This window comes from Psittacula echo (assembly GCF_963264785.1).
Source record: "Psittacula echo genome assembly, chromosome: 3".
NCBI classification, from domain to species: domain Eukaryota; kingdom Metazoa; phylum Chordata; class Aves; order Psittaciformes; family Psittacidae; genus Psittacula; species Psittacula echo.
Window position 1 is genome coordinate 17,407,458 of NC_137736.1, and position 72,089 is coordinate 17,479,546.

General features: G+C 40.4%; 1 protein-coding gene across 1 annotated transcript; it reads right to left on the minus strand.

The window, feature by feature from the left end:
- Positions 1-5,054: 5,054 nt before the first annotated feature.
- VGLL3 (vestigial like family member 3) lies at positions 5,055-26,495 on the minus strand (the record flags this gene model as incomplete). Its single annotated transcript, XM_080612973.1, has 4 exons — positions 5,055-5,098; positions 11,208-11,708; positions 17,176-17,431; positions 26,403-26,495. The coding sequence occupies 4 exons, from the start codon at positions 26,493-26,495 to the stop codon at positions 5,055-5,057; spliced, it is 894 nt and encodes a 297-aa protein (XP_080469099.1).
- Positions 26,496-72,089: the final 45,594 nt, after the last annotated feature.

Here is a 72,089-nt window from a genome sequence, read left to right on the forward strand (position 1 = left end):
GAATCATGGAAACTGCAGAGCATGCACAGGAAGAGGGTCATGCACACTGTGCAGATCAAGGGCAGCTAAAACACAGGTTTCCAGGAACATCTCTAATTCCCCTTGGTAACCAGTTCATCCCATAAGTACAAACCTGCCAACACAGTCTAATTTTAATATGTTTTGCAGTGGCTGCCCAACCATCTACATACAATGCTGGAGAGGATCATCTCTGCTCAAACTTTGCAAGAAGACTGCTCCTGCCTCTCCTGTCACAGGGATTAAATTTTGACTTTGCTCAGACAAGAGTCCCTTAGTCTTTAAGGGGACATCTTCCTGCATCACAACTGTCAGATTGTGCCCATAGGGCTAATAGGTAAAAACAGTATTTATTTTTAAATACCTTCCTCCTTTATATGAGATTTCAGTTCCAAACAACATGCATCAGCATTTCTAAAAATCCACACGCAAACAGTATTTATCATCCAAATACCCTCTAAAAGCTCAAAGGCTGACAGACCAAAGCCAAGAAGTCAATTTGAAAAATATCAATATTTCTAAATCAGTTACAAGAAATATATGTTGCTGGTCCACTGATATGGAGAAAAAGCTTGTACCTGAAAGATTCATATTCAAAAAGACAGCTTGTCTGTTGAAAGGCAATATATTGCATCTCTCTACATAACTCTGCTGACTCCATGGTCATCTTTACAGACACAACAAATAAGAGGTTTTGAAAGGGGTCTTTTTCATTGGTTTTTGTTGTTATTTGGTTTTGGTTTTTACAAGTATGGCAAAATTCCATTCACTCCTGAGTTAACAGAGAACGCAATAAAATGCCTACATTTTCTCAGTCTCAGACTGATTTAGTGATGGCATTTCCAAAGGACATGCGTTTGAAGCATGAGGGTGGAAGAGGGAACGAGGCATAGCTGTATGTGTATATATATGTATATAAATATACATACATACACATAAGAAATTGTGCCAGGAGGAGAACAAGACAAACACAATAATGCAGAAGCAGAAAGGCTGGGTGCAGTCAAGTCCATCCTAAGTGCAGGTGGGGGGGAACACAACACCACCCTCCCAGAACCTCTGTTCTCTCTGAAAGCTGCAATGAAAGAGTCATCCTCAAAAGCATGTTTTGAAGCAGAAGTAGACAGCCCAGAGAAAACTGCCATTCACTGAAGGTCTTCACACTACAAAAAAGATATCAGATAAACCAAAAACTGAATTTGTGCGTCTGGTGAGGACAGGAATCAGAACAAAGTGCATTTTGCAATAGCCAAACATAGATTATTCAGCTCTCTAGAAAGCAAATAAGGGCAGTCAGTAGCTGCACTATTCCCTCATCTTGTTGGGATGGAAATGCCCAGTTGAAACAAACCGGTATCCGCTTTTCAAAACATGGACAGCTTGAATCCTCCCAAGTCTTCAAAAGAAGACACAAAAACTGACAGCAGTTTCCTCAACATTAATAGGAATAAAATAAAATCCTGGACAACTTTTAGGAGTTTAGCATGTAGATTTTCTTGAAATAAAACAATAATTTCCCTATGTTCTCCCAGAAATTGTGACAGAGTACATCATGTTTTGTAAGTCTTCGCAAAATGAATCATCCACTTTCTTGGGACAGCATCAGAATTCACATTAAAAGGATGAAACAACTCCTTTAGTAATACATTAAGACACATAACTTACATCTGTGACCTGATTTTAAGGGCATTTTTTTCCTATCATGGAAACATGAGCAGTCTTAACATTGCTGCTTCTTTTTCACTGCCATCAATTCTCTGTAACTGCAATGTTGCGAGCATGTGCTCCCCTCCTTTTTCAAGAACAAAACCATCACAGCATCTGCTTCTCATAAGCACATTTGTGCATGTGTATAAGTGTGCGTGTATGAGGGAGAGAAAGAGAGAGAGAAGTAAATCTGGTGCATTTAACTTAAAAGTTTGTCATAGGGAAGGCTTTTTGCTTTCCCATCCTTCAAACTGGAGAACATAGAAGTAGGGCTACTGCTATGCATTTATGATTTTACTTTCAACTCACTAGTCAGGGGACAGTTAGTGACTGAGGAAAAGAAAATCAATTTATTTCACTTTCAATTGACTGGTGCATGAATTGCTACAGTCGATAGTAGGATTTTATTCGCACTTGTCTTTCAGAGCCTGCAGAGCAAAAGGAGATCCTTCAGTACACTCACAGATTCAGCAGTGGAAACTAGGCACATAATAGTAGTCCTTGAGGTGGAAGAGGCAATAGCTTCATGACATATTCATCCCCACTACCCATAAATTCAATAAAACAATCCAGAAAGGGATTCCAGTGCAATCTGTGGGCCTGTTTTTTCCTGAACAGGAGGAGGTCCGTCATCATCTGAACTTGCAAAGAGGAAGGCAATGAGCTGACTTCCCTTGATAGACTTTATTTCAGGAAGTCAATCACACTATGCCTTTCCTTTTGCTCGCACCACCACCAGAACTCTTAAGGCATGAAGTCCAAAGAGGGTATTTTGCCTCTTTGCCTTCCAGCTTTGCCAAGCCCAGAAAAAAAATGGAAAAAATAAAAAAAATTAAAAGCTTGGATTTTTTCCCTCTTAGTATTTCTAATACTGTCAGAATTGCTAAGTCAGAACTCTTATTCTTGAGATATTTCCTGGACTATATTGTCCTGATAAAAAAGTGAACCATGGCAGCTATGCCTCCCATGATGCCTCCCATACAGTTTTCCAACTGGATTATGAATTCATTAACAAATTGAGGAGCTAGCTCCACCAGAGCAGCAATTATACAGACAGTTGTCATGAGAGTGAAATTTATTAAGAGAAAGAAATGCTAATGGACTATAAAGATGAGGGAAAGAAAACCCCCAAACCCACCACAATTAATACAGCATCCCAACAGAGAAACTACATCCCTACTATTTTAAAGTAATATTTAAGTATAGTCCATTCAGCACTTATACACTGTCTCAAACTTCAAATCAGCAAGGTACATACTTCAGGGTCTTGCCGATTGTGACATAATCCTAAAGCCTCCAGTGCCAGCATTTCATGCTGTCTTATGTGGCAAGGTGGAACACTCAACACCTCACAGGATCAAGTTCAAAAAGCTTGGAGGGAAGCAGCAGTGCAGGGAAGGAGGCCTGAATCTTGGAGTGGCATGCACATCCCAACACTTCCCCTCCCGTTTCACACACAGATCCATGTGGCCTCCACCTGGCAAACCTACACTTACAAAGCTTGCTGTCTGAAAATTAAACTGTTTCTTATCTCAGTCATGTGTTTATGTCTTGGTTTCCATTTAACTGGTTTGTCTTTCTGACAAGGATGTCTGAAAACAGTGGTAACAGAAACATAATAGTTTATAAGAGCCTTAGGAGATATTACAGGGGTACCCTGGGTATATACAGAGCACAAAGGCAACATCTCCAAGCAGTAGCTGGGATCTGGCAATCCAGGCCCCGATCCTGCGCTTGGTCCCACCTAAGCGCATGCTGGCACAAGCAGGAGTTGCTAAGGACTGGGGATGGAGGCTGACCCACCTCCAGCACCCCGTGGGTCTGGGGCTGTCAGGGGTAATCTTGTAGCTCTCATTCAGGAGTGGATCATGCTCACCCTGGCTTCAATTGAAGACCTTATTATGCAGGTGAAACCCAAGGCCCAGGCCAGAAGCGGGGTTTCCCAAACACCTTGCAGAGCACTGTAGCTAAACATGGCCATGTCATTTCCAAGTACAGACAGCAGACAAGCCTGAATTTGTGCACACTGAAAACATGCAAGTTCTCAAAAAATTCAAGAGCTGCAGCTGCGGTCTCATAAGGCTCACAGCAAGTCTTAGGTTAGACAAACAGTTTTTGATGTCAACAGGAGTCAAAAGTTTCAGTGCTTCCCTTGAGGTGCTCAGCAGACAGATGAGGCCAATTGGAAACATTCTGTTTCCACAAGTCACATACTTTTTAATACTGACATTTCTTTCCTGAATATTGATGTTAGAAGTTACCACCCTTGAAATGGCTTAGCTGAAAGTTGTGCCTCTTGAGCTAAAATACTAGTATACTGATATTCATGAGCACTATGAGGGCCTGAAACATAACTCACAGGCTACTGTGTTCAATGGAACAGCTTCAATGGATCACAGATGAGGCCTAAACTCAATTCTGATTTAAATCCGTAAGAGCATTTGGTCCATTTTGAAAGAATGGCTGGGTTGGAAATACAGTGCCTATAACCCCAAGCTTTGCCCCATGCTAAATGTGTTTGCAAGTTTCTGACAATCAGCACAGCACAAAGCCACCTTCAGAAGCAAGAGAATAAAAACACCCTTACTACAATCTAACTCCAGGAAAAATATTTGGCTGAAACTTTAGATGCGACTTATATTTGCTTAAGCTAGAACAATAGGACAAAAACATCAAAATCTAGTAATGTGGTAAGAAGGAAGGTTTAGGCCTTTAAAAAGAAAGAATGGACAGACATTTGAGGTAACAAATGAAAAAAAACAAAATGCACAAACACATCACAGACATCTAAAAATAGCATTTTATACATTTTTTTGCCAGTGCTTCTCTGAGAGCAAGTTCTTTAAACAGAACTTAACAATTTTACAATTTTTTTTTAAAAAAATATGTCATCCTAAAATAGCCCATCGATCCTTACCCAAACTTTCTGTATTTCTACAAAAATAGATGCACAAACAGCTACAAAATACTGTATTCCTGAAAAGAGGCGCACTGTAGACAATGGAGAGTCTCTTTCCTGACAATTGAGACTGTTCATAAAAATATCAAGCTGAACGAAACAAAACACTGTTAAAGGAGCAGAAACGAGTTAGGTTGCCCAGCTGCAGCAGGCTCAGATGAGGGAAGAAAGAAAAGTTAGGGTTTTGTTTTTTTCCAACACTGTGGGACCCATAAACGGCCTTACAAACAAAAGGCTCAATAGCAAAACCAGAATGGTTGGCTCTTCATCTTCATGTGTGTCCTTTGCCCCATGGAGGAGTCAACGACTGTTAAATCACCCGCCCAGCTGCGCTGACTCCAGCTCTAGCTGGTCTTAATTTATCTGAGCTTCAGAACCAAGAAGTTTCCTTGTTCTTGTCCTGATGCTGTAGACCTACATTTCAGAAAAGAAAAGAATGAAATTAAATTTGATGCAGCTTTTTCCTTCCCCTCCCCAAGCAACTGAAGTAAGGACGACCAGATTTGGATTTAAAAAAGAAGAAAAGCTCCCCACAACCTACCAGCCTATTGGACTTGTTAGTAATAGTGCTATTGCTCACGGGTTTTTAGTGTATGTGGGATAAACTTTAACCACGCTAAAGTTTTAGACTGGCTCAAGTGGTTCACGACACTGATATGATGTGTGTGCTTCCTTGATTTGACCTCATTTGGAGCGTGGCATTTTTCCTGAGAGAGGCTAGCCAAATACTCTACCTCTTTTAGGAAAGGCCTCTGACACTGGAATCTCACAGTTTTTGTGGCATTTCACCTTACAGATGAGAGAGGGAAAATGTTCCTCAGCATGCAAAAAAACCCAAATAACTTCACCTACAGAGTGTCAGATTTTTAGCCAAGAACAGCTAGTACTGCCACATGGGAAAAATTAATGATTCTCAGCTTGCATTTATTATGAGTTCCTCCAATATTTTCCTTTATAAAATGTGAGGACTATCTAATAAATGTGGTGCTATATTGTGGCTTTAGCATTATAGGCTTGGAACCTGTGTTATGATCTGGGATTTCTCTGCTCCAGGGGGATTCAATCTTTGCTAGATTTACGCCCAATGGGGGGTATACCTAAAATCCAGACAATAGAGGGGGAGGTGCAGAGGAAACTTCCCAAAGAAGATACATTCTTGCTCATTTATAGGGAAAGTAAAAAGAAAAGAGGTGCAGGCACATATTTTCAGAGGTAGTAAGGTACTTAGGCTTGATTTAAAACCTGCCCCTTGAAGTTTCTAAGCCAAGTAAATCACATTTTGTGAAATAAAGGTGCACTTCATTGCTACACAGACAGCAAAGTTACAAGCAGTTAAATATTTAATGATGATCAGCATCATTTCAGAGTTGAGCTACAAAGCAATTAACAGTCACATGAAAGATGACAATATATGGCTTTATTCACAGCAGCGCCCTAAGTGGACACTTGTGTGTCCAGCAGTGAACAGATAAGAAGAATGCACAGGTATAGCATGCGAAACCCTGTTCTGTGGCCTCCTGCTCCATTTCACGTGCACTTGCACCTATTTCTTTAGATTGGAAAAACTGGAATATCCCTCAACCAAAGTATGCCTATAAAAACGTGTTCAGAGGCTCTTTACTCATTGATGATGTCTCCTTGTTGCTTCAGAATTGCTTTTTTCCCTGGCAGCATCACTCGCAGGCAGAGCTATCATAAACTGCTGTTAGTTTCCTTCAAAGTTCCCTCAAAGGTAGCGATGACAATTTTCTGTTAGTTTTCCCCTGGTGTTTACAATTTTTTTAAACAACGATGGCAAAAAAGTCAGACAGCAGAAACCTTCCTGTGTGTAAAGAAGTCATTTAAATTCACCATCAGCTCACCATTGAACACTAAAGGCCACCAGAAGCAGTGGAAACCTATGAGATAAGAAGCAGGTTATATGGCTCGTAGCAGCTTAAAAAGACAAGAAGACACACACTCCTGTTTAAGAGGACGTCTACCTGACAGTAGAAGGGAAATAACCATCTGAACAGACACCTCCCTAGTCAGGTGTCCTTGGAACAAACAGAAATAACTGTTAACAACGAGTTTTAAGGTATAGCTATAAAGTCTAAACAGCCAGAGAAAACAGTCAAAACCCCTGAAGTTGCCTTAGTTACAGAACTGAATGTGGAACACTTTCCATGCCTTTTCCTCTTTATATTCTCATCTCCTTCATGGAAAGGCTACGTGCAGTCCTAACGTCCTCCAAGCACAGCCCTGCTCCTAACTGAGAGCTTTCACTCACAGCCTGCTGCAGGAACATTTGCCTCTTAGCAAGAACACCCTTGCCTGCACTGCATGAGTCAGTACTGCCACACCAGTAAAGCTCCCCATCTCTGGGATACCAACATTATAGCTAATTGCCACACAAGCAGAATGCATGTTCTGTGGGAACATCTAAACAAATTCAATGAGTAGTGACAAACTCATGGGGCCTGTGTGAACAGAAACAACTCTACAGAAGGCAGCAAACTGACCACTCAAATTCCCTATTCAAATGACACACTGATGTACAGGCTTTTCCAAAAGCGGACATTCCACAATTAGCCAGGACTAGAAGATATTGCTTAATTATCTAAATTTAAAGTTATGTACCTCAATGTGCAAAACTCTACATGATAGCAGATGTGCACCTCAGTTTTAAGACAGACTTAAACCCCTCAGATATGCTGAAATCCTGCTCTGCTTTTAGTGTGCTGGGGCTACAGGAAGCCTCCTCCAGCACATCTGTCTAACAGCAGGACAGGATATCCTCCTAAACTCTGCAGGAGCAGGGTGAGTTGCTCTGCTGTCCTCCCCATGGGGCTGGCAGCCAGGATTCAACTGATCACCTGAAGTGCCCAGTGTGCTGGGCATCCTCCCACTCTGCTCCTGGGGCCGTAACAATCAGTTCCACTGCAAAACAGCATTTCCCCTCCCCACCTCCTGGTATTAAGTTCTCAACTGGACATGTGTACCCTTAATGTAAACATGAGGATTAGGACCCAAGGCTGTGGGATTACGGCTGCAGCAATGCTCTCTGTACTCATGCCCTGAGCTGCAGTCAGTGCTGTTAGAGGCTGACCTTGGTTTGCTTGACATCAGCGGGGCAGGGAATTGTGCCCTAAAGGACAAACATGCTGTGCTTATATCAATGTGTTTATAACAATGCTTGATAAAAACCCATACTTTCCTATTGAGCATTATAGCCTGGGAACTTCAGCTTTGCAAAGACACTGCATACCAGCAGCCATTAATGTAACAGGTTTTAATACATTTTGATGTAAACTAGCATTTTCTTTAATCCCACTTGTACCAATAAAGAAGCTTCTAAAAGGGTTAATTTGCAGCACACAATATGAGGATTAAGTCACATTTAATGGGAATCAGTTAGCTAAATCCCTCTTCATCCTCTAAAACAGGACCATGTAAGTTCAAACAGGTGTGCAACACAGATCAACACTTTGTTAGCTCTCTGAACAGTGATATGCTGACATCCCACACAACCTGCTCTGAAACATAAATTCAAACTATCCCATGCATGCAAGGTGAACTCCCTTCTAACCTTTGAAGTAATTCAGCATCATCCATTCATGAGATCAGGTATCTGACTTAGTACAGCAGAGATGCCACAACGTAGCTGGAAGAGGGTAGGATTACAGTCAGCCCGTCATGATCCCAATACTATTACTCAATTTAATTCAGCGTGAGGAATTTTGCAAATGTTTCTATAATCGCATGTGACAGTAGCACAAGAAATGTGACCCACAGTAAGGTGGGGGGATAATTTTCATATCTTAAGGGCTCTGAAAAGCAGTGTCAAATGAGCTTTTTTATCTAAATCATCTGAAACTCATGGAATCCAATATACTGAGAGCCCCACAGGTTGTTGTCTTTTATTCTCCAGGGACATACGAGCAAGGACTTCCAGAACTGAAGTTTTCTTGCCACTATAGCCTTACTCTGCTCTGGAGAAACCACTTTTATGCTGCAGAAAAAGCCAATACCAGGCTCTTCAGTTTTTAGACTCCGTTGAGATTGCTGTCTCGTATTAAAGTTAGATGTATATGAAATTCTATGTGATTATATCCTTTATAATAGATAAAAGGATTATCTTACTATTATCTAGTAGGACTATCTAGTATAATCCTACTACCTTGGAGTGAATATGGAGCAAAAAATGCTTAACATGTGCTGGTGAGTGCTGGATGTAACCCAGTGTGGTGCTTCAGCAGCTCCCTCCTCTCCCCAGTAGCACAATGCACCTTCCTTGGGATGACACCATTAGAATGTATGCAAAATATAGGGGCAATTGAGCTCCCTCTTTTCAGCACGATAATGTCTTGAACACCTGTAACCAAAGTATTTATTTCAAACATACAAGCTGCAGAGAAGGTTGAAAAGGGAGCTCAGAGCCTTCCTGCCCTTCCCAGCACGCCTCTGCTTGGAGAGCACAGGAGAGATAAGTGTGCAGGGTAAGAAAACAAATGACATAATGTCACAGGCTACTGCTACCTGCTGTGTTTCACTGCCTGCTCCCTTATTTCCAAAGCCTCATATGTCAAATTGGTGCTGCCTGGTAAGGTTTTGCTGTTGTGTTTCAATGTATGGCCAATTTGAACACTCATAAACATGTGAGTCATTGGTCTGCTGAGACCATTTGCTTCTGCAAACCACTCACACATTTACCCTCTTTCTTTCACTCCCCAGAAACTCATGGACCAAAACACACACAGCAGGCATGGGCCAGAAATTAACTGAGCAGGCCTTGTCAACTGCTTCCCGTCCTGAGTAGACAGCTACAAGACGTGTAAACCACTGTTAAGCGCTGCCAAGTCAGGATCCTAACAAAAATAAGCGTCCAACTGTAGTCCTTCACAGGAATCTTCACAAGGAGCAGGCAGCACCAAGAAAAGGCTATGTTAGCCCTGTAAGGCTAATATGGTGCTATAACCCATAGTCCTTTTTGAGGCACTGTGCTCTTACAGAAAAAGAGAAAAAGCACCTGCTTTATTAGACATACTACTACCAACAAAGTAGCAGTAAGTGAACCAGCTTGCCCAGCGCTGAAACAATTCACAGTCTAGTTTGGATTTATAGGTAAGGCAGATCGTGTTTATTCCTAACAATCCCTTACACAATTCTCAGCTCCATCTCCAAAAGATAAGTCAAATAGAGCTCTGGAAATGGACTGCTGGGGCTCCTGTCAGACCCAGGGGGCTCGTGCCCTTTACTCGTGGCAGTGACAATTTGCTTGCGTTTTCAGAGAAGGCAGCTTATTCCCATTATGGAATTTGTCAGAGGGACAAAACTTGAGATCCCAGTCTTGTCAGATTACCATTTTATACCCAAAAGCTTAAAACGTAATTCCTTTTGTATCATTGGCATGGCTGAAAATGTTATTAATATATATAAAATTGTCCAGTGTTAAGGCAGCAAGTGTCACAGTATTAAGAAGAAATTATTGGTCCCTAGTTGCTATTAATGGAGGAGAGAGAGGTTTGTATTAGGTTCATAGTACTTCATATATAAGAAACAACTTTTTTTTTATTCTCTACCAATTCTTCTCTCTGCTGCACACTAATCAAAGCAAGGAAGTACTTCTCACACATTGAATCAGTTACCTAAAACTATCAAGAAGAGAGATAAACTGATGCATAAAGGAAAAGGAAATAGAGGTGAAAATCTAGTATTTTCTTAATAAATAATATAAAGTGTTTAAGAAGTAGTAATCTGCAAGGATTGCTGCTGGTGAGAAAAATACCAAGCATTAAAAGGAGACATGAGCTTCAGGGTGGATGCGCTGGAAACTGCTAGCTGCCCATCACCCGATCACAAGCACCTACGAACAGTGAGGGCTGCTAGACTGCTCCTAATGCTGAGATGAGAGCCTCAAAGCCAGTCAAAGCTTGCAGATGCTGATACAGTTCATGAAGGCTGCCCTGTGACTAAATATCCTACAGTAAAATAAATCTAATTCACAGACCTCTGCCTAGAGTCTGCAGAAAGAAGTTTAGGTTGATGGTGAGCACAGCTCAAACAGCATCTCTACTCTCTATGTGACTCCTGGATACTACAAAGGAAGGAAATGATGATCTATTCCAATTTAGATGAGTAAGGTGCAATCCTCGTGTACTGACAAGTTATTAGTTCAGTCCTCACTGGAGCTACGTTTTGGTGAATGCACACATGAACTAGCTGAACAAGCTTGAAGCTTCCACATGGAAGTTTCATTAACCATTTCCCACAAGATTTAAACCAAAAACACCCTGCGTATCATGTTGCAACTTATTTGGCTTGAATGGGATTAAGGCAGAGAAAGGTCTCCCAGCAAAAGGCAGTGAGAGCTGGATGTTTCACAGCTCATCTGCCTTGACAGTAATTTCAGGAGCGATTCACACATGGAAGTATATTTGGAGAAGGCTCTGAAAACAAGCCTGACAAGCTTCAGCTGCAGGGAGTCCCCTTTGCTCAAATTTTTCCTGCTAAAACAAGTCACAGACACAATCAACCATCTTACCTGTGTCAAACCCAAAACTTGGCACAATGTCCACTGTTCCATGAAAGGCTCCAGCCCAAGCTGAGGTAGCGCTGGTGACAGCAGCTGGATCTGTCTTTGTCACGTCACACTCGGGAGCAGGAATCCTGGCTGCACGGACTGAAGGCATCAGCAGGGACCCGTAGCGGGGGTCACGGTGTGAGCTGGGATGGTGATGGTGCATGTGCGGATGAGGGTGATGGCGATGCATGTACATGTCATGCATGTGTGCATACGAAGGGCTCACCTGAGATGCTAAAGGATAATGCCAGGATTCGGATGCAGCAGGGGGAGGAGGTGGGGCAGTCTGATGAAGGCTGTGTCCCGGCCAGCTGCTGGGATCTGGTGTTGGGAAGGTGCCTGGTGCAGTAACAGGGAAATCGTGGTGTACTCCACTTAAGCATGGTGGAGGTGGAGGCTGATAAGAGCTGGTCCAAAATGAAGTTGGGAAACTGCTCCTTTGGCTTGAAATTGTTGAGCTTTCTGGAAGACAGGAGAGAAATGAAGTATGGCTGAAGCTGAACAACAAATTTAATGATAAAAACCCGACAATGATTTTCTACTCTCTGAAATTTGTAGCACTGAACTCAAGGCTCCTCAGAAACTACAGAATCACAGGTAGGAGGGGACCTCTTGAGATCATCTCGTCCAGCCTCCTTACTCACATGGGGTGACATGGAGCAGATTGTCCAGGACTCAGATGCAAACTCCACAACCTCTCTAGGCAAACTGTTCTACAGTTTAGCCACCCTCAACAAGTAACGAAAATTGTGTTCAATGGAGTTTCCGATTTTCTAATTTGTGCCTATTGCCTCTTGTCCTTCCAGCAAGCATTGCTGAAGAGAGCCTGGATCCTGATCTTCATTCCCTTCCAGTCAGGCATTTACATATACAGATAAGATCCTTTCTGAGACTCTTCAGGCTGGAGAGTTGCAGCTCTCTCACAATCTCGGTACAGGGATTATGAGGACAGGCTAACTGCTGACCAGACTGGAACCTATCATTTAGAAAAGCAGCTGTTGTGGCTGTATTTCTGAGGAGAGAGAACCAGGTCACGCTGCAGAATAGGAGACATCTGGCTAAAGGAAGAATACCAGATCTTCTCAAACTAATAGCATGCTTTGATGGGATAACGATCATATCTAATGCATCTCTATCCCTGGCAGTGTTCAAGGCCAGGTTGGACAGGGCCTTGAGCAACCTGATCTACTGGAAGGTGTCTCTGGCCATGGCGGGGGTTGGAACTGGATGATCTTCGGGTCCTTTCCAACCCAAACCGTTCTGTGATTCTATGATTCTATCTTACGTTACTTGCTTACAGAATAAATCACATCACCCCATAGTCAATAGGATCAGACCTGCAGAAACATCTAACTGAAAGCTTCTGTCAGAAATAAAAGATTCACTGCTCCTTACAGCTAGGGCTCAACTTACATTTAAATGGATTCCAATACCTCTATGTTATGAAATCACACCCTAAAAATTCCTCTTTTGAAGGAGCGGTTAGTGTTTTTGATGTGTAGGAAAGTATTGGCATTTCCATTCTCACAATCCTCTTGCCAGCTAATGTTTGAAAGTACTGCTTCATACAATGTGTCTTAGCTCAAATAGGGGATTTTTTTGGTCAAAGATAGAAACATAAAAATATAGGACTTCACCTCAGATGAAAGAAAAGTCATAAAAATAGCCTACAGAGAAATAAAGCCAGAGAAGTTTAATATTTGATGAGGGGAGGAATCCTCTGGTCCTCACATAACATTTACAAAAATATTTAGATTTTTTTTTTAAATGACATTTTGTTTTGCTTTGTTTAATAAGCAACTGGAATGAGACTTGGGTGAAGACACCATTGAGAATGAACAGGTTCTTCAAACGCTCCTGTCTCTCTACTTCGCTTACACAAAAATACTTTAGAAATTAAAATTCAACAGCGTTTTCGGACTCCACACCTATGATACTCATGTACCTGCTTTAAAATCCATTAAAATCACAGAAATTTTTCCACACATCAACTGGCTTTGACTTAGGCAGTTTCTTGAGCCTGATTAACTTCTAATATTGGAAATAAACTTTGCAAACACACTATGGACAAATGCAAGGAACTGCTCTTTGTGCCTCTTCAGACGCTGCAAGCTTATCTAGCAAACTGTACTCCAACACGGGTTTCTTCAAAAGGTTGCTTTTTTTTTTTAGCAATGTATTTCTATTTTAATTCATGCTAGAAGGCTGGAGAGAGCTTCAAGCATATTACAGAAGCCTCAGCACCCCTCTGAAATTGGTATTGTTCCTTGTTAGTAAATTGTTCCTTCTTACAAGGGATTAGGCTGAGACAGAGAGTGCACATGGTTTACAGTATTGGCAGCAGGGCTGACAAAAAAAAGGCCAAAACAAACTTCATGTCCAGCCTGTTGTTTTCCTCACTTAACAGAGGAGCAGAGCTTGACAAGTGCCAGCATTCTGGAAAATTAACCTGCGTAATCAAGAGCTTTTGGAAACAATCTGGCTGTTATCTGCATGGAAAAGTCCTAAATCTGAACCATCCCACTTCAAAAAACAAAAGCTCAGAAAACCACAAAGTACCTTCAGGACAATTTTAATATCAGGAAAGAACACTTTAAACCACTGGATTTGCCAACATGAATTCATTGCAGGTTGTATAACAGCTTGGCTTTCCCAATCACGCAGAAGGTCTATGCCACAGAAAGCATGTTCGGTCATCTCCATTTTTCAAACCTGTGCACATTTCATAATGCCATTACCACTGTCAGATACTGCCATGGACACTGAGACACCACTGAGTGCAACTGCAGGGGCCAACCTCACTGGTCAAGGGCAGTCACGTCACTGGAGATACAGCATCCATCCAGGTTATATAAACATGCAAAAAACTTCATCCACCCTGAGTGCTTACAGAGGATGCTATTAGTATTAAGTGTGCAGCAATCCCATCAACAAGAACCATCTCTGTGTTGAACAATCCACAACCACCATCCATTTCCATGGCGTTTGAAGTGTCTCCTTTCCATCCCACCTTTAAAACAGAAAGCACAACCTATTATCTTTACAGATACCTGGCCTCTATGGGACACGGCAATGGAGAAACAGCCATTTCAGCCGTGTTCTTGAGAAAGAAAAGAACTGATCTGAATAGATTCCATGGCCTTTCAGGAGAGGGTAAGGAGGCATTTAACAAAAACTCCCTGCCAAGAAAGATGTTACAGTTACCACAATTTCCTATTCTAAGCACAGGAAGGCAGGAAGATGGCAACATCTCGTATACCACAAAGTGGTGACTAATGTAAATGTTCATGGTGAATGTCCGACACACACTGAAAACTCCCCAAAGCGCACATGCTGTAAAGAAGCCAATGTATGGAATTTTCTGTAGTTAACATTACTTCCCAGTTATGGCAGGGAAAATAAAAAAAAAAAAAAGAAAAATAGAAAGAAAAAGCCCCCAACACTTTCATTAGGAAAAACATGTTGATTAAAATGCCATGAAGGTATCATTAGTTTCCTTAGGCCCGGAAAAGATTTCAGGTAAGCTACGCCTACAACTGAACATCCAATGTCCGTGCTGCCAAAGTTTTACAATAAGTCAGGTTTAAAGTTAATTTTAGCCTAAACTGATAAGTATTTTCAACATACGGGTTGCTGTCTCTTTTCAGGACTTCAGTTTCTATTTTCTAAACATATACAAAATCCCTTCTTGACACAAATCTCCTCAACAATATCACCTTAATGAGGAAATTACAATTTGCTCTTCCATCAGGACACTAAAAAAAAGACAAACCCAACAACACAAGATAAAAAAAAGCAGAAAACATTATTAAGCCCTCCTTTCAATTAGAGGAGAAAGAGTACAGTGAGCTGAGTAGCCAGTTCATGCCCACCTACATTCCATTTAAATTTATACCTTCCAAAAGAGCTACTGAAAATGCAAAAGCTTTTTAATTTATCTTTAAGTAATTTATTGACAAAAATTCCAAGTACCCATGAAGGGTATTTATAAAATATCTTCAAGTTAACGATATTTAAACTGCTTTAGGTAATGGGATACAAATTCACATTCATCTGCTGTAACTGAGCATCTCTGACGCAAACCAGAAGACCGAGTTGTTAGCATTGTTCTTTCATCACTTCCTTCAAGCAGGCATGTTTCAGAACTCATCTGGGCCTGATAAAACTCTTGTCAGCTTCTCTTCTCTGGAGAAGCAAACACCCGCATCTTCCTCAGCCTCCACAGCACAGAACCAAGCATCCCTGCTCAGCAGCCTCCCCGGGGATTTTCATACCGCTTCAGCAGGTGCAGCAACAGCAGAAGGCATATCCCCTTACTTTATTCCCAGAAGACTTTCAGGACATGCAGACCTCTATTCCCCACTGATGGCATAGGGCACACGGGGTCAGGAGGCAGCATGACTGAAGAACCTTTACGTCAGGCCACGCTGTCCCCTGCAAAGCCCCCTGGGGAGGGCTGTGCAACCGCAGGGCAAGCCAAGGGAAAACAGCCGGGTCTGTCTGAGGCCAGAGAGAAGACACACAACCCCATCCATGGTATGCCTCCAAGCTCAGTGAAGAGGGCTTGCTGTAGGCATGGTGCCTCTGGGGACTGCCTTGATCCCATCTCTAAAACATTTATAGCCTGTCTGGGCCATTTATAAATGCTTCAGTCTCCTTTTTAGTAAGCATAGGTTCAATCCTGCTCTCAGTCGAGTCAACGGAAAATTTCCTATTAACATTAATGGTCCCAGCTCAAGCCATGAATTCCTCTAGCTCCCCAGCCATTTGTGCTGACCTTTGCTTAAACTTCCTCGGAGTTGTCATCATTCTTCTGGAAAGCAAGTCCTTCTGTGCTATTTTTCTCTTCACAGTGGTTTCCAAAAATTCTGTCTCTCTTTATTATCTGTGACTTTCATCAACAAACTCTCACCTCCACATCACAGATTATGAACACCCTCACTCCTACAAGGATCCTCACGGTACCTTTCTCACCCAATCTGATGTGAGGCCATGGCTCACAATATTTAGTTCGTGTTCCTTTGCCAGTCCACATAAGGACATGATCAGAAATAATGCAGCTGTGGATCTGAAAAATTACCCAGACTGCCACATTCAACAAAAAGAAAGAGCATCTTATGGCACGCTTTCTCCAGTCACCACTTCTAAAATCTTATCTGTCTTATAGAAGGTCTACCTTCTATATCTGACAAGATCTGCTTTTTGTTACTTTGTTCTTGCTTATATGCATAATAAGACATAAATGTTACTGCAGCGTGCAAATGCCTTGCAGTACCTACCACTTTTCTGCTCCCTGCTCAGAAGCAGAGTAACATCATCCCCATTTTACACACCGAAAACCAGTAACAATGGCTGTGTCTCTCCCATGAGCTCTGCCTATGGGCAGGCTGCACGCACCACACCACACCACACGGCTGCAGCCATGCTGGCCAGTACTTGCACTTGAGCCTGTTCCAGCCTGTGCTGGCTCCTCCACACCTGGAAAGCAGCCACGGATGAATCTTAATCACCTGGCAAAGTCACTCGAAAAGGCTGCATGGGTCTCCTCACGTTCAAGGCCAGCATCCCAAACAAGCTTTGCTCTTGTCTCACAGGCCAACTTTCACACTTGAAGCTTAAAAATAAGGCTTCAACCTCCACCAGACATTTGCGAAGCCTCGTGAGCTCTGCCTTGCTCCTCCCAGGCCTCAGCAGAGCCACAGGTTGTGGCAAGAGAGGGAGACACCTGTTTCTTTCCTGCCTTTGGTGCCTCTTTTCCCTATTAACACTTCAGATCACTCAACCCCAAGAAGCCCCTCAGTCCTTTCAGATTTGAGGGGATTTTTCCCCCTCCACAGGGGAGCAAAATTTCAGCTGCAATGCAACATGCATTACCACGACACAGACTGGATAAGTCACAACACAGAGAGCAAGTTATTGCTCCTCTTACCTCTCCACAGAGGACTTAGCCCTGCCTTGCTCTTGGTAAGGGCAGTTTCTGGATTGAAGCTACTGGCTTGGCTCAAAGCTCTTGAAAAGTGTTCATCCACAACTGAACCAATGTCTCCCTGGAAGTACGTGAAAAGGACGCAGCGAGAGTTAAGGTACTCCATTTCGGCAGGCTGGTCTTTCTCATCCTCCTCTTGCTTGCTGGGAAGGGTCACTTCCAGAGACTCCTGCATCTTGTTGTATACAGCTAACTTCTTCTGGGATTAAACACAAAACAAACAAGACACGTATTGGCGATGGCACTGAGTGCAAGTTCAACATCTGGTTTCCTTAAAGAAAAATAACTGAATACATTGAATATTCATTTGATAATTGCAGTTGGAATACAGGGATATTTTGCACTGACATTTCACTAAGAGGAGATAACCAGTGCCACTTTGAGGCTTTATTCCTCGTACACAAATGGACCTGCTTCTTAGACATATTTCACAACCACTATTTACTAGCAACCACTTTCACTCAGTATCTTCAAAAGAAAACAGACAGGCTCTAACATTTCACTCCTGACTCACACCTGGAAAGGATATTCCCAACAGCAAAGGCCGCAGAGGTCAAGTACAGCCTTATGGAAGGGTGGCCAGATACACAGCATCTGCATTTCACCCGTCCAGCTGAACATGCACCAGGTTTTGCCAGGAGCACTCCCAGCACTGAGAGTACATGGCCCTCTGGACTCCATACATCTACTCACTGCTGAAAGGGTAAAGACAGGAGAATTCAGTGCTTTCTGAAACATTTTCCAGTGTATTATCAAAGTCCTCAAAATACATAAATTTCCACTCACTACCAAGAATTTTTTAGTGATAGGAATCTATACCTTAGGGTGCTGATTGGGGTTGGGGGGAAAGTTTGGAGTGTTTTATTGTTTTGGGGTTGGGATGAGGAGTTTTTTCTCTTTTCCAGTTTTCTTTATATTTTTTAACACCAGCTTGTGGAAAAAAAGGACAAAAATGTAAGTAATAAAAAAATTAAACATGTGATGTGGAGGAAGGAGGGGATTGACAAGTCTGCAAACACATGCAAAAAAACCTGCCCCAAACCAAAAACACAGAGAAGCATATAAGAAATAAAACCCACACAAGCCATCTGTGAATGGCTATTTCAGAATCTTCTCTCTCTCTCAAATCAAACCTAAATGTCAAAATAAATGTGTGTGAAGATCCATTTTCCATGGAACATGTTTTTCAGATGTTCCACTTTACAACTGTTTTCACAGAAAAAAATCTCCCCACAACAGTCAAGCTGCAGGAATCATAGCTCTCAGCTAGCTAGCCATTTCCACAGCTGACTTTGCACAAAGCAGCGTCAGGAACCCCAAAACCACTACGGCACATATGTAGTAGTATTTCATAGCTTTTCTATAAAATTTCAGTTTGACTTATCTTTTATGGCTTGCTTGGCAACACTTTGGCACCATCAGATTCTCTTTAATTTTATGGCTTTTTTCCCTTTTTCCAAGGTTGCTCTATAGAAAAAAATAAATAACTAAACAGTCTATAAAGTTCCATTTATACATTTGTCCAATTTAGAAATAAGTGAAAGTCCTTTTCCAATCTTGTATGCCACCAATATATTTACAGCCAATGCTTTCTAAAATCTTATAAGCTGAGATAAATTAGCTCATTGTAATACAAAATAGACAGTTATTTAACAAGATAACTGTAAGAAAGAGCTGTTGACAAGCGGAATTAAAACCTGTAATAATAAAAGCTTACAGCAACTAAGCAATGTATCTGACATTACAGTAGGTTAAATGATAAACATAAGCCAACTCAGTAATACCTTTAATTCTAATGCTGCTGCATGAACTGCAATGAAGATGTAAGTAATTTTATTTTACAGTTTGGGATATCCAGACAACAGTCCGGAATTTAATTAAATCTGTGCTTCACAAAGCAAGTTATACCATGGCTCTATTTAGTACAGTATTACTTATTTAGATTTATAGTTTTATTTGAAGATCCCGTAATATATAAATAAAAACCGTGGGATTCACTTAAAAAAAACCCTAAACAAACAAAACCAGTGATGGAAAACACAAATCAAAGGTTTTACTAGAAACTAAAATTGCAAAAATGAAACACAATCTGAGGCTCTGAAACAGATTTTTGCAAATGCAGATTTCGGGGTGACCTATAGTTGTTTTTGTAAATGCAAACAAACAAAAAGCATCCTCATATTTGTTCCTGAAGTGCTTACTAAGATATCACTCATATCTTAGTAAGTCCATAAGTACAGATGTTCTGCTACATGGTTTTGCCGTGAAGTAGTAGCAGAATGATGGGACCTTAGCAAGACAGAAATGGTGATAACAGTATAGCATATACATGAGACATACGCATTAGAAATCTGTAACTCATCTACCTCAGTGACTTGACAATTCTTAAAGGTGCATGATAACCCAGATCCTCCTTAAAATGCAGGACAAGTGATTGGGAAGGGTGGGGTTTTCAGTTCCAGTTGGGTTTTGGTATTTAAGTAGAGACAAAGTATGAAGGAGATCCTCTATAGAAGTCTAAATAGATATTGATCTATTTATTACATCTTAGGTGGACTGTATATGCCAGACCTTACATCCATGCAACACACTTTAAAAGTCACTTCTATCATTATAGGTACGCTATTTGCATTTATAGTGCAAGTATGCAAATACATATACAAGCACGCAATTATATACAGAAACACGTCATTTAATATAGCCTCTGGCTTGACTTGGTTATCAGGAAGGAAGTCTTTCAATGTTCCTATATGGAGACTGGAGCTCAGGAAATTAAAACTTATCTCCAGAGTCGCTTCTCTGTGCAGGAATGTTCCCCCTTCCATGGCCTAAGAATCTAATTCATTTTCCACTTCAACTCTCTTCTCCCCAGTCCATGGGAAGTCATTACAAGATACTCTGAGCACTCGCTGCATTTGAAAACACCAAATCTGACCTCTATTTTTTTAATGTAAATAAAATATGGTTGTACTGATGGGCAAGATCTAATTAATTTGTATTTCAAGAAGAAACTATCAGCCTGTAATTACAGCACTCTTTAAATAAGAGACTACAGTGAGATAAAGTAACTCAACAAGTTTTCTTTCTATGCAACATATATACATCCTTTCCATTGTATACGTCTTTTAATAATAATGTATTTTCTCCCCCTAACTCCTTTAAAATACCCTGTCTGCAAACAAATTCCATATTGCTTGTTCTGACCTTAGCAGTAATCTTCTGATAGCATTTCTGATCACACTTGTGTGAGTGGAAAAGTATGCAAGATCATCAAGCCAAATGAATTTGTCCCATCATCGGGAGTAGGGTGGACAAAAACAAACACAAAAAAACAGGTCAGGTTTCTGGTAACTAATCTGGACCAGCCCAGTTTCACTTGTACTGCTCTCATACAGACAATTCTGGCACATATTTAAGTAGCCAAAAGTATCTGTAAGATATTTACAAAGAGTATTTTCTGTCTAAACACAATGTTATTTCTTGCCTATGTTCAGATCCCCAATGCTTTAATATATTCATGAAATCCACCTCTCTCTTCCTTACAAGAGATTGACATTATAAACAGCCTCTGAAGAACAAAACAAAACAAATAAACAAGATCTCATCTTGGCCAAGACTCAGAATACAGAGCTACTGTACATACTGCGTACTGGGAAATACAGAAATTCAGTATCTATAGCACCTGATGTCAGCTTAGATAATAGATCCCAGTTCATGGCTGAAGGATGAGTGGTATAACCTCTGAGTAAACCGTGATGTACAGCATGGGCTAAATTTAGCTTAAATCAACATTATTTTAGTTATTTCATATATTCACAATCAGGCTTTACCAAAGAGAGTTTAAACTCTTAACTGCAAGTTGTCTAACAAAAGGAGACTAAAGGTTAACAGCAAATCACTGCTAATATGGGAATATTAAAGAGAAGGTTTATGCTGGATAAGTACCATCCTCTTTTCTGAAGGAAAACTGACCACTTTTTGACCAAAAAAGCATGTGATCCATAACCTGACACAAAACCCCCGTCTTGAAAGATTCCTGTTATTTTTTGACATACCCTACCCAGAACCAAGCAAAATGGTTCCCATGCAGTTAAATTCTAGCCACATTAAAGCCAATGGCAAAAGTCCAACTGACTTCAAGGGTCCCAGATCTCACCCAGGGTGTCTGGTAAAAATGTCAGAACATTCCTCTTCGCAAACTGAAAAAACCCCTCACTTCCAGCTGAAACCAGCTAGTAGGCAGCAAAACAGTCAAACAGCCAAGCACAGCTGAGAACAGAGAGAGTTTGAGTTAAGCCAAGTTTGCATAAGAAATTCAAGCCAGCTCTTATTTTTCATATAAGCTAGTTGCCTATTCCTACAACTTATTATCTCAATACATGCCATCATACAGCATATGGTCCTTTACGCTCCCGAGCATGAAAGTCTGGTGTGCCTGTGGCCACCTGTTACAGATTTTCCATTAAGAGAGAAAGAACAGAAACCAAAAATAAAGAATAACTGCACTGAGGAAACACTATATGACCTCCTATCCTGAGAAAAAGGCTGTGATTTGACATAAGCTTCTGAGAAGGAATTTCAGCAACAAACCCGAGGCAAATCATGGACAGTCCTCCATTTGTAGAGCTGTCTTCCAAGCAAGCTCTTATTGATAACACAGAAAGTATTCAAGGAAGAAGACAATTTCAAGCAATCAGGGCATTGATTGCTGCACTCGAAAGTGGCATTTATGGCAAGCCCTGAAAACATGGAATTCTTACTTTGACCCTCGCAGATGAGCAAGACAAGAGCAAAGCCACATGGCTGCTTTCAGGTGAGCCACTGGATTTGTAGCAGTAGAGTTCTTAGCTCCTGTTATGCCCTGCTGATAGAGGGAAGTGGTGGGAAAAGAATGAATTCATACATCTTTTGCTGTACATCTATCCAGAGGTATAGCCATTAAAGTCTAAAGTTCTGTTTTTATGTAGATAGAGGAAGATCAAACAGAATTTGGTCCCAACCAGACAGACAAAGTAAAATAAGCCATTTTTTAAAAAAATCAGCAATATCTTGTGGGATTAAACAAAACAAACAACAAAATCCCCTTCATGAGGCAAGACTTAATCCAGATTCTACATGCTGTAATCCTGAGAGTAGCTTTTAAAGGTGAGTTATACAGGTCTGATTCAGCTTTCAGGGAAGTCAGTAGCAGGAACACCACCAGGCTTCAAAATAAGCCTTGAGAAAGCACCAGAACTACAATAACTGAACGTGAAGCCATGTTTTGCAGTTACCTGCTGTGGTATGTATAAGCAGTATAATAACCCCGTTATCAAAAGTTGTGAGCCTGTGATACAAAGATACTTCAATGAAAAATTAAGTTGCAATACATGAGTCAGGGTTTAGCTACAGCCAGCTGACACGTTAAATGCAAACTGTCCTTGCCTGAAACGTTGTTAGTTTTTAAGGAAGAGTTCAGTTAGTGACCTAATTTGCTAATGTAGACAAGCCCTTATCTGGAAAAAGCCTGTCTACAGCACTGCCAGCAGAAAGTCTGACTTGAGCATATCACAACTCTTTGATGCAAGACTTGATTTAGCAGGGATGGTGTTGGCTGAGCTCTCTACATCCACATACCATGGAGAAATTCCAAAACTACCATTTACTGTAACTTCCCATTTCAAAGGTCTTAGGATCAGCTATTAGTGAGCCAGGGTGAATCCTACCTTAGCCTCGGCTCTGAAGCTTGCTATTGACAGGGCAAGCCATCACGGTGTTTTGTGAGCACCAAGAATACAACAATTCTCACCAGTTACATGTTTCCAGAGTCTCTTCGAATTAGCAGCTCTGTCACACCCATTCCTCATGCAACCCATAGGAAAGCCAAAACTTACTACTACTATAGATGCACAGCCCCTCAGGAAAGAGTACGATGAAGAGCATTTTAAATCCACCATTCTGTAGGGCTTTACCCTCATGCAGGCTCCTTACCATGCACAGGAACACATTCATATTATAACACAAGCAACACACTCCCTCTGCCTTTTGGCAAAGCTATATGGACCCCCAAATTCATCTGCAGAATGAGGGCTGCTCCTATTCTAGTCAGCTCCTTCTGGCATCGTATGAGCATGCATATAGCCATAATCCACTTGCTCCCCTCCAGCAAACACCCTGGACTTCAGCAATCTCAAAGATCTAAGGCGCTAAGCCTCCACTCCTATTAACATTCAATAGGAATTCAGGCTTCAATCCATTAAGTGCTTTTAAAAAAAAAATCCCATCTAAATTAATTTGCCAGCAAGTCCTTTCTTGGCTAAGGACTGGTGAAAGCTAAGCTTCCAGAAACCCCTGCATTTCTGTGCAAGGCAAAAAGCAGTTCTGTGCAAGGCAAAAAGCAGTTCTGTGCTCATTTTAAGGGAGTGAGAACTAAAGACAGAAGTGTGGGAATAACTTCGGAGCGGAGTGACTTTAAAAAGGCACGATGGACCATCCCCTAAAAAAGCTTTGTCACTTCTGCACAACCTGGGTGCATCATTTAAAAGCAAGCCAAGATCTACTAATTAAGAAAAAAAGAAATGACCATTCAAACCCCCTTCACTGCAGAGCAGCGACATAAACCACACGCCTGATAGAGGCACTTCTCCCGACCTATGTATGCAGCACACGACCTATAGAAACACGATGAGCTTAGTTCTCCAAAGAGACATCGTGGCCCAGAACTTGAGCCTACACATCTGCATCGACAGCTCCGCAGCTAAGGAACTTGTGTTGCTCTTTAAAGGATACAAAACTGATACCAAAAGCTGGCATAACCAATTAGACGTTTGTGACTGATTTATTACAAATACCGATGGAGGCGCACAAGCTTTATTTAGAATAACACACCTACATCTCCTCACGCTGAGAAGGCAAGGAAAGCCAACAGGAGCACAGCACAGAGGAGCTTCTCCTTTCAGAAAAAGGAAATAGTACCGAGAGACACCAGAGTAGTACAATATCGGAAAATGCTTTGATGGAGTCCTCGGGTATTTAAGGGTGAGCTCCACTTTATCAGCTCCAATGCAGAGCCTTACTTTTAAGATATCCCACTAATTCTTATTTCTTTGCTGTTATTTTTAAACCACAACTTTAATTGCGTCAAAGAACATTCTTTCAAATGGTCATCATCCTCATGAAGAGCGCAGGAGTGTTTTACATGTTGAACACATGTGTGAGAAGAAACAAAAACCTGGCAACAGATTCTTCATCCTTCTTTCTTCTGCTCTTTACCAGTTGATTAAATGTCCCTGACAGGACAATTCTGTCAGAAACTTGCAAAATGTTGTATGTTACCCAAACAATAAATCTTTCCACTACAGCTATAGATGCATAAGGAGTTCATTCTATGGTTACTTTTTTTTATTATTATTATTATTTAAAAAACACTGGATTCAAAGAAGAATACATAAACTGCTCTAAAATTTGCAGCTGTTAGAATTAGAGGGTGCAACATTTTTAGTTCAGCACTGACAGCTTGGTTTTCCCGTCTGTCGTTCAACCAGTTTGTGAAGACCCTCCAGCTCTAAATACTTCAGGAAAGCTGGTGCAAGCAGGATTCACTAAAGCAAATTCTTATTAATACGTAGCACAGCAAGGTTTAGAATGGTTTTTTGGTGGTAACGGAGTATACAGTGCTGGCCACGATTCCTGAGCTGCATTGGCTCAACAGAGCTATCTACGGCTCTTGCTTTGCATATCTACCTCCACTTTTCTTAAGCAGCATAACCCACAAGAACTCAGTTTATTTAAAACTCTGGCGTTCATTAAGATGCCTCTGGGACGCTTCTTGTATGGTGCTGCTTTCAGCTGGTGGAGAAACTTCATGATTCTGTTTAAAAATACAAAGCAATTGCACTTGAGCATGACACAGCTGCTAAGGATCGTTTAATAGATTTTCCTGTACTATGTGTTCGACACTCCAGATCTGGAAGACAAATACAGCCCATTGCATACCGAGTTAAGTACCAAAAAGGTTTTGATTGCTGTTTTCTACTTCTAGGTCTCTTACTCAAAGAGTTGAGTTATTTGAGATGGTTTGTTTATCACATGGTCTAACAACTGGAGATCCAGATCCTTACATACAAAGCTAATAACTAAAATTACTGAACAGATGTAAGCTGTGACCTAGATTGAAGAAGAAATAATAACAAAGACACCCTGCAACAGACACAACTCACAAGTTTCCAGAGCTAGCCTTTACACAGAACAACACGAGCAACCTGGGGTATCAGTTCTGCAAACAGGCTCTTTCTCCCATCAATAAAGAGAAAAGCCAACAACACACAGTAGGAATTTTAATGTTTTAGCCCATATTCGTGTCTCCCAAGCAAGCTGATATTAGGGGTCACTTCCCATGTACGGAGAAAACAATCTTCATGGATAATAATGATAAAACCTTATGGAATGCAGCAACAACCAAAAAATGTATTCTCAGATGACTACATTAGGGCCAAGTCAATATTAGTCCCATTTCACCCACGCACTGCATAGTCTAAAAATGCTGTCAGCCTGATAAGAATTTCCTGATTCACTTAAAAAAACCTGAAAAATACATCTGATCACCAAACTCAGCTGGAACCCCGCCGGAGCCGATCTTCCAGGAGAGCCGGGACGGGCGGCGCGGCGCGCCCCGTCCGTGAGGAGCAGAGCGGTTCCCTCCCGCCGGCGGGCGGACGTTCCGCCCGTGTCCGCGTCCGCGGGCCGCGCCGCACCGCACCGGCGGGCAGCAAAGGCGCAGCGCTGCGCCGGCAAAGCTGGTGAGCGGGGAAGCTCAGCAAGTAAGGGGGGACGGAGGAGAGGAACGGAGGGGGAGAAGGCAAGAAATAACTTTCTCCCCTTTCACCCTCCAGCCGCACAAGCCAACACCCGTCGCCCAGCTGTTAAAAGTAGTTTTCTTTTTAAAGCAAGGTCTTACCAGGCACCGCTGCTCTGGGGCACCCTCACCAGCTCCCCGCATCTCCAAATCAGGCCGGGGGCTGCATAGCGCATCGCTGGCTGGCCGGAGGTCTCCGCCCCGGCCAGCCAGCAATGCGCTTTGCACCCCGGTAAGGGGGGTGATGGGGGCCTCCCCAAAAAGCCCCACTCCCAGCTCGCCTCACCGCCACGACTTGCACGGTGCCCCGCGCACCCCGTCGCTCCCGGGTGCTCACCTGCGGGCAGCCCGCCGCGTGCGCGCCCAGACAGCGGGTGGCCCCGCACGCCGCCGAAGCGGGCTGCTGCATGGCCACGTCCGAGCAGCTCATGGCCGCGGCCGCCCCGCGCAGCCACCGCCGCCTCCTCCTTCTTCTTCTTCCCCCTTCTTCTTCTTCCTTCTCTCCTCCGCACAGGGCGGCCGCGGCGGGGCGCCGCGCAGCCCGGGCTGCCAGCGCATCTTCGGCCGCCGCCGCGCCCCGCGCCCGCACTTATAGCAGGGCGGCGGTGGCGGAGCCAGCGCGGAGCACCCCGGCGGCGGCAGAAGCGGCGGCGGGGCCGCAGGGGCGGGGACCGGGGCCGCGACCGCGCCCCGCCCGCCCCCTTCTCCCGCAGCGGCTCCACGGGCGCGCAGCACCTGCCCGTCCCGTCGCCTGCGGGCCAGAGCCGGGTTTTAGGCCGTGAGAGGCTTGGCCAGGTTTAGCAGCGAGGGCCACCCGCAGCCAAGTGTCACCTGCAGCAGCCGAGCTTCCACCTCCATCCAGGGATCCAGCCTGGAAATTCATCTGGGAGGATAGAGGAAGGCACTTGTCCTGCAGGAGGTGGCAGGTTGGATGCAGTTTCAACTAGATCGGGAAGTCACTCTTTCCTCCCAACATTTGGTCCACAATGTGTAAAAAAAACCCCTAAAAATCAATAAATCAAGTGTATTGCTTTACTTGAAAAATATGTGTAAAACCAGGAACTGGTGGTAATGGCTCCAGTCCTACTCAAATATAGTCATGGCACATTTTTGCCAGTAAGCTGCCCTAATGCAGGCTTTTGCTACCATCCCTCACATGGAAGAGACTACGTGTGTGGCTTGTTAGCATTATCCCAGCTTATGAGCCTGGGCATGACTTGTTTGCTTGTTTGCTCTTGTTTTCATTTGACCTAAAATGAATTATTCACAAGTTTCTTTTTCACAAAATTTGTTTTGAAGTTTACCTACACTGAGTAGTGGCCAAAAATCAAAGCCTTCATCCAAAAATTCTGAGTTCATACTCTCTCTGTTTATACATACACAAACACACACGTCTCCCTGGCCAGAACAGTTAGATGAATACACAAGGTTAAAATAGCTCAGTCTGACCCTGGTAGGATTCCCTGTTTATAGAAAGCATTTCTCCAAAACATTCAACTGCAATACTTTAAAACAAGATTCAATTTCCTGCAGGCATGGTTAGCTTTTTTCTCTTTTTTTCTTTTATTTCTTTTTTCTGTTTTCTCAGATTTTGAGCATGGAGATTTTAAGGTAGCTATGTACTCTTTTAATAGCACTCTGGTAATTTTCTTTTCCTGTTGCATTTTGTATATCTACCTAAATGGATTCTATCTTAAGTGTTAACATTTGCAGCCACTCAGAAGTTTCCACAAGGGTACAATACACATGCAGCATATGCTTGGCTATACTAAATGCACGGGCTTTTGAGTGGTTTCTTCAGGGAAACAGAAAATCCAAGTGCTGATTGCTGTCTGCAGATCTCTGGTCGATCCGGGCTCTATTAATTTCAGGAATCTTTTTTTCCGCTTGTTTTTTACTGCAACAACAAGCCTAAGGGCAGAATGTTATCCGGACAGCAAGGGGCTGGCAGCCATCGGTTGGCAATAACAAGTACCACCTCCTGAAGTCCTCTGTTCCTGGACACATGCCTGATCCTGACCTGGAGGTTTTTACCATGAGCGTATGGCCAGACTGCATCCAGGCATTCCTCTGGCTGCCCTGTCTTCTGGCACCTGGCCTCCTTGCTGGGTTTGGACAAGTGACTGCTCTCCACCCTCACAGATCCTCTCAGGGAATCTGTGCTGCTTGCTGCAGAGGATTGTGAAACATGTTTCCTGTTTTATTCTGTCTGAGGTGAAATGCTTTCAGATGCAATGGCAATGAGGCTAGTTTATATATATATATACTTATATATATATATAAAAATATATATATGTAATAAACAATCCAACACCCTCCTACATTTAATAACAGTAACAAGCCTGTAAAACCACAAGTTCTTTCAATACCAACTACTTGTTTTTAGGACAAAATCCACTATTAGTCTTTAAGGCAGAACAAGACCAAAATAGAAAATTATTTATCATCTACTATGCTAATGCAATACATTGAGGTGGGAGTACATTAGTGATCCTTGTACACTGCAGTACATGAGACACTTTTGCAAGAGATTTATAGATGCAGAAACACAGATACCACAATTTCCACAGGATGCTGGTGCTCTGATACTCAGCACACATTCTTGCTATCAGATCCTGCCACCATTCCTATCAGATGCCTTCGGAAGCAATACAGTGGCATGACACATCACATCAAAGAGCAGAAAGGGACCATTATCAGGTAGATGTTTGACATGATGCATCATGTCAGTTAGCTAATGGCACAGAGCCATTGCTCAAAAGGCTTTTGATGTGATACAGTGGCTGTAGCAGAAAACCAGTATATTCCAAAAATAGGGACAAATTCACCTCTAGCACAAGTAGAAGTGACTGCAGTGACTTCATTAGATTTGTATCTGCTTATGTCAACAGTGAGTTTGGCCTGTAATATGGAATTTATATAAAAGAGTGGTAAGTGGTAGCATTTTCAGCATTTCATATTTGTTATATTGCTTTCTATTCCCAGCATTCAAGCATCATGAGGCAGTTGGGGTAAAACCACCACCTTTTTCAACTCTTTCCCTCTATCCCAATTCTTTCCTTCTACCCTAAGAAGTAGCAGCATCATTTTTAGCAGAATAACAATACCTCAGCAGACATGGAGGGTCACTCTTTTCAGAAGCATGAGAAGTTGTGAATTCGGGGATTTCACAAGGAATAGGAATTTACAAAAAAGGAATAGAGAGGGTCTTTGATTTCTGCCTCCATACTATTTCACAGCAGTAGCTTCAAGCACTAGGTGCCCAAGAACAACAGTAAACTGTAATTTTTCAGTGGTAATTAGAGTAAAAGAATGGCATGAAAGAGCAGCTGGGATGAAATGTGAGATCTGATAAGATTTGGAGATTTCTTAAAAGGCATTGTAATTTATTGTTGTCCACTTTCATCACTCTGGAACGAAAAGCAAAGCTTGCTAATGCAAATGCATCACACTGGCAAAAGGAGAGGAGGGGAACAGGCTAAGGTATGACTGGTGCGAGATCTTTACAGAAGAGAAACCCCAGCTTTCTGCCACAATCTGTATTTTTAATGAGGGAAAGAATCAGCTGGCTGTATATTAAAGTTCATTCATCTTTGCTGTGTATTAATAGCTTCTTAAATCCATCAGGCTACACTGTTTCTTGGACTAGCTGAACTTCAGCAATGCTAAGGGCAACCACAGGGAATAAAGACCAGAAAACCCTCATGAAGCACTAGGTAAGCACCACAGCCAGACACAACTTGGTACAGCAGCTGTGTGGGTTCTAACAACGCGGGAAATGTGATTTGCCTGGTACGCTGTAATTCTGGAGGGAAGAGTGTAATACCGTGCAGTTCCACACATTAAAACAAACAAATCCTCTCCTTTACTTCCCCTTGTTTCACCCTCTGATGGCATTCTATAAGTATTTAAATCATTGAAAACCACACCCCTAGCTAGCTGTGGCTAGTATTTACAGGCAAAGCCCCTTGGATTTGCTGTTGCAGTCCACTCAACAGCCAAAAATGTAACAGATTAGTTTTTCCTAAATGAAGAGACCGAATCTGAAGACACACATGGCATTCCAAGGAAATAAACACCAGACGTTACCTCTGCCTTACATATAAAGGAATAGGAAGGGGAAAAGTCTTTGTTCATGACTGGCTGGAAATGGTCTGATGAGATGGATTAAAAAAAAAAATAAATTTTTTTTAAAAAAAGTCAATTTTGATGAAAGAGAATTTTATGGAGATGACTCAGTTTTGACGAGCACCCTTTGAAGCAAATTAGGTTTCTGGTGGAGTTTGCCCAAACAAATTTCTACAGATGATGCTGGGTAGCTTGACCTAGGGACTCAACGGCTGCTAGGCATGCTAATGTAAGCTGTGGTGCCATCACCACTGTAATCTACACTTCCGGCTGATACAGTGCAGGTCCCAGAAGCACAGGAGGCAACAGAGAGCTCAAAACTTCCTAGGCAGAGCTCAGGCTCTCCCCATTCCCCATGAAAATTACATAAGATGGAGACAGGCATTCACTTTCATTCCTGATCGAATGGAAACATAGGTAGAACTGCCCCAAGCATTTGAGGAGAAGAAGAACGAAAGTTCTTTCATTTCCAGAGGACAAAGTTTCTCTCTATACATACTTCTATTGCTTCAATTTGAAACAATACAAAAATTAAAGGATTGGGTGTTTGGGAAAAAAAGAAGCATTCCATTCACGCAATGCCATTTTCATTCATACAGCACCTTGGAAATACAGGAAAGACCCTTAACATTTCTCTTATACATATAGCAATTACACACTCATCACCTAGGTTTTGAATGAGTGAAATGGAATGAAAGGGATCAGCTCATGTGTGGCAAAGATATTGCCCTGAGTATTTAGGATTCAGAAGGCAATGAAATACAGCAAACCACTGGCCAGAGTTCTGATCGTAAGAGGCATAGCAACCTCTCCATATGGTGTGAGGATCTGGACACCTCTCTAGTCATCTCTTTCTTATTTTATAATATAAGCAAAGCTGCAGTACTGATGACAGCAAATACCTTTCTGCAAGCCACTAGCAGACTTCACATCTCATGCCTGTAATCTTCAGCAAATAGATCAAAGACTGTTATTCATTTTAATGCCTAAATGCATTATATTTATTCTTGTTAAAATATTTTCTGTTACCACAGAAAATGTTTTGCTCCCAAAGAAAAAAAAGGCAATAGTGTCAAAAATCCAAATTCTTCCTTGAAATGCAAACATTTTTAATAGCTTAAATGGAAGATACGCATTGGAATCCTTGTGTACAATCTGACACTAAAATCTTCCATCTATATTGGAATTTTTCATCATGTCTTTTTCATAATATATTATTAAACATTTTTCCATCTCAGCAGTTGAATTTTGGGGCCCTGTTGCATCTGAAAGGCAAGCGCAAAGCGGCTGGGCAGTAACTGTAAAGGAGAAATTGAAAACTGATTTAAACCTTCAGATGCTGGATGGTGCCTTTCTCTTCCATCGTCTTCCTCATAGGAAAAAAGCACACTGCAGTGCTCCATCAGAGTTCCAGCTGGCACACTAGCAGAAGCTGGGCCAATGCAAGGTAGCTTCAATGCTGTTCCCTGTTACCCTGACGGTTTCTTTGGTACCAAACTGGCCACAGATCGAGCACAGACTCACTCCCTGCTCCGTGTGCAAAAGTCTAGGGCTGCAGCAAAAGCAGTGAATATGAAGCAATGGAGGATGAAGTCCAGCAGCTTTTGGCAACTGAAAAGCCTGTAAGAATATGGTCTGGTTGTTCTGCAGACTGGGGAACAGTAACAGCTTCCTGAGCGCTGACACTTTGCTCTGAAATCAGTCCTGTTGTCATCAATATAGCTGCTCACAGAATATTACGGTGGTTCTCCAGTCTTTGATGCACCACCTGTAACTGCTGAATAGCATGCATATGAACAGTTTTTGATGAATTAGCCAGAATACAATATAGAGTGTCTGCCAGTTTTATGCAGCTGGGGGCAAGCTGACAATGCCTGTTCTGGCTTGAAGCCCATAGCAAAACATTAGCCCAGCAGCACATTTAGAATAAACCTGAACCAGCAAAGTGAGTTTATAGCAGAGCATGCTTGCATCAGCTGACTGCAAGGGGTTTGATCCAGTCCAAAGAGCCCCAAAGTAGGGCTTACACTATAACTGCTATTAAAAAAACCCTAAAAAATCATCTCATCTCCTCGCTTCCCATTGCTGCCCCTCATGTCTGCGCAGACATACGAGTCTGTAAGATTAGCAGGACGGAGACACCAGTCCAAGGTAGGACTAACTCAGTAAGATAACGATCAGTTTTATGTTGGATTCATTCTTAGTTTGAAAAAAAAACCTCACAACCAATCCTGCAATCTAACTTCCCTACAACCAAATGATGCCTAGATTTTCCATAACCATCCCTGCTGGCATAGCTGACTCCTCCCATCCCACGTCTTGCTTTCAGATATTGCAATCCACAGGAGAACAAGGATGATTTGACACCCCTGCTTCACCCACAGACTTCTATCACAATCACACAACAAACATGGCAAATCCGTCTTTTCCAGGTAGGCTACTTCCGATGACTTCTCATCAAACCAAGTAATTGCAGTACTGCATCCAGTTGAGCTGAACTTCTTTTACTTCCTCCAATTCTCCTTCTACTTGACCAAAGTCATTTCTGTAATAATTCAGCTAGTAACACTCCTTATGCTTTATGGGGTGTGATTAGTGACTAAAGGAACATTTCATGAATGCTTTTGTTTGCAGAAATGGGGCAATGCAAATCCTTTCTTTGGCTTAAATTACAGAAAGTATTTACTACAAGAAACACCGGGATGTTTTTAATACCACACACCATTTCACAACTCTAAATACATATGTTAAATCGAAGTGAAAAGTTGTTTTGCTGCTGCAACACACAAGTTCACAAATGCCTTTAACAATTTAACAATTGCTTGGGTTTTGTTTTGCCTTTCCTTTTACTCCCTTTGCCAAGGCTGTATATTAGAGTAGCAATGTAATTTGCTCCAATACTAGACTGCTATTATCATTAAGACTGCCAACATTTTCCAGTTTCTTTTCATATTGCTCTCGTGATCTCATTACCATAGGTTTTCATAATCTGTTCTTTGCTCATTAAAAGAATGCGTGTGTATGGTGAAGGAAATGGCTTGAAGAATACTTCTAGAGAATTACCAGTCTCTTGATAAAAAAATGCAGCTATCAGTATCATTCCTTTCCTATCACAAAACCAGAACACTGTGTGAGTGGGAAAGCAAGCAGTTAATTCTTAGTGAATTAATATTTTGTATCTCTTTCACGGACACCCCCTTGTTGTGGGGAAAGAGCTTGTGCGCCCTTGTGAGGTTGGGAGCTATGCTGGTGGTGGCATATGCCTCCGGTAGGGTCTCCCATGCCAGACAGGTCTCAACTGAAGGGTCAGACAAAGTGTGTCCATGAGCAGGATTGGCTTACTAGCCTTCGGGCAACCATCCTAGGAGAAGGACAACTCTAACGTCAAACCCGGGCAAATGGAGCTTGTTTAGCCTTGTAAGGCCATCCATCTAAGAGGAGGATACTCTAACCAAACCTACAACCTGAGGACTTTGCTGTCACCGTGCAAGATCGCTAGGCCCTGGCAGATAAACCTCAGGTGTAAAGGATGGGGCCAGTACCACGCACGCTGTGCCTCACCTAAAAAATCCACTGGGCAGGCCTGAAGGGTTTACTCACACTTGCAAAGCCCTGTAGCGACAGGCGAGGGACGTAATGGCGGGTGGTAAGGTGCACTGGAAGCTGCAGGCCCGACCCTGCATGCAGGCGGTTCAGGACATTGGTCTCTCGAGACTGACCCAGGAAATGAGAGTCTTGTTTGGCAGCATCCTGAATGACCAAGCAGCCTCTTTTCAAGGACAGCACTGCTTGCTCCATATGGAGAGAGGCCTAGAAAAGGTGGCCTAACCAAATCTCATCTCCCACTCCACCTGGTTGGCTAGCTGCGGCCAACGGGCATCTTCTGTTGCGGTCGATCAAAGACAAAGAGACAAAGGCATACACCTGCTTCCAAAGGTGTGTCCAGATTGACACTCGCATGTTGGAACATCAGAACCATGCTTGATACAGCGAACAGTGGGCACCCTGAGAGCCGTTCTGCGCTAATTGCCCATGAACTGTCACGACTCAACATCCACATTGCTGCTCTCAGTGAAGTTCACCTTCATGAGGAAGGTAGCCTTAAAGAACATGGTGCCGGCTATACACTCTACTGGTCAGGCAAATCCAAACCTGAAAGTCATCTTTCTGGAGTTGGCTTCATGATTAAAAACTCCATCATCTCTAAACTTGAAAATTTGCCGATAGGTCATTCCGATTGTATTATCTCCTTGTGCCTTCCACTACACAATAAGCAACATGTTGTTCTTTTCAGCATATATGCTCCAACTCTGCAAGCTGACCCTGAAGAAAAAGACAAATTCTACACCGACCTGCGTCGTCTCACTCAAAAGGTTCCTATAGATAATAAGATCACAATCCTTGGTGACTTCAATGCCCGAGTAGGTAAGAACTTTGAAGCCTGGAAAGGAGTACTAGGCAAGCACGGTGTTGGTAACTGCAATGATAACGGACGCCTCTTGCTAGAGTTTTGTGCAGAGCAGCAGCTTACCATCACCAATACTATTTTCCAGCAGAAAGACAGTCTGAAGACAACCTGGATGCATCCTCGATCTAAACATTGCCACCTTATTGATTATGTCTTAGTGCGCCAGAGAAATGTTCACAATGTCTGTCACGCCCGAGTGATGCCTAGTGCAGAATGTCAAACAGACCACCGCCTTGTGTACTGCAAACTTAATCTCCACTTTAAGCCCAAACCTAAGAGGGGCGGCATTCCGAGGAGGAGGCTCAAAGTTAATAATCTTCAAATAGCTGCAGTGAGGGACAGCTTTCAGGCCAACCTTCAAACTAGGCTTGAAGACCATCTTATAGACTCATCTCCTGAAGTGCTTTGCCAACATATTAAAAATAGCATCCTGCAGTCCTCCGAAGAATCCTTTGGGTTCTCCTTAAAGAAAAACAAAGACTGGTTTGACGATAACAGTCAGGAGGTCCAGGAATTGCTGACAAAGAAGAGATCTGCCCATCAAGCACACCTCACTCAGCCATTTTGCCATGTAAGAAAAGCAGCCTTTCATCTTGCATGCAATAAACTCCAACAGAAACTTCAAGACTTCCAGAACAAGTGGTAGCTGAACCTAGCAGAAAAGACTCAATTATGTGCAGATTTGGGTGACCACAGAGGATTCTGTGAGGCTCTGAAAGCAGTGTATGGACCTACATTTCAGGTTCAAAGCCCCTTACTTAGTGCAGATGGTCAAACGCTTCTTACAGATAAAATCTCCGTCCTGAATCATTGGTCTGAACTTTTTTAAGCACTCTTTAGTGCCAACTGTGTAGTTCAAGGCGCAGTAATCCAGCACATTTTACAACATCAGGTAAAAAACAAATTGGATATAGCCTCTACCATGGGAGAGACTCTTAAGGCTATACAGCAGCTGAAAACTGACAAGGCGGCTAGGGTCAACGGAATCCCACCCGAAATCTGGAAGCACGGAGGCCAAGCACTTCATGCTAAATTTGACAAGCTAGTTGTACGCTGTTGGGAACAAGGTAAATTACCATCAGGTTTTTGTGATGCAATCATCATCACTGTATAAGAAAAAAGGTGTAAAGTCAGACTGCTCAAGCTACCGAGGTATAACTCTACTCTCCATTGCTGGAAAAATCCTTGCAAGAATACTATTGAACAGATTAGTACCCGCTATCGCAGAAGAACTTCTACCTGAAAGTCAGTGTGGTTTTAGAGCTAATAGAAGTACCACAAACACGGTATTTGTTCTCAGACAACTGCAAGAGAAGAGTAGAGAACAGAATAAGGGGCTCTATGTAACTTTTGTTGACCTCACCAAAGCTTTTGACACTGTGAGCAGAAAAGGCCTGTGGCTGATCTTGGAACAATTAGGTTGTCCCCCCAAGTTCCTCAAAATGATTATTCTGTTACATGAGGATCAGCAAGGCCAAGTCAGATATGGCGATGCACTCTCTGAGCCCTTTCCAACAACCAGTGGTGTGAAACAAGGTTGCGTTCTTGACCCACCTGGACACATTCCTATGTAACCTTATTTAGGTGTTCCTGCTCTGGCAGGGGGATTGGACTAGATGATCTTTTGAGGTCCCTTCCAATCTCTAACATACTGTGATACTGTGATACTGTGATACCAACTTTATTCACAATCTTCTTCAGCATGATGCTCCAAAGGGCTACGGTAGACCTCGACGAACAAAATGGCATTTATATTCGATATCGTACCGATGGGAGCCTATTCAATCTAAGGCGACTGAAGGCCCACACTAAGACCCTAAATCATCTTGTCCATGAACTGCTTTTTGCTGATGATGCCGCCCTGATGATGTTGCCCACACAGAAGCAGCTCTGCAGTGCTTAACATATGCTTTGCAGAGGCGGCTGGGCTTTTGAGCTTTTTGGGCTGGAAGTCAGCTTGAAGAAGACAGTAGTTCTCTACCAACCTGCACCACAAGAAGATTACCATCCTCCCCACATTACCATTGGCCAGTCAAAGCTTAAGTCAGTTCAGCAGTTCAGCTATCTGGGAAGCATTATTTCCTTGGATGCCACGATCAACAAAGAGATAGACAACAGAACAGCAAAGGCCTATAGAGCCTTTGGAAAACTCCATAAAAGAGTCTGGTGCAATAAACACCTGAAGAAAAGTACAAAGATTAGTGTCTATAGAGCCATTGTACTGTCTACTCTTTTATATGGGTCTGAATATATGTCTGCTGTTTTATATGGGTTATCTACCGCCACCACCTGCAACTCCTCGAACGCTTCCATCAGCGCTACCTCCATACAATTCTAAACATCCATTGGACTGACTATGTGTCAAATGTTACTGTCCTTGAACAGGCAGGGGTCACCAGTATCGAGGCCTTATTGCTGACATCAGAGCTGTGGTGGGCAGGGCACGTCTCCAGGATGGAGGATCACCGCCTCCCTAAGATTGTGTTTTACGGTGAACTTGCCACCAGCTGCCGCAAGAGAAGTACCCCAAAGAAGAGATATAAGGACTCCCTGAAACAATACCTCAGCCTTGGCCATATTGACTACCATCAGTGGTCCACCTTGGCCTCCAATCGGGAGACTTGGAGACACACCATACATAACACTGTTGTCTCCTTTGAGAACACACACAGAATTAGTCTTGAGAAGACAATGTAGGAAGAATTGTGCCTCATCTATACCACCCAAGGAGACCTTTTGCTGTGCTTTTTGCAAGCAGATTTGCATATCCCACATTGGCCTTTTCAGTCATCAGCGCGCTTGCAGTAAGCATGGGTAAAGCCCTTCCCAAATCTTCATTCACAAAGTCAAGCCATCAATATTTTGCATAGTAAATGTGTAAAATATTTATATATAAATGCAGTATTCTCCACAATGAGCATGTGAGCTATCACAGCTATTTCTTTTACAATTGGAAATAGTAAATTAGGCTGTATGCCTAATTAGCTCAAGATCACAGCCAGGATTTTTGTGATTCAGGCATAGGCACAAGTCACACAACTTGTTTTATTCTCCTATAGGATGCAAGATTCATTGACATGATTATTCCCTGCTCCATTGGCATCTCTGCGCTTACAGTGTGATAGCCTTAACAACAACAAAAAAAGTTACGTGAGCAAACCCAGCATCCTGAAACTGTCTGGAAAAAGCAGTTTAAAGAGGGAGTGTATTGCTTACAGTGATGATTCTTCACTTCCCTGAAAGCCAGAAGATGGTGGAAACACAGTAGAATGGTTTTTGCTTGCACCAAAACTAAAGCAAGCTGCTGAATAGAGATGGTATTCCCCAAGTCAGAGATGAGAGCTGAAGATTAAGCTACATCTTTTTCCCCCCGCAATAGAATTTTCTCACCTGTTAAACAGCCTTTACCCCATATGCACAGAGGCATTATCCTTAGCATCTAGAAAAAATATTGTGCTTCTGTCTTAAAGGTACATACAACGTGCAACGCATTTCATTTTGTTTTTGGAGGAAGTGGGTCCAACAAAACAGTACTTGGTGTTTTATTTCATTATTGCTAGCTTTTCTAAATAAATAAATAAATTTTAATGCTTTCTTCTAAGCTAGTCTTTCATATTTCAAAGTGAGACAGAGAATTGTCACCTTTGGCAAGGTACATTTGAAGCAAAGAAACCAGACAAGCTAAGAGTTATAACTACTACAGCTCAGTATGAATAAACCCCTTAACTCTCCAAGTGTACCAGTGCATCAGTTCCCATGAGCACCATGAGTTTTGGTGAGGGTTTGAGGCTTTGGTTGTTTGGGTTTTTTTAAGCTTGCAGCAATAAATTAGTGAGACAGGAAGTAGTTACAACACTAAGACTAAACTAGGGCACTTGAATGGCACAATACAATTTATTTCAGAGGTATCTTTACAATTTCAGCAGAGCATACTGGGGAACTTCTTTGCAGAAATGCAGTCTCAAAGCCACTAATTTTGTGAAGTACCAATTGCCTTCCAAATAAGAGAAGGCTGCAAAACCAGGGAATGAGCCATGCTCTTTTACTGTAAGCAGCTTATTCTTCGCAGGCCTCTCCCAGAGGTATTAAACATCAACACTGTTGATTGCCTTTGCCCTCACATCCCAGCCCAAAGGAGCAAGCAGCAAAAAGAAGTTGCTCACCTGTTCTTGAAATTCTTGCAGAGAAATCCCAAGAAGCAACATGAGCAGGATACACAGGCAGTGATGGAGAAACGTTTCCTCTCCTGGGCCAAGGAGCACAGCAACACCCTTCACTGACAGCATTTTCCTTGGAAGGAGAATAGAAGCCTGTTTGTCTCCTCTGTCCTTACACCTAAGCCCTAGGGTCCAAGTCTGCTGCCATAACTCCAAGTTAGATGTGGCGAAGTCCTTTCACTCTGACTGAAGGCAACTATTTCTTCCACCAACAGCATCTGCGTATTCCCAATCAGGGAACACTCTAATAAGCAGCAGCATCTGAGAAAGGTGGGCTGCAGAGTCCTAATTAAACAGCAACTGACATATCACTTTTCAAACTAAACATCCAACTGGGATGCTCAATCTAGCACACATGGTTTGTAAACAACTGAACAGAGCACTCCATAGAGCAGCCCTACGCACTTCTACCATGAAACTCTGCAGAGGCTCCCTTTGCCCTTGTAACAAATGATCTAATGATTCTCAGGAGGAGGAAACAAGGCTGATTTGTAGCTCTGTTCAAGAGGCTAACACAGTTAAGCAAGACTTCTTAATTGTGTGCTCTTTATTATTTAATGCATAAGAAAATTAAAAAAAATCCTTAGGACCAGATCCCAGACAGGTACTTCGATATCTAAGCAGGCAGCTAGGCAGAATTCAGCTGCAATTACAGTGATACTAAAAACCTCTGCTTAGCTGCTGCTCAACTCTGAAGGCTCTTAAACCTAAGTAGGTACCTATTTCCATTTTAAAGTTCTCCAGGTGCCCAGCATTTGGCTTCTGCATGTGCCAAGAAACACTTCATTCCTGACAGTGCCAAGGAAGCTCATGCCAGCCCAGTGCTGAGTTTTTCGAGAGCCAGGAGAAACTTGAGAGGTTTCAGCCATGAAGAGCATTTTTCTGGTGAACAGAAACATCAAAATCCTACCTCCACCTCTTGAATGGGTTATAAATAAAATCAGCCTAACTATAAATTATAATGTGGTAAGCAAACAGTTTCACTCAAAGACATGTCACAGACCAAGCAGTTACACGATGGGAAGCAATAAAGCAGAGAGGCAGTCCTAACATTCTCAGAAAAAACTCAGAGCTGAAAATGATGGAAGGACAAATGAGCCAGGTATCTCACCCATAGCAAGACAAGAAACAGGATTTTTAAACCCCTACATCTTCTCCCTTCAGACCAAAGTATGAAAATTAACCCTTTAAATGAGTTGGACCCAAGTCAGACCAACATTTGAAACTCATGAGCTGAAGTGTCTGAAAGCAGAGAGGCAGCACCTGTAGCCTTGCCTCACTTAGGCTCCTGCCAGGAACATAGAAGGAGAGACAGGAATGAGGACAAGAGCGTTTTGTCTCCTCTACTTGCACATCCTATCAGTGGTTTTATACATAGATCATCTGAAAAATCTTGCTTTCTGAAAGAATGGCATTTGCACCATGTAATTTAGATAGCACCATCTTGAAAAGAGGTTATTGTTCCGTTTAGCCACATATGATCTTACTCTCATTGATATCTGCTTGAGAGGTATGGGGCGCTCTCAGAAGAGTGTTTGGGACTATGTTCCACATACAACATCTAATAAGATCTATTGCCGTATTTCATTAGTTCGCTGTAAATTCAGGTAGTGCACTAATGGAACACAATGAGACTGATCCTTGACTTGGTAAATACAGATTCAGAAGAAGAAAGGCTTATGTAAGTGCCTATAAAAATAAAATGGTTCAGAAACCAGGCAGCTGCTCTATTCTTCATTCCCTCCATTGTGCCTCAGGATGGACAGGCTTCCAGATCTCTTACAGGCATTATTGCATTTTGTGAAGTTTGGGCACAACAGAGAGAATGGCAAAGATGAAATGGTAGTGCTGGCTTTTCTTTTTATCTTCTGACATTTTAAACCACTTCATGGGGTATTGCACTCCTCGGAGATTTCATTACTTTTAAAATTAATGCTCTGTAAAACAAAAAGATTTAAAAAATGTCCCTTAGGTATATTGCAATATTTATAAAGGGAATTGCTCTTTTCTCGGAATATTTAACCTTAGCAGAGATATTCCCCTTGTTCTGAATAGCATCTATATAGCAAACAACATCAAAGTAGGTCTTGAGGTCCAGGAGTAGTTTTGATCTAACTTGCTGTCACAGTTAGTGCCTAGAGATCACTCCAGCTCACTGGAAAGGCTGCCTAATGCTCCACACTGAAAACTAGTTGGAAGCAAAGCCTCTTCGGCGTGTTTCTGCCCCTCTCCACAGTGAAGGCAGAGCCCCCAGAGCTCTAGAGCAAAGGTGACCCAAATCTCTACAGAAGAGAGACCTTTCTTCTGCAGAAAAAAAAAGGGGGACAGCCTCCACTAGAATCCTTGCAAACTTCAATATTGCTTCCATCAGATATAAGGAATTGCTTTCTCTAAAGCATACACAGTAACCTGTATAGCTGTTTTAGTAACTGAACCAACTCTTTCCCTTTACACTTGCACCTCTCTGACGAGAATGTGAGTATTACCATGCACAACTAGAAGGTGCTCAGAAAAAACAGTAGTTTTTTCTATTACTGTATGTAGGAATAGAATTGGTGTTCTATCAGCATTATTAACAGCAGTATTAAGAGCAGTAACTAACATTATTGACATGCAAAAGAGAATAAAGTTGTTATATTCATTCATGGTTTTTTCTCTCAAAAAAAGAAAGCTGAATGCACATAATGAATTTTAAGTTAGGCAAATCAGAAAGTTAAGCCGTTGCATCTATTTAAGCACCAACACACCCCAACACATCAGCTACCAATTGTATCACTGTTTGTTATGCTTTTGAGTTGTCCAAATGACAACTTGGGTAGGGTTTTGTTGACTTTCTCTGTTTCAAGCAGCCTTAAAAGGCTGTTAGAATTAAGACTGGTTGAGAATGCTCAAGTGTTTTTCATACAGAATTGCTGAGCTGTAACCCTGAAGCTGCTTGCTAGACATATACCATTTCAGTGGAACTTCTGTGCTGTAACAAGCATATAAAACACATCACAAGAAGAAAACATCAAACATCAATTTTTAAGTTTGTTGTTTTGTTTTGTTTTTTTTTTTTTTTAAGTTAACAGTCAAGAATGCTGCCCTACTCATTCTGCAAAGCATTAGGGACAACACAGCTCACTGGGTAATTTATTAGACTGATACAGGTACTTGAAGGAGAAAAGGAGCATGCATAGCAGGACCCTCTGTGTTCAGTGCCCATCAAAGCAAGACTTGCAACGACATTGCAGTTACACTGTGGTTACAGCCCTTTGTTAAACAACTGAAGTAAATGATCACTGTATTGGCTGGGATTCAGAGACTATCTTTATCAGTTACTTGCTTCACTTAGACAGCATGAGTAAAGAGAGATTCCAGGGAAAGTAGATGACTGCAGCATATAAGCAGCAACAGTGCTACCCTTCCATGTTGTGAGAGGGAAGCATGTGAAACTCAGCAGGATTCCCATTTCTGGGAGTCCAACACTTTTGTTTGGTGCAACCAAACACTTTATTTTTGAATAATTTTTATTAGACGGTCTCAAAATCACAAGACATTTTCAAAAGGGTTTTGTGATTTGTTTCTTGTTCTCTGACCTATGATTACTTCAATGGGCTATGGTAGTCAAGATGATGAGGAGCTTGGGATACTCTCAGTTATTTTTTTGAAATTAAATTGATATGAAAACCTGTTTGTTAATTGTGTTAATTCAAGATTTTACCTTTCTGCTTCACAGGGTTCCTATTCTTAAACACAGTTCAGGTACACTGTGATATTACATATGACAGTTATACATATCCTTTGCAGCAAGATCGAAAGCACACAAGTAAGAGGATTCATTTGAGTGTCTCAGGAGTCTCTCTGGTATAATGTCTGCTGAAGCAAATGGAGAGGGATTGCAGAACTGCACCTTTAATCATTTATATGGTTTAGATCTCTCAGACAGTGATCAATCAATCATTCTTCTCCAAAACCTCTGCTTGTTCTCTAGTGGTAAATCTACCAGCAGGGACGCAGATGAAATCCTAATTTTGAACTTGAAGAAAATGCCATGAGCCCCACCAGGATGTAGGTGAGAATCTGAAAAAGAAAAATCCTAAAAAAACAAACGGACAAAACCAAAAGTGAGAATATCTCCCCATCAAAAACGATAGGCTTATTAAGGAATATATAATTTGCAACTAAACTAATCTCCTTTACAAAACGTGTCACGATTACACATACAAGCAATGGAACGTACCTTTCCAGAAGCCCTTGGGTTTTGCTGCTGTAATACCAAGTTGTGTCCGCTAGATGGACGTCATTTTCAACAAGTTGGAAGGTTCGGGTCTGCACCAGGCTCCGGGGCCGCCATACAGTGCACTTTCTTTTCTGTCTAACAATTAACAGAGACTTGAGTAGCAATAGCTGCATATAAACATCTCCACTGGTGAATTGATATGTCTATTGCCACATTGCCATCGCCTCAGCAAACACAAACATTGACTGGGACTGTTTCTGGAAGGTTGCCCATGAGATAGGAACGGTTGGTTATTTTCTCCATTTTAATAACCCAATTATAATAAGGCACTAATTTAGTTTGTTTCAATCAAAACTCATGAGTCAGTGTGCCCCTGAAATAATGACTTAAAATCAACTTTAAAGGAATTGACTTTAAGAATGATTTCTTGTTAGACTTTGGGCTTCTGAGCTTTTGGGTTCATTCTGGTTTTAACCTGCCTTGGGATTTATTTGGTTTGGATTGTTTGGAAAACACCGTTGTGGTGTTTTCTCCGTAATCATGAGAGCAAAATTTGGTTTGAATTTTAAATGCAAGGTGAGGAATGTAAAAAATAATAATCACATGACTCAAAGAACAGATAAATAAACCCAGCAAATATTTTGTGGTTTGCAACAAGACTAACAAGTTTTTGTAAAACTGGATGAAACAAATATCCTTTTCTTACTGTTTTAGGCTCATACGTGGCATTATACATTCAGGCACTTTGGTAAACACATGCAAACACAAACACGTCTTTCCTTGAAAACATACATATTTTTAAACTAAGACTTGAGCTGCAAAAGCCCCTTTGGAATAACATGTAAAATAAGCCTCACTGCTTCTGGATCTGAATGCCACCTGGCTTCAAAACCAGAACTAAACTCATCAATGGATTTCTCCAAGAAATTCTGCCACACAGTGAAACTCTGGAAGAGGCATTTTGAAAATACAGCATGGAAATGCAGGGCAGGCTCAAAGTAAGAATGAATTAGCACAGTAACCTGCAGAAAACTTCAAGATCAGAGACATGATAAATTCAGTTTATTTATCATCCAGCAGTTTCTTACATGACTTCTACTTCCACAGGATTAGGTTCTGGTTTAAATCAGCAAAGTGCTTGGTTTGGTCAGAATGCACAAAACTTTGTCAAAGATTTGGGTCCCATTATGAGCTGCCACTATAGATTAATTAGATTAATACCATGTTAATTAACACTACAGAGGACTACTTACTTAAGAAGTTGCTGTTTCTAGCAAGGCAGCCTGGTGCTAGCCAGCCAGTCAGCTCTGGGTATTTCTACCTCTGGTTCAGCCAGAAAGCCAGAGAAGGTAGACCTGTTAGTTTTAAGATACAAGAGAGGGAAGCAAGAGCGCAATGGAGCAAGTGATCTGATGGTATTATGTGGGAGGGAATGGGAAAGATCCTAGTGGGAAAGGTAAAGAACATAGGCCACCCACAGACCTGTATAAACAAACTTCATTATCCTAAGGATCATGGAACAATTCATTAGTGGACAAATCCACATTTAGCATAGTTGTCGAAAAAAGCAACCAAGCTAAAGAAGTTTTAATAAGAAGCCATTTGTGTTGCTTGCAGAGGAAATATAGATACAGTGCATATAAATTAATATTTTAGACCATTGTCATGCAAACCGCTGCTTAAATCAGTAAGTTTCTGAAAGAAAAGCATACATTAAAAAAATGAATTAACCTCAAGGCTGAAAAATTGTAATAAAAATAGATCTTAAATAGATGAAGGGCAATGCTTCCAAAACCTGTGAAATTAAATTGCTTTTATATATCCTTGTTCTTCCTATAGCCTTACCTCTGAATAATATTTTCATTTTAATTGCATCAGCAGTTTTGTATTGTTCTGCTAAGTAAATCTTTCATAACTCAGGCTAGCCATGAATAATTTTGATTTTCAAATGAAAAATCAAAACCTGGACTATGTTAACCAGATAATATGACCACTGTTCCTCAAGGGAAATAAAAATATTGCTCCTGATTGTAGTCAAGTCATACGGAATGATGCCTTTCTGTATTTAGTGAAAGGAAGTTGCTTATAATGGGGGAAAGAATTCAGATGGTGGTGACCCTAACCCATGGAGTTCAGTAAGGTGTGTAGTAATTGATACAGACTCCTCAGGCACCACACCAGCAGTCTCCTAAGTCAAACCTGCATTTTTATGGGAGCACAGGAACTACAGGCATCATAGAAAGGGAAGATAGAAAAGTGTCCCTCTCTGAACAACTATAGGAAACCTAAAATTGTCTGATTTCAGTCTTGATAGGATAGCCTGAATTGCAGGAGGAGACAGAATTCAAGAATGAGGCTGTACCTGCTTGGACATAAGTGAGATAAGTTTAACTTCATGATAAAGCCCATCAAATGTGATCATAAAACAGTCCCTTAAAGTATCAAAACTGTAAGTTTTATTCTACATTGCAATAAAATTACATTTAATTTTTTTTAACAGGTATAACTTTATTACCACACTGGGTTTAAATCAGTTCTTAGTAACATTCATGTATGTTTAAAGAAAGCATATTGAGGATGATAGCAGGTGCTGAAGAAAATATCTTTTCTGATTAAAAGTGAATAATATGGATATGCCAAATTGCTGGGGAGCAGTTGCCACAGGGTAGTCAGTGATTTGATCGGTTGAGATCAATCAGGGGTACAGCAGAGAAATGCAGTGATGACTTACTGATGGAAATCAGGGGAAAACACCAAGTCTCTGCTTGGCATCTATAACATAGATTTATAGGTACAGAATGAAATGTAACCTACCCAAGTTAGCTGAATTTTATTCAATCATGCTTTCTCTCTATTTATCTACTTTTCTTTTAAGCACATTAATCTATGATTTTCATATTCATTCTATAACTTGAAGCAAGGTTTTCTTTGAATGATGATTTCATTAGGACTTGTTTTACCACATAGGAATGCCTTCAGAGTTATGTACTACATTAATTCTGTCACATCTTTTACCTTATTTTTGGTTTTATTTCACATGAATTATGGAAAAAAATCTACATGCTGATAAGCAGAGGATGCAATTTCCATTTATTTCTTGTAATTTAGATGGAAGTTAAACCTTCAAAATAAAACAGAGTTCACAACATAGCACTGGTTACCGTGCTGACTGAATGGGACTGTAGCTTATTACAAAATTATTACAAAAGGCAAGAATTACATTATTAGGAGTAAAAGTCAAGTAAGTCCTCACTGAGCTCTTGTAAAAATCAGCTTTTTCAAAATATCCTTTGGTGCAAGCTGTACATGCTCCTCCGCACAATCCCATCATTCATGAAGTTATATTAAGCTGCTCTTTCCATAAGAGAAAAGCTGTGAGAGAAAGACCATGATAAATCACATAGTCACGAGAAAGCTAAGTAATATTATAAAACTCAGTTTATGTGCTTTGACGTAGGGTCTTCCCATTGGAAAGAGTGGCAGAGTCTTTATACACTCAGTATAAGGACTATGCACTCAAAACAGGCAGCAACATTTGCATTGCCACAATGTGAAGAGGTGCTCACTGTCCAAAAATGAAAGTAAATTAGACCCTTACAAGCATCTCTACTCCAGCACTGAAAATCTGCTAGTTCAGTTAGAGCAAGAATATCTTGCTAGTTTTCAAGTAGGGAACCTTTGGACCTTGCCAGCCGGGACTGTTGGAAAAAGTGTCACGAATTAGCCTATTCCTTCCTACTCTACAGCCTTTCCCCCACCATGGTAAAAGGTATAATATGGGAGGGAGCAGAACAGACAATATATCATGTTTCTCTGTCCTTTTAGGCTTTCACCAGCATCATCTGCTGCCTTAAGTCTCCTTCAGAAAAGAGGGTCCTAGCCACCTGGCTAAAGGAGCAGCTGCTAGTATTCTACGTTATTGAGCTAAACCCATCTCTTTAAAATAGATCACACTACTGCATCAAGGACACTGAAAAGACCTCTATACAGAACAAAAATTGGTCTTACGAAGAAAAATGAGCTTGCTTCTAAATTAGTACCTATGGTATATAAGCTCCAATTTGAAGTAGGAAACAAAGTACAAAGTACAGCACAAAGTATTGAATTTTTCTAACCACACAACATATTGAGACAATAGTCATGTGGAAGTGCATTACACTCCCTGCAACTGTTTCCAATCTTTGCATCATCCCCAGATGGCTGACAAGTTCAATTCTACCCCAAATTCAGTCCCAAAATAAGTGGCATATTCAGTTCAACGTAGGACTGTGTTGATGACAGAGTAGAAGAAGATTTTGACCCTATAATACATGGAAGACTTTCCCTATATTAAAACTGTGAAGCTTTAATGGGCTGAACAGAGGTTCATCCTGACTTTGTGCCATGAAGTCTGCAAGGTAGGTTTCCCCCTGGTACATTGTTTCTTCTGATGCGCAGGCATGGTGTAGGACCCAGTAATCTGTGAAGAAGCACATGCAATAACCTCATACTAACACAGCAGTTCAAGATCCCGTGTGCAGAAAGGTTATGAAGAAAGCACCTTACTTGCTTGAACATTGCAGAAACAGGCCCCAGCTAACTGTTCTTCTCATGTTCTGTCACAAAAAGATATGCTGCTAGCTAGGGATAGCTATTTGATTCTTCTGTCTCACACCCCTGCATACAGGGCATTTAAAAGAAAGCAGTGCATTGTACAGCTGATCAAATAGGGAACGTGAAAAAGCCACCTAGGAAACTGTAATTTAATGAAGTTCTTCCTCACACTTGCTGAAATAGAATTTGTATTCCTGTTCCATTTTATGTTCTCATGACAAGATAAGGTAAGACCATTTGACTTCTGATTAAAAATTTACTGATTTAAATCAGCAACAGATGTGTCTTCTCATTTGTTAGAATCTTACACTACTCAGTGGGTACAATATGAAAAACAAACAGTCCACGGAACAATGAAACACCTCATTAATAAAAATATTGTGTCAAGCCTTACTGACCAAGCCTTGATAGGAAAAAAGCCCTATTTAAATCCTCTTACAGTGCTCCAGTGAAGACCAGTCAACAATCACAGATTGCTGTCAGCAGTGGTGGATAGTTTTTAGAGGTTGGCATTAGTATTTATTCTACTGAGGCAGCGGTAAGGTAAGAAAAATAGTGAGGTCTGTGAAGGAGAGATGTGAAACCCTAACTTTTGTCTTCTTACTGTAGGCACATGAAAACACCAAGGTAAAGTCATTAGTACACATGAATATAGTGTGCTGATGATAAACAATAGAAAAAGACAAAGACAGGGAGGAAAAAGTCCATGAGAAATACAAAGCAAGAGGTCAGACAGCATTCACCTGAGGCCTGACTGTGCCAAAACCTTCCAGGTAGTCTGAAGGTGTCCTAAGCAGACAGAAAGTATCAAAGCTTAAGGCTCCTTAGTACGATAATGAGACAATTTATGATGCATCAGAGGCACATTGACCCTTGCAATGAATATCAAGTCAAGATCTTTGTCCTACAGCATTCAGAACCAAAAGTACTCCACTTTTAAGTAGGTCCAGCACTGTGAGGTTTGAGGAGATGGCAGCTTGGATTTGAAGGGATGGCAGAGCTACAGCCTCCTTTTCATTTTGCATGAAAATGCTGCATTAAAGTGAAACCAGTTAACTAAACTGATGACAAAGACTATGTGAGTCCATGTTAATGACAGTTCGCTGTGGTTTAGATTCTTAACTGAACCAAAGCCCTAGTCTTAACTGGATAAGAATACACAGATCACTGTTGGTCCTGCTAAACCATTCCTTGGGGTCAAAACAACCTTCTATTTAGAAAAACTTGAGGTGTTAAATGTAGTCATTGCCAGACAGTAAAACAAGTAGCAATGCTGTTATACCTGCATAACATGACAGAAAAGAAATACAGGTGCCATGTGTAAGAATCTTGACCTCATAGCCCTCTAGAAACACTAAATTTGCAGAACATCATAGGAAAATTTTAGAAATATAGAAAACTTAAAGCGAGGTTGGCTGGTGTGGGATTCCTTAAACAGCTTCAGTATAGGAGTTCACATTTGAGCTCAGAGTCTTGCCTCCCTTCAAAGAAGGAGAGAAATGGGTGTTTATAGGATGCAGTTTATCACATCCCATGATAGGTGGCTAAAACAGATCAGATCCAATTGAACACTGCTAGAATACGGAGCTACAGGCACGAAAGGAAAATACCAAACTTCTGTTAGTTTCAAAATAAACCCTGCTTTCATTCAAAGTCCTTAACCATAACCCAGGTGGAAAAAGCCTCAGACTTTCACTCAATATAGCATTTCTTTAAGAACAAAAAAAAGGCACTAAATTGATGCAGGTCTACAAATTGCTGCATTAAGTCTGCTATACACAACCCACGCACAATAACATAAGGGTAATGTAAAAACATGCATTAGGGATGAAGAAGAATATTAGATTCATCTCCTCCCCTATGAAAGGATGAGCTGAGAGCTGATGGTGGGTGAGTACTGCTAGCAAAGCAAACACTTCACTATCTGTGGGTGAACGTTTCATGCATGCTTTTTATTATAAAGCCCACTGAAAACTTAAAGTTGCTTTTCTGAAGGAGCTGTTGTATAACTCTGGCATCTGGGGTTTTCATTCAGTGCCCTGTTTGAACTGGTTATGGAACATATTAAACCCAGAAGGCTCCACTTCAGCTGTTTACAAACCTTCCCCACTCTCCTCCACCATCCCAGCTTTGTCAACAGCCTGCAGTTCAGTCCTGGGGTTGAAGGGTCAAGTCTGGCTTTCTTGGATAGGCACTACCATGGGCTACAGCAAAGGAACCCCAGTTTAAAATACAGTCTATTCTCAAGGGTTTAGCAGAATTGGGACCATTGTTTTCAGAAGTTTAATCCACTACTCTACCTTTGGGTTCACCCAAATAAGGTGCTATGCCTATAAAAAGGACCTTTGGTTTCATGTATTTTTAAAGCTGTGTATGCCTATAGCTGTACAACTGACATAACTTACATATATGGTTGGAACCATATACCATACTTTCTTCTGTTTATTTTTATAGTCAGGAATCAGGCAGTAGGTCCATGCCTGATGTTAATAGCATTACTAAAAAATTCAGATGAATAAATCAAAACAAATCATTCCTTTCTGTTCACAGCTCGTAAACACACTTGAACTTGCTATTCAAAATAATCATGGATTTATCTATACAATTACACACACATACACAAGGTGGTCACAATAACTCATTGCAAATACTAAAGCTTCAGAATTCCTATGGAGGGAACAAGCTGTGACAAAGTGTTTTGGATGCCCAGACTGTAGGGATTGAGAAAACAACTATATAATTTTGTGAAAGAAAAACCCTGCAAGCTGCTATTAAACCCAAACACCACAACTTTCAAATCAGGACGCCTTTGAGTTGCAATTGACTGGAAGATTGGGAAAAGTACTGGGAAAGTAATATTATAGTATTGCCTGTGCTTATGATTTACCATCGGCATCAAAGCCAGTGTTGCAAAGAGGAGACTGGGTGAAACCCATGACTGGCTCTACCTTTACCTGACTCACCACTGCCTTTCTTGTGTTTCAGTGTCTTTATATGGCATCGATAAAAGTATCACTGCTTTGCTGATTTCATTGTTTGTGCAGCTATCTGCTAAAGTAAAAAGTCAAAATCTAGACAGATAATATTTATGGTAGAAATTACCTTTCATAAAACCCTCTAAAAGCTTGCTTATCTTTACGTGCTTGCTTATCTTTACGTAGCTGGGGTGTTGTAAGGTGATTTTTTCCCTTCCAGACTCACTATGGGAGTTTGTGGAGGCAGAGAATATCAATAGGTTCAAAAAGCAGCTGCACATATTTGTGGAAAACTGGTCAATAAATGATACTAAGAGACACAGACAGGAACTTCCCTTGATACCGCTATTTCAAAAACCTTGACTCCAGGACAACAGGATGTGGACAGCCTTATGTGTCCTCCCCAAACAGCCACTCCACTTTCCCCAGCCATAGCCACAACGCATGGCTTGTCCAAGCTAGCAAACAATTTCTTACATTCTTATCACCAGAACAATTACAAGAAAGGGACATGGCTACCTAAGCTATTACTGCTTTCCTTAATTTGCCTTAAATGCTGAGTAAAGTGAACATGATCAAAGAGGTGAACATGGAAGAAAGCAAGAAATCTCGGCCACACACGTCATGCTGTGGGTACCACTGTGTTGGTTCAATCAAGGATCTGTTACTGCTCATAATGGCAGAACAGAGGCAAGCTTCTCCATCAGCTCAAAACCCAGCTGTGTTCCTTGTTCATCCTGTTGAGGACAGAGCCATAAGCACTGGGGTTGCAAGAAGGAGGGTAGATTGGTAGGCCAACATAGCCAGCAGGAAAGTCAAACTGGTAGTGTTTCCAATTAAGGATAATCATGGAATCATTATCAGAAGATCCCGTGTAGAAACAGCAGCTGAAATATAACACAGTGAAAACACAGTACCACAGTGGCATGATATGGACCAGCAAAGATTTGTGGCTGCACAAAAAGGGGGAAAAAAAAAGAAAAGATCTAAAGCTGAGTGCGCAGAGTAGTCCCAGGGAAATGTTTTCAGGTATATCTTTTTGACTCTAACTTTCTGAGGATGATGTGTATTGTAATTCTGGTTGGCTGTATGACTCCACAAAGCATAAAAAGGGCACCCACATTGGATAATGCAGTCTTAGCCACCACAAAGGAGGAACAGTATATAAAAACATATTGCATCAGACTTCCCAGACTTACACAACAAAAAACTTTGGTTAGGGAAGCAAATTTTGCTATTTCTAAAAATTCATACCTCTGAACAGTTGCCAATATATAATCATCTCATTAACTAAGACCTACACTAGTGATAACATAGACAGGAAGTTATGCAAATAATTGCATAGAAGTGTATGAGCATATGGATAACTGTGCTTTGCTAGGCAATGTTAGACACTCAGATCTGAGACTTCATTTGCCCTGAGCAAAAATGGTTGACTGCAGCTTGAGCAATTCTGTTCAAACCAACTTAAATCCAAGCAGGTCAGGTGCCAACAGCTGCGTAGCTACAAGAACATGTATCTCAGCTCAGGCTGCCGGGCTGGATAGGTACCAAACCTCTCTGTCAGCTGCAGTTGTAGCTATTTTATTAGAGGGACCCAAGCAGCTAGTTTAAAGCTAATTTGGGAAAAGCTACGTGAGAAGCGGTAACATCCTGAAAGCAGCACAGTCCCGCTGTGAGCGATGCTTAGTGCTGCTCTACTCATTACTTTCCTGATGCTAGGTAAGTGGACACTTGGAACCAAAATGCCAGACAAAAGACTTGGGACCTACAAGCACCAAAACTGCAATACATCTATGGACACACCACCAGCTCATCTGTGCGATGCTACGAGACCTGACTGATTTCACTTCTGTCCATTTGAAGCAATGGAGTTATGCTAGCACAGTCAGAATCAGGTGCTTCCTACTGCAGTATCTACATGCTGATGTTATGAAACCACAGTACCATTCTGTAATGATATACAGCATATTTCTTGGTATATGAAATACATTCTACAATAGGCTTATCATTGATAAAACCCTCTAAGATGTTGCTCTTTTTACTTGCACAAAAGCTACTAAGAAGAATAATAACCCTAGCAACTAGATTCTTGGGTGATGTATGTACAGGTTGCTGTCCTTTTATTACCCAAGCACTAATGGCAATTTCAGAAAAGGGATTCAGGCAAAGTGCCACATAATAGGAGATCAGTTATAAGAGTAGTAAGTCATGTTAAAAGTCAGGCAAGTGACTAACATCGACAGGAATATAACCAGTTAGCTGGCTGTAGTTTTGAAGAAATTAGCTAATACATTTACTGCATGAAAACAAAGAAGATATCAAAGGATTTGGGGGAACAAATAGCATTTAAATTCTCCAGATCAAAGTCTATCACGTTATCACTCTCAGTTCTACAGAATCCAAGAAATGCAAGGAAGATTCTGAAAAAGTCAACCAGAACATCAACTGAAGATTCAATATTAACCCAGGAATCTTGTCTCACTGTGGTGTGTGTGTGCTTTATTTACCCAATGACAGTGGCACGGGTTGCCAGTTTGAGGAACAGAATGCAAGAGTTTACCTTGCTTGAATTATGCCATACAGCAAGCTTCATTATCATAAGCTTACCAGTGATAACCTAATTGTAAGAAAGCATTTCCTTAAAGAAATGAAGGGTTCCCTACAAGAGGATGTTGAAGTCAGACTACTGAATTCCTCATCAAAATGCAATTTTGCTGCTAGTTACCTGTAACAGAAACAAGTGCTGGATTCAGACTATCTTTACTACATAAGCATCCTTCTATTTTTGGCTTTGGGAAATTCAACTAAATTTTTCTTAGTCGCTTCACAGCTGATTTTTCCAATCCATAAGAACTCCTCTGTCCTTTGGGAACACAACACTACAGCTGCTTTTTTATATGGGAAGAAGTATAAAGTAACCAATACCTCTCTCACACAGCCCTCTGCGGACGGGCTTTTGCAAACATAGGGCCACTTAGGACCTTAAGTGGCTTTCATGAAATATGTCCACACCTACCATGCAGACATAGCAAATTCTGATTTACCATGGATATACAAAGTGCATGTAATACTTCCATGGGTCTACTGGAATATGCCTGGCTTATGGCTGAAGCAATGATTTACTTTATATGCACAGCAGTTCTGCTGCTGGTTTACTCCCTGCCTGGGTGAAGAGCATCTGAAAAGAAGCTGGGAAAGGAATATTTTGCCAACATTCCCCCAGCCTGGGGCCTCCTGACCTGTATATACTTGTGTGTTTCATGCTTTCTGGTGATAATACATTTAATGCTGCCCTGCCATGCATTAGTTATTTCGCCATTAGAATACTTCCAGTTACTGTCAAGCTAACTGTAATCCAGGGCTTGCGATCACCCTCCCTACAGATTCCAGGATTTCATGACAAAACATTCAACGCACTGTCCACCCTCCTCTACTCTCTGCTGTACTTGCTCAGCATAAGTGTTATTACCAAATGAAAATTATCCAAGCAGAAAGTTAAGATGACACTTTAAAGCATATGTAGCAATTTCCTATTCACTTTCAGAAAACTGAGAACCATAAAACCATTGATAAAGTTAAAATACATTCAACCAAAGGAACAGATTTCAGAATGTTTATGAATGAGGTTATGAATTATAACAAAGGTTACCTATCAGGATTTTTTTTTCCCCTCCTCCTTACCCCTGCCCCTGCTCTGGTTAGGAAGCAGCGAATTCCACTGCTGCAGGCAGCATGGTCCCCAGATTTCAAAGGCAATCCTGGAAGAAAAAAGCTCTGTAAAGAAGTGGCACAGGATAAAGAAGATGAAAGGAGTATAACAAATGCAGATTTCTAGAAACATGCTGGAAGCTGAATTTTTTTCCCCGAGTTTATTTTAGGACAAGCAGTGAGAGCCTCTGAGTAAACAGAAACCTTTTTCACTGAAGCTAAAGATGCCATTTCCCACATAGATTACACACAAATCATAAAAGGAGGTTTGGGCCATCCAAATCATTGTTTGCCACATTATTCCAAGAATTCATTTCTAATACTACTTATTTAGCAAGTCAGTTTTCATACTTTGCTATAAAAAGCTTCTATTTAGCTCAAATGAAAATGGATGAGTAAGAATTACTTGACAAATTTAAGAAAGCCAAAACCTGTACAGTGGCCACTAGAAGGCAGTTTGCAGAGCATTACTGGTAATATGAACACTCAGTTGGGAACATAAGTGATCATGATGAAAGAAGCAGCTCTTGGAGTTCTGTGACAGCATGGAAACCTGCAGGATGTCAAGCAACGTTACAGGAGGCAAGATGATTTTGGCAAGTGTCATCTGGTGTGCAATATCTATTGTGATATTTGTACAGGTATTAATGAGAAAGTCTATAAGTACATAAATGAAACCATTGTTATTAATATTAACCAGTTAATAACTCACGCCAGAGAACGAGTTATTAGGTACTTGATCCTTAAAACCTTCTGAAATGGAGGCATTGCATCTATTGTCACTGAAATCCAGGAAATAAGCTCTCCAACCAGAATGACAAGTTAGAAAGCTGACATTACTTTATTACAGTACCGGCTATATTAATTGAGAGATGAGCAATACAGTTATGATGTAGAAAGAAAACTGATGGTACTTTCAAGGCCAGATGGTGCAAGTAACGTCTGAGAGCAGTTTTAATCTGTAAGCTCTTTACATGTTTACATGAAATAATGTTCTCTTTCTAGTGATGGGATGTTGCCATTCCAGAAATCCTCACAGCTGACAATTTCAGTAGAGTTCAAGAATTAAGTGTATACAGACCCCATCTTTATCTGCACAGAGACACTTGTTTAGGGTCAGGTCCCATACACATCAGGAAGGTAGCATGTGGAAACATCTTGCTGTTCTGTGCTTGTATGGATATAAAGAAAGTCATAGTTCAAAGCTGGTGTTTATTAGAGCTTCTATAATTAGAATATACAAATGTTTTCTTTATGTGCATATTGTAAACTCTATGTAGTGTAAAAGCTATAACTTTACACTACATAGTAAGTGTACATGTAAGTGAAAGTTTCCAGACAAAATTTTTGTATGCTAATTTTAAGCATCTGGATACCATTCTAAATTTTAATTACTGTTTTCAAAAGTCACCTATGAAGATAGTTTAGCAGACCATCTACAAGTAAAGCTGTTTCACTATAGTGCAGTCTATCTCATCCCTTTCATGCTGAAAAGATGAAAAGTTCATGATCTCTGTAGGTTTACTGTTAATGTATAAATGTTAAGCAGAAGCCTGTATAATTTGTTTTTATAACTCAGCATGTTGACAGAGAACTCTTGATCTCAAAGGGTAAGGTTAATTGTGAGTTGGGGGAACGTTTCCGTGGGTTTATTGCTTCTACAGAACATATCAGAGCGGGTTTGGCCCTGTAATAACCACAGTTTCATTGACTTCCCAAACAGAGGCATCTTGCACACAAGCTGCTTAAACTGTATGTGTCCATACAGGTGTGCTGTAAAGATACCAGATACCAGAGGGAGTCATAGTAGAACAGTACACATGATCTAATGCAGCCAAGTTTGAAGCTGGCAACATAAACAGCTGGATTGTGTTATACTATTCCTACCTTGATATGATTTTCACTCACAAAAGAAGGATCATTGCTGCCTGTAGCCACTGAAGTGTAGCACAGAGATGTCCAAATGAGTTTAAGCATAGCCACTCAAGCACTGTACTGTAGCCATTACAATGCAGAGATCCCAGCTCTCAGCAGGGTGATTTAATCTGCAAGGGCTCTGTGCTGTTGTCACTGTCAAGTAGATATGCCCTAACTATTTCTCTTGGACTTAGACTCTTTTATATTAATGGATTTCACTGCTTGAGGTATTTTAATTGTGTTCTATTGCCAAAGGCTTTCTAATACCTTGATGAGGTTTTATGTAGAAACAGAAGTTTCTCGTTGCTTGAAGACTGAGATGACATCCTGAGTAATTGCACAGTTTAGGAAGATATCTGACCATATGCCTGACAATTTCACATTCACATTTGATAACCACGTAATTTATATGAATAATCTAAAAACACAACAGGAATGCCCTAGTGGTTTCGGTGCATTTATTTTTAAAGGTAATTAGCATACAGGCTTCCTGACATTCCCAGCTATCTAGCTAGCTTTTAATACAAATGAATTAGACACTGATAAAGAATAAAACAGCTTGATGTAGCTGGTCTCGCCTGAATTGTCCTTAGTAGGACTATTTTGCTAAGTGAGATTCATATACCTGTTGGAGCATGGTCAGTCTGTAGCACTGGTAATATTTGGTGAGGTAACAATATCAAATCATACCTTTTGCATTATTTTAATGCAGACAGCACCCTAATCCAGCTCACAGGATTGTCCCACAAACTGTTGTGCCATCACAGCTTGGAAGACAAGACAAGGTCTATGCCACAGCAGTGGAAAGGAGCTGGGGAAGCTAGCTCCCTAACACTGCCTAATGCTGCTTTTATTTATTTTATTTTATTTATTTATTAAATCTATGGCTACATTAATACATAAATAAAAGCATAATTCCTAAGAGAGGAATACATTCAAAAGTAAAATTTGGGAAGGAATAGCTTTTGCTGGATTTTTTTTCCCTAGTTTTGGGAGAATGTTTGATCTGCAGCATTGCCATCTTAAAGTCTGAAATAGAAGATAAACAAGAAATGAGTTTTTGTGGAAAATATTACTTACAGATGAATGAGGATGCTTCACTTCCCCCTTCCAGCCATACTAGCACTTTCCCCTCACATATGATGTGGTCACAACCATGCAGCTGAACAGCATTCCCATTTAGATCAATATTTCATCCAGCCTTGATACAACTACTGTTAATTCATGCAATACAGATATTACTCTCTTTGAAACCCATCTCATATGCTCATTATATTTATATTATATGTACAAAGTCAACCACAAAAGCCAAAGGAATGCTGTATGTCAGGCTTCAAATTTTATGATTTACAGAGGTTCTGCCACTAGGCAATTTCAGCTTTCACCTCTTTTGATGGTTATTGAAGACATTTACATGAGGCTATATATGCAGAGATAAGATCCTCAGATAGTGGAAAACTGAGAGTCTGGCTCAAGTCAGAACTGTATCAGTTTACACCATCTCAAGATTTGATCCAGGTTTTGTGTTGCTCAAAAACTTGCTTGTTTCTCACTTGAAATCAGCGTTCAGAGTCTGTAATGTTACCACGTGCTGCTTTAAAGATAATCTGGTCGCCAGAAACAGTGAAGTATTTCTGCATGAAATAAAAAAGCAGCAGGAGCAGAGGAACCCTTAACCCACAAAACATCATAATTTTCAGGAAAATGTACTTAGTAATTAAAAACAAACACAAAAATGTGCTGAAAACAGTGCATTAACGGAACCGGCTCTTTAAAAATGCAATGTTTTCCTGGGTTTTTTTCCCAGTATTTACCAGCAATTTTAATCCAAAATTATTTAATTTTGAAATTATTTAGATGACTACATGAATTAATCAACATGAAAATACATAACAGTTGAGGTAAAAACATACGATTTGCTTAGTGAAGAATGAGTGTCAAAAGAATGGAACAAATAACAGTACAAAATAACATGATATTGTCAATTAGCATTTGTAGAGTCTATTATTTGATATTCAGCTACATGCGAATTTGTTTTTCTATTTCTTCTAACATTCAAACACCATATTACACTACTGATCATTTCTCTCTTTTTTTGGCACAAAAATAACTAATGAGCACCATGAAAACACACACACAAATGAGTCAAGGCTCCCATAGAGACTTACTTCCCCTTTTATAGAACGGTCTTGAGTCTTGTATTTTAAATAAAGTTGCTGGTTTGCTCTGTTTAGAGATTGGGATGACTTTTCACATGACAGAAATTCTTATCTCTGTTTGAACTATGACATCAGTATTAATCCTTCTGTGGTTTTAAACATTTACTACCTCATTAGCAGATTAAAAACCCTGGCAATTTTTAAGCAGATGTGAAGTCTATGGGATACATTTTATTTCTGGGTTGTTTTTTGGTGGTTTTTTTTTTTTTTTTTGGTGTTTTTTTTTGGTTTTGTGGTTTTTTTTTTTTTTTTGTATATAGAAATTGCTATTTTTGAAGAAAAAGAAAAACAACTGTGAAACCAGTAAATTATTCTGTGCTCAATCAAACAGCCACTATGCCAAAGAGCAATTACTTATAAAAATCCAAGGCAGTAAAAAGCATGTGAAAAATATTTTTCACATTGTTTCAGTCTATCAAATTAGTTTTACACCTAAATTTATAAATGGAACCACTACCACTTTTAAAAATTAGAATTTCTGTAAATCATAAGCCAGCTTCTCTGCTAACCTAAAGGAGAAAACTTCACTGAAGCCTCTGTAGATGTATTCAGCTTTACAAAAGCCACTTACTATTGTCAAAGCCTGTCAATTTTTTGTCATCTGTTGGAGTACATTCTATTTAAAACTGGGAGTGCAATTAAATGCGAAGCAGCAGAGGACTTTCCTGCTTTGTCTTCTATGAAGTGGTCACCAAATGGTCTGCTGGTAACAAAACCTTTGTTATTTCAGAAGAGAGCTGGAGGGGCTGCTCCAACATTGACTCATCTCTACCTACCTCTTCTGAAACAAAGTCAACTTCTAAACAGTTATTGCAGTCAGTTCATAAACAGATTTATTTTTCTAAATGAAAGCAGGTGAGCCAAAGGTAATCAGTAAATTAAAAAAAATCTGAATTAGTAAATAAAAATGTAATTCTCCTTGATCTAAAGTGGCCATAATCCAGTGAAGTTACCAATAAGCACTTACAAACCCTGAACCCACCAATAAGCACTTATAAACCGTGAACCCTGAAGCAAGCGTAACAATTAGATACTAATCAGTTAGTAAAGTCTGTCTATAGTAAGGAAGTGCATTATGTTAGAAAAGGCATATGCATCTGCATGCTAATGTTTTATGATATTATAGAACTGGGAGTGGGGAGATGGAAAGGTTCACATGAAACAATTAATGCTGAATACAAGCAACAGACTGTATGTACTTGTTAGTTACCATAAAAATATGCAATTAAGAACAACTTTCGTAACACATTGAGATACTTAAATTTACAGAGTTTTCCTAATGAAAAAATAATTTTCCATATGTGACCAGCCTTTCAAATTTCAGTAGTCTACAAACCACTCCTTACCTTGCCAAAGTATCAAAACCAGACAGAGAACTATATACTATCTCCTGTTTTGATTTATTACTGGTTTATTTTATATTTCTTGTCAGAGTAAATGGCCTTCAGCAATATATATAACAGTTAAACAAATTCCAAGTAAAATCAGATAATTTTTTTTAAGGTTCTTAGCTTTGAGTTGTGTCCTTGGCTGAAAAGCTCTTCCATCTAAACTGGAAAGCAGTAGTGTAGTTCTATTAGACCCATTGAAAACTTGAAAAGAATTTCTTCCTATTAAACAAGAACTTTCTTTGAATTGAAATAGATACAATTAATGCAATATCCACTGAAAAGTGTCTTTAGAGAATACACAGTGACCAGTCCAGTGCTATTTAAAATCTGCAGACATACGGAAGGGCAAAACCATCAGCATTCCAAAAGGTGTATAAATTCACTTTTTTAAACATTATATTCTTTTATATGTCATAAAACAAGACTATTTAAAATGAAATTTAAAGCAAAACAATGTACATTAAGCTCCAAATTTACTACAACTTATTAAAATTCCCAAAATGCAATTTAATACTTAACTTATTAAGCAGTTCATGTTTGTGCTGAAGTTTTAAAGTAGGCCAAACCGCACGATCAATGGGAAAAGTTATTAAGTAGAAAAAGTTTATTGAAGTGATATTTCAGTTCTTGGCAGCAGTAGCTCCACTTGCAGATGTAAAGAACATTCATTCAATTCAGTTATTTCAATACCTAGCTCATACAATGTCATTAACTAATTGGCAAATTAGCTCAGCAGAACTTGCTTTTCTTTCTCATTCTAAAAACTGCCGTAGGATCATGTAATTCTGAAAAATGGACAAATACAGTAACTAGAATATGTTACTAATCATATGTAATGTTTCCTTTGGTTTAGAAACATGTGAAAAAAAGGTGCAATTCAGGAACACTTGCTAAAGTTTTATTGACTTGATGTTATTTGCTAATTTTTTTGTGCATTTTAATTGAAAATTCTTCTGCATCAAGATCAAATTGGGTGGAAACTAAAGTTAATAGTCTTCCAATGACAAAATGCTCTTCTTGGTGATTCCCAATTGTCTAATAAAATACAAACAGACCAAATGTATTTACTGTATTACATAATTTCTTAAATAAATGTTCATAATATTTCCCATAGCATTTGGAAATATGAGCTTTGTACTCACTTGCAACCAACATCTTTAATGGCTGCCGAAGGGAGGAAATCAACTCCTCTTCAGAGAATTTACTAAATCAGTGCAAATGCAAGGCAAGTTAGAACTATTACTTTATTTTAGCCTGCCTGACTGTGGATCAGAATCATAAATAATATTGATGACTTAATCACTTCAGTTCAATCTTTGCAGGTTTGTTGCAATGAAAGCATTGCTGATTGATTCACAACTAAGATATTGCACTACGAAGATATATTCATAACTTATCTATCCCAAATCTCAATGCTTGAGAAACTGAAAGGGTCATAAGAAAGATGGACAGATGGGTATTTTGGTTTTGGAGCTACACAGATGATATAAGCAATGTCTGGGAATGCCAAAGATGCTCAGCCTTTGATGTGATATTAATTTTCACAAGAACCGAAACTACTTGCTTGCTTTTTCAGGCAGTATCCACAAATGAAATGCCCAATGGATGAAAATTCTGCCAGTTATAAGAACGCATATCCACATGGTCACCAATTTCAATATACTGATGTATCAGAGGGAAACATTTCAGTCAGGAACTGAAGATAATCCTAGCAGGCACAGAGCTGCCCACTCTAAACCAAGGTCACTGCTAGTCCTCTCCAAGTTAGAATCGACGTCTGTGACATTTTCATGCCACAAACAATTTTAAAAATAAATACAGCTTCATAATAATGTGCTTTTCCTCTGCCCCCTCCCCAGCTTACCGGATTCACTCTCTTCCCCAAAAGCAGGCTGGTTCCCATGGCAATGGATCCACCTTCATCTGCTCTTTTGTAGCACCCCCTACTTTTACACCCCCGCCCTGGCACACCCCAAAAACAATGAATGTGGAAACTCTGGCAAGTTTACTCATATTGGTAAAATTAGCAGTGTGGGGGCTCAAGGGATGTAAACACAAACCTCCTCACTCAGATGTATATCACTGATAACCTTCCTGGAGCTTGAACAAGCAAACAAATATAAGAAATGCCAACCATGTGTCATGAAGTTACTTCTTCATGTAACCATGGCAAAATGTAGGCAGCTAAGCAAAACTGTGATCATTTTGAATAGTTTAAAATATTCTTATTGTCATTAGAGGGGCCAACAGATTGCCAAATAGGGTTTAGACCAACTGTGTGATTCAGGATTAGAGACCAAACCAGAGCTGGTATTTGTTTGCATTGGACCTTGTTAGAAAATTCTGATTTGAGGAAACGAGGAAATTCAAAATTATAGTTAATTTTTAGACATGACTCCTTTCCTTGTATCCCCCGGGGTCTAGAAGTCTAGGCAGCCATGAAATCAGAGTAAAAGCAACACAGTAGAAGTCCCTTTACCCCCTCTTTAAATGTGGTGCAGTAGACAGCTGTCACTGGCAGCCCCTTGGCTTCCTGGGCGTTTCTACATAACTAAGCCAATGATATGACACATATGAGAAAACATTCCAAGGAAATTTTGCTGGTTAGCAGCTATTACTGTTTCGAAGTGTAATGGTAAACTACCAGTGTAATAAGTTTTTGGGGCTGCTTGAAAAATCTCTTACTAGCTTGCCTGAGCCATGATTTTTCTGTAGAATTACCATTTTATAACAGTATCTCCACACCAGTAGACAACTCACGGGTTTTTTTTCCCCCTTTCTGTTGCAACCTGACCAAACTTGTTGCAAACTGATATACTCTTACTTAAAACAAACACACAAAAGTCCATCTTGTCTAACATTGCTCATATGTTGTCAGCTGCAAAGCAACATCAGTAAAGCAGACAGCTATGCAACTTTGCAGAGCAGTAGACAGAACTCAAATTGACACACTTTAGGGTTGTTTGGGGTTTTTTTTGACAGGAAGTTGACTAGAGCAAAGACCCAGGTGCCTGATGCCACTTGAAAAAATAGTGGTCTTTCTCACATCTTTGAGTCACATTGAATTGCAGAAAGTATGGACATTTGGTTGAGTGGGCCCTGTTCAATGGCATTCCAAGAAGCAAAAATGACTGAATGGCATCCATATGGCCAACAGCTTGATATGCCACGTAACAAGGTAAAGATTTTGGCAGAAGAAGAGGGTAAGAAACATATTTTGAATATAATTTTTCAACTTATTTATTTAGCAGTAGGCAGCTATCAGCATCCTGTCTATTCCTCTGGGAGAGAATAACTACCAATACAGCCCATTGTTTTTAGTATGTGCAATACCCGAATTGTATGAGACAGTTGTCATCATGGTAAGACCTACAGCTGGAAACTAGAGATAGTGATGTGACTTCCAGTATGTTAAGATGCTAGTGAAAAAATTGGCCTTAGTGAATAATGTCACTGGATCAAAGATACTAAGTACAAATAAGGAACCTAAATTTTTTCACTACTTATTTCTATCGAGGGTGTTTCCACAATATATAGTGAAGTACTTTTATGCACAGCATGTTTATATAACAGTATCAGCCTTGATGCCTCAAATTTCCTCATACATGAAAAATCTTGGACACTCTTAAGAGTGCCATCCCTGCCCTACCTTCTCAGTTATACACACACACTCCATCTGAAATTTTTATCTATTTTTTCTCTCTCAATCATTCCTCACATCTTTTCCTCTCAATTACTGCTGAGCAAACTTGATGTATACAAAATGCTTAAACACAGTTGAGATAACATTTTACTCCCAAGAGGCTATAAAGCATAAAGCGATGGCATACCATACTGTGTTACAGTTTTCAGGTTACATAAGTAAAAAGAGAAACGTTATGAATCTACATATATGCAGTTTGCCAGGATCCAAAAACCAATGAAACCTGAACAGAGGATCCTCACTTATTTTAGATCAAAATTGGTTTTGGCTGACTATATTGCCTTCTACATAATGCCAAAATAGCACAAGTGCAAGTATAAAAGCATTTTTAGAAAGTACTCCTGTTGTTTGGAGGATTTACAAACTCTTTATACTTCTCAGTAGATGCAGCAATTCATATTACAGAGTTCATGCCCCTTCATTCAATACAGCATTCTGGAAAAATGGCAAATAAGTGTGACTGGGAAGTGAACCCTCAACCCAAAACTGAAGCCAGAATCTAACATTCTTTGCAAGTGTCCATAGTTCCTTCAATTACATCTAAAACTTGTAAACAGGAAAAGTGTTTTATGCATGTACGAAATGGATAACTTTGAAGTCATTGGCCAACCCCCTCTCCCCTATCTCCTTCCTCCCTCTCCTCCAAAATCCCCGTGACTTAACCATGATTTATGAGAGGAAAAAAAAAAAAAAAAAAAGTGGGATTCTTTGGTGATGTCTGTGATATGGAATTGGTAATAGCACCTATGGGAACAATATTATCTTTATTATTTTATCCGCTCTAGGCTACAGGATGATCAGCACTAACTATCACTAGAAAAAGATGACATGGAAGTAAATCAGCGAGAAGTTATAGAGGAAGTAAAAGTGATACATTCATTCTTCCATCTTACTTGCTTCACAGAATTATCCTTCCATTTATTACCCTTATCCCTAAATAATAATAAACTGGGAACCTGCAAATTGGAATACTTGACAGAGTGAGTTATATTTCCTCTTCCCCATACAACACTGCATTAAGGACCACTCATTTCTAGTCTTCCAATTCATCATATTTTCTAAAAGGTCTGACTTTTAGCCTGTATATTTTCTGATACAGTTTTACATGCTGTCCTGGGTTCAGCAGTAGCAGTCATTTTTATCCTTCTTAGTAGCTGGTGCAGTGCTGTGTTTTTGACTTTCAGCCTGGGAACAGTGCTGATAACACCGAGGTTTTTAGATGCTGCTCATTAATGTTTGCTCTGATCAAGGACTTTCTGAGCCTCATGCTCTGCCAGGGAGGAGGGGAAGCGGGGAGGAAGCAGAGATAGGACTCCTGACCCAAACTAACCAGAGGTATTCCATACCACAGCACATCATGCCCACTATATAAACTGGGGGGAGTTACCCAGAAGGTTTAGATCACTGCTCCGGTCAGGCTAGGTATCGGCTGGCAGGTGGTGAGCGGTTGTATTCTCTTCCCTTGTTATTTCCCTTATCATTATTATTATTGGTGGTAACAGCAGTGGTTTGTGTTATACCTTAGTTATTGAACTGTTCTTATCTCAACCCATGGAAGTTACATTCTTTCGATTCTCCTCCCCTTCCCTCCAGCAGTGGGTGGAGGAAGGAGGGGGGAGTGAGCGAGTGGCTGCGTGGTTCTGTGCTGCCGGCAGGGCTTAAACCACAACACATGCACAATTAAAGGCATACTTCTGCTGTACTTAGCAACTGCTTTGAGGCTCACTTCAGAATAATCAGTTGTCCTATTAGCTGTTGCATTTGCAATCAACTACTTAAACCTGGGTGAGCAAGTTCCAGAGATCTGTCCCAAACCCTGCTATTACCTAGCTTATTGGTATCTTCAAGGGTATGCTACATACATACAAGAGATGCCACATAGAAAGTTAAGTTTTTGCTGCCAGTGTACTTGTCACTGTGCAGAAAGTCAAGGAAATTGAGTGACTGGCACTACTGAAATGTGAATTTGTACAGGATTAGTTTTTAATTCAAAGCATAAATAGGGCATAAAAATACAGGCACAGAAGAAGTATCACAGAATGGTCAAGGTTGGAAGGGACTGCTGAAGGTCATATTGTCCAAGGCCCCTGCTCAGGCAGTGCCACCTAGATTCAATTGCTCATGACTATGTCTAGACAGTTTTTGAATGTCACTACAAATGGAGACTCCACAACCTCTCCGAGTAACCTGTGCCACTGCTTGGTCACCCTCACAGTAAGTACGTCTTCTGATGTTTGGAAGGAATCTCCTGTGTTTCAGTTTGTGCCCATTGTGTCTTGTGCCCTTGGGCACCACTGAAAAAAAGCCAGCTCCACCTTCTTTACACCCTCTTTTCAGATAAAAAATATCAGCATATAAAACATTGATGAGCTCCCCCACACCTTCTCTTCTTCAGGCTGAACACATCCAGCTCTCTCAGGTTTTCCTCATAGGAGAGATGCTCAGCTCCATACTCGTAATCAAGAGAGTGACCAAGTTACTTTGACTATTTCTGTTTCCCTCTTACTTGATTGGGTTCATAATTTCCAACCTGTGAATCTAAGCCTGCAGATCCTTTAGGCATCCTTCAGGGACCTCGCATTCGACCAGAGAACATCCTGCCTTACCTGTTACAGATAAGTAACAGAGAAGTTACATGTTACAGAGAAGTTCATGATGGCAAGAGTCTTCATTTTCTAGTCCCTGCTGAGAGCAACTCAGCTTAAGGAAGGAAGGCAAGAGACCCTGGTTTCTTCAGCTGTGGCAAATTAATCATGCCTCCTAGCAGGAGCTGAACACAGCCTGTCTTTTCAGACAACAAGGTTATCCAAAGTCAAATGAATAGATCTACTGTAACAGATAGCCTTTAAAAATGCCTTTTCAATGGTAATGAACAAGTCTTAGAAGCAGTGGAAGAGAGGTTCAGGCATATATTCATAATTATGAAGAATAAGTATTTAACTTCTTGAGACATTTGTCATGTTCTTATTCTTTCAGACTTCATTCTGTGTCTCCTCATACAGTTTATCAAAGACAAAATCAATTACTTCTGAACCCTCACAAACCAAAATCCAAATCCTGTGAAACACGTAAGCATACGTCTAGACCAAATCAAAAGGCCCTGTATAACTTTGCACATGCACACTTCTATGTTTTACACAAGGACTCAATATAGTATTTTGTTTTCAGATATTAGGTATGGAAGAAGAGTCTCAATAAATTAGTTGATACAGCATCTAATTGTTACTGAATGTCCAAGTCTTATACAGGCATTATTTCCCTTCCTTGCATGTTCTCTCAGCATTTGGGTTTTGACTGATTTGTGCTGTGTATTCTGCTTATTCATTAAATCAAAGCATGTGACTTTTAGAAGACAGGGATCTCTTATTTTTCTGAAGTGCTGGGATTTAAAAATACAGAACATGTGTTACTCATCTGCAGCAGTAGAAAAGAATTTCTGAAACTCTCAGGTTTTATTTGTCTTTTAGACAACACATGTAAACTTATTTGCTTTGCAACACTTAGATGTGCAACAGTAAAAATGTTTTTTGAGTTAGTCAGTATTTAAGAAACAGCAGATATTAATTCCAAATACTTTAAAAGCATCACATAGCCATAAATAGATTTAAAAGTTATGCACAATTATCCATGAGCACAATAAATTCCCTAGGACAGTTTTGAAACAGCATTAAGCACCATGGGAACAAGAAAGTACAGGTGATTCTGTACATTAACAGCAATCAACATCTAAATGTACAGAAATATTTGTCTTCAATGGAGCATTTTTGTGTCGACACTTATTAGCAGCACATAAGCAAAGTCATCTGCTTGTTAAGCTGGATTTATTAAGCTCACCTTTGACTAAAACAAATCAATAGTATTGAAATAATCTTCGTCTTCACAGGAAATGTCCTTTACTTTTAGGCAGCTGTACCAGCAGACTTAGATGTATATAAAAAAGCAAAACAACAAAGGTATCATGGGCAAGGCAAGTAGAAGTTTGCTTGAGGAGCTTCATGAAAATACGTATAAATCTTGCACAGTAAGTATAAAACCATCGAATTCAAAATACCACAGATAGCCATGACTCAGCAGTGACTTCAGTGACCTACATGAATGCTAACACTTCAATTAGTGTTTGGGGTTTGCTTTCTTGCTTTGCTTTTTCAAAAGAAAAGAAAAAATATTGAAGGAATATAAAGCATTATAAAAAGAAAAACAACCTGCCCCTGAAGATAGATGTTCTTCTAGGCTGAAAGTTTCCAAACTGGATCACTTCGGACTTGTTTTTATGCTTAGAAGCATCTGGTGATGCTCTGAGATGGATTCTGGGTGCCTAAACGTAAGGAACGACTGTGTAATAGGAAACTTAGGGGGTGTGGGGCTTTGTTGTTTGTTTGGGGTTTTTTTTTACCCCCTGAAGTCTACCTTTCACAGGAGTACTTTGTCAGTGGAAGTATACATTCTATACATACTATGGAGGCTGCAGACCTGAAACTTTTTATAAGACAAGAAAATTTACATAACTGAAAATGTCCCTATATAAGGCAAGTCAGGACTAGTGATGCTTTGTTGTCAGTGAAGGGCATCTTAAAAGACCATCCTTCTGCTACTCTATTGCTGTTGTTTTGCTGAAAGATTTATTAAAACAAAATTGAACTTGAAGTAACTCTAAAATCTGTGAGACTAGAGAGAGACTGCTCCATTTCTACTAGTGCTCTGAGTCTTCTGGAAAAGTGAGCTAAAAGCTTATATCACCAAGAGTTGGTCTTAATTAATTTGTTAACTAGTTTAATTAAACTGTGCTGCTTTCATGTCCGTAGTTAAATGCTAAGCAATAGGAAAAGGTTTCTCTTCTATTCTGTCTACAGCATGCTTAAAGAAAATTTCTGGCAAGGCAGAGTCATAACTTTCTTTATAGCTTTCTCCTCGTCTTCCTTCTCCATCCTGTCCTTCCTTCTTTAACCACAACAGGCCACCAGTTCAGAGCTATTTATTCTTTTGTTACCAGAACCTCACTGAGTTGGGTCCCATGTGAGAATGTGAAGATAATAGAAAAAAGAACAATAAAAATGAATCTTTTAATTATAGTCCACTAGAGGGAAGTTTGCACTTGGAGATGCTTCCCAAGCCTTCTCTAAATCTTTGCTCCTACTGTGGTGCATAAAACTCTGAAAAAACAAGCAGATCTGTGTAAATCAGAACTAGAGACCTCTCTAAAGATTTGTGGCTCAATCTAACAACTGGCTGCTAACGAATTAGGTAATCCCAAGGTCTCAGTCCCCATGCCCCTCCCCACCACTCTCTCCAACAAACTGCTGTTACTTGCCTACAATTGCCATTGGGCCTCTGACAGCAACCTTGTGGCCACATAGCTTCCTTATCGAAGTTAGCCTGAGCTAGAAATGATTCCTTTTGATCCAGATTAGCAAGTGGCTATGGTGACCACACAGTCGCATCACTGCTAGAGCAAAGTAAGTGAGGAAGCAGAAATGCATGGGCTGTTCTTTCCAGGGGCTGCCCACTATTTTCTTGAGGTTATGCTAAACTTGAAACTGTAAATATACGTGAAACATCTGACCTTTTGTCAGAACTTGTTAACATTGGCCAATAGACTGAAAACATGATGTGGAAGCTTCAGACATGATGATATAAACATTTGCACTGCAGAAGTTGTAACGTTGTTAGCCTAATACATTAGGTGCAAAAAAATGGAAAAGTTTACTCTCTTGTTCCAGGACAATGAGGAAACCTGACTACTACTGCTTTTTAAATAAATTAACAAGATTGGAATTACCTCTCAGTACTTAACTGTTCCAATGACTGATTTCCCTCAGAAAAGAGGCAGGAGCAAGATCTCATTTCTGAAGAACTGCGGTTAGCAAAACTGAGCACATGAAAACCCTAAATTTGGCATACTATCAATTGCTTGACTGATAAAGGAAAAATAAGTATTTATCAGGACTGAAAGCAAAGGCATGGAATTGCATAGAAAACAGGAAAGAAATTAATTCTTTGGTCAACAAGTGTTTCTGAACTAGCTGGAGCAGTTTCTGAAGCAGTTCATTTCTTGCTCACTATAATCATTAACACATTTTTACTTTCAGCAGATGTTTTTTAGCTGTTCCAAATATCAGTATTTTGAAATTCAAAGAAAAACATCAACCTGGCTTCCAAAACTCTTAGATAAGTTTCAGTGTTATGAAATTTGTGATTCATAAAGCTTTGGCTTTTCACTTTCGAATCAACATCCTACAATCAGCTCAATATTTAAAGAATTCCTCTGCAAAGGCAGACTGCAGATTTTCTTACAGTATTTAATTTTAATGAAAGCCAATGTTCTCAGTGCAATTTATTGATTCCAGTAGTTGAGCCTTTTGGGAAAACATCCAATGCACAAAACTTATGCAAGTTGTCAGCAAAGCTGAGAAGAAAGTTTATAGGGTTTGGGTTTTTCTTATTTTCTGAATGCTTGGTTTCATAAGTGTTTCCACAAAGAACAAATACAAGGTAATACCATCAAAGTTTTAACAGCATTACAATCAAATCACAAGCGGCAGACTGAACTGATTACAAAGGTTATTTACCCCAAAAGCTGGACAGCATTGGGTATTGTGTTTATATCACTTATTGGAGAAAACTGATCCTTGAAATTGCTTCCAAAACAACTGCATTTGTATATGAAATTAAGGCTTCCTTTAAAGTAACCCAAACATCATTGAAAAACAGCCTCATGCACGAGTTCACCAAGATGTTACACTTTCCTTTTAAAGTTGCACCTCATAAAGCCAGTCTATTAATTACCTTAAATCTATTAATTACCTTAAAAAACCTTAATTAATTACCTGTTTGGAATGGGGAAAGGAAATGCTATTGCCACTTCAAAAAAATTGACAAAAATCTCCTTTCATATCCATTGCTAAATGCCCTGTCGCTGCTATAGGCATCCAGTTGGTAAAAATGCCTTGCAAAGCAGGGCCCCCCAGCTCTAAAGCTCTCTAATCCAGAGATAATTCTAAGAGACCTTATTCCTGAAATTTAGGTGGTCTCCTTTTTTTTTTTTTCCTAGAAGCAATATTTTTCTCCCCCATCAAAAGATGTGATAGAAGACATTCTAATTAAAAAGATATGCAGTCTCTTCTCCCTTTCTTTCATAGCATAACAAACATAGTGCTTTCTTTTTCCTTCATGATAAAATTTACATAATAAATACAATATATTTAGGCTGGGAAAGATGGTGTTTGAATTTAGCATATAAAATATCCTAAAGCCTTCCTAAACTTCAGGCATGTTAGCATCCTGGGAAGTGTTTAAGACCAGGTTAGACAGGCCTTTAAGCAACCTGGTCTAGTGGAAGATGTCCCTGCCCACAGCAGGGGTTTGGAACTGGATGAGCTTTAAGGTCCCTTCCAATCTAAACCATTCTACTATTCTGTCAAGAGATGGCCAAACAAATTTTTTAGGGGTCAAAGGTCATACTTGAGATGTGCAGGTAAATTATAGTAAAGTTTGTGAACTAGTGAACCCCACTAATCACTCTTTGCTGAATGCAAATTGAAAAACGTTGCTACATTTTCAGCAGCAACTGAACAAACGCTTTGTGCTTGAGAGTATTTTATCCACCAGGCTGCAGAGCGACCTGTTTTTAAAAATGCAGGAGATGCTAAGTGACAGATTAGCCACCAGAGGGAGGACCTCCAGCTTCAGGAACACAATCCAACCCAAAAAAGACGGACCAGGAGAGGGGCACTTGAACATCAACCTATATTAATACAGACAGTTGCAAAGTTCAAAGTGAAATACAGGGTTCAGTCTGATCTCTGTATACATTAAATCAGATTTAATTTCCTTTTTTCCTTCCTGTGAAAGCAGAAGGATAGCACATTGCATCATGCATTTATCTGTTACTAACAGACCTCTTAAAATTTTTAGATGCAGCAGCACTATGATGAATGGTGCTTATATATCAAAAAGCTATAAAGTGAACAACTGAGATTGCCATGGCAACATTCTGGCTCCTCAATTAACATAAATTCTGGGTAAAATTCTGACAAATCTCAAAACGGGAGAAGAGACAGGCAAAGGTAGAGAAGAGCATCCTTTTCGCCAAGAGAGATCTTGGGACAGCTGTGCACAAGCAGCAGCTGGAATGATTACTACACACGCCCATCCCGCTGCTGAAGTGAGGCAGTTTAATCTCTGCTGAAGGCACTATTGGCTGATGTTTATGACATTACAGCGTAAATGTTAAATGCTGCAATTACATTTTACACTGCTTATAATTCTTTTGTATTGCTTTAGCTTTCTGTTCTAATTCTTCTATCTGGAGCTTCATTTTACTTTTAAAGTCAAGGCTGTTATCTACATTTTCACAAATGTTCCAGCCATTCAAGCTCCTCTCTAGAAAAGCCCTATACCAGATAGCAATTACAAGTTGATTGCTGTTCTCTCTACCTTCCAAGGTAACCCTGTATGTACTAGACAGCAATTGCAGATGGGGT